Genomic DNA, 60948 nt, shown 5'->3' on the forward strand with positions numbered 1-60948 from the left:
CGACTCCCACAACGTATACTGAGTCGGGGTTAACAGCAATCGTGCTAAAGATTTCAAATCATGAGGAGTCATGATATAAGTATCAAGCACAGAAGATAACAGACTTATAAAAGAGGGAGAAGAAATACCATGTTCTGTGACTGTGCGGCGCAGTTCTTTAACAACCGAAAAAGAAAGAGGCTCCCATCGTGCTCCCCCTGCCCGACCCTGAGAATACAAGACCGGAGCAACTATAGTTTTAGCCATTTCTAAATCCCCCTCCTTTAAGGCTTGTTTCTTTATTTTTGTCCACACACCACGTAGATCAGGAGGGTATAAATCAGGTTCTTTTTCACAGTCTATCGGTCCTGGGTCAAAAGGATCTTCTTCTGGCGGATACCCCACTGCATTGACACCCAGGGGTCTAGAGCACTGTGACTTAGAGGCTGATAAGGAAAGAGCTATAGGAGCTTGCGATTCCTCCTCCTCTCCTTCCTCTGCTTTCATAGTCTCAAAAATAACTCTCCATGAAGAAAGCAGACGGTGGGACTCAATATTGCCTTTTGTCGCAGAATCCCATAATTTCACCCCTGTGTCGTCCCAAAGTTCCCGCGTAAAAATTGTAGATGCAGTCACTGCGGGCATATTTACTTGCACCCACTTGAGCATTGCTTTAAGGTCTTGCCCAGAGATATTTTTCTTATGTTTATTAAGAAGACCTTTCATAAGCTCATAAACGTCTCCTTCTGGGGACGAAGCCTGATTCCCCATTACGGATTTCCCACAGCTCACCTCTCAACTCCGGAGGGATTTCTGGCCGGCTCCTGCTTCCTTTCAGCAGATCATTCAAAGTTCTGTGGGATTCGCTGCATGTCGCTCAGATAGGCGATTCGAAAGCCCTTCACGTCAGATCCTTAAACACATCACGACGGGGTCACCAATTTGCGGCGAATGAAGAGACGGGACGCAGCTTGATGCAAGCAAATGTCAATTTATTGTACAGAAACACGAGGTTTTATACACTTTCAGAAGCTGCGCGTTTTAAACTAATTGGTTCTTGAAGCTAAGCATTGCATACTAGGCAATCCCCGATTGGTGGTTAACTACCAGCAATTAACAGCAAGGTGTTATCTTTCCTTGGCGCCATCCGTCTCCCACCCCCCTGTGCTCTGCAAACATGCCTCATCATGTTAATTGTTGTCTAGACAAGCTCGAACACATTCCCCTCAGCTAACTGATTGCCGCGCATGGTCCCAGTTTGCAGACCGCTCCTGCAGTGAGCGGCTGGTGGGGTGCAGGGCTGGGACCCCCCTGGCCTGCCCCCTCATCTGAAATGTTAAATCTTTCCTCTATCCATGGATCTATCTGTGGAGCTCATCCATCCATCCCGCAGCTGGGGCTGCTTCACCCTCAGTGCCTGAACCCAGTGGGGATGGTCTGGCATTGGGCACTGCTGGCACCCACAGAATGGCGGGTGGGGGTGTCTGGTACCACACTGGTTGTGCTGGCAGGTGGGGACCAGGCTGGGCTGGAGAAAGGGGCCAGCAGGAACCTCATGAGGTCCAACAAGTGCCAGCTCCGGCCCCTGGGGAGGAGCAAGCCCAGGAGGAACAAGCACAGGCGGGGGCCACCTTGCTGGAAAGAAGCTTGGCAGAGAAGGTCCTGGTGGGCCCCTCAACGAGCTGCCTACTGGGCAGGGGATCTGTGCCCCTTGCAAAGGGGGGAACTAGTATGTAGTGAGACCCCACGGTGAATCCATACACCACAAATAGAAAGTCATGTTATCCCCAGCTTGGCATATTCAAATGGCTAATAAATGGGGTATGGCCTTGGTGCCTTAAACATTTTTGTCCAAACTAGATAACAGAGTTGAAACATGGGAATAAGTCCCCCACCCCATCAGAGCACTCTGCTCAGGAATTGTTCGTGAACGATTTGTTGTGAATCGTGGAATAGAACCATGGTACACCCCAGACTTGCGAACCCTTATTCCAGGCATGTGTCCTTGTTGGGGTTTTCAGGCACCAGGGTTTAAACTGCATAACACGTTTGCAGAACAGGTTTGCAGGTTTGGAGATCCCACGTGTTATGCAAAAACTGCCAATCAAGGAAACACATTGCATTATGCAGTTTTGCTTACCCACAAAACAAAATGAATTTTGTGTGAGAAGGAAAAAAAACATGCCATGACCCATCAACACACTCCACCGTTCAATATCCAGCCCCTCAGGGTCCTTTCTGAGCATGTTCAGATGGGAAGATGTACTTTGCACTAACTACTTCCTCAAAATTATTTACATATGCATAAGGCACTTGCATATGTCACTTTGTTCCTGGGGGCCTTTCTTGGGGTCTTTAGAGATCGTTGGTGGTCAACAACCTGGTGAACTTCAGCTGAACTTTCCTGGGGCACCTGTACTCTACGTGTGGTAATAGACCTTCATTTATTCTCTGTGCTGTGTGGTCTTGAAGGCAACACACCGTTACCCCACTACCCTCATCTATCGGTATAGCCCAGGTGCCTCAGAAAGCTTGCCACCCCTTACTGAGCTTATTCAATAGGTCGAGTCAATCACTGCTTTAGCTGCAGCCTCTCCGAGTGATTCTTTATAACTTAGTCCTGTCAGCGAGGAGAAGCATCCAGCTCTGCCACTGAAGGCAGCAGCCTCCAGCCACCAGGCTGCTCCCTACAGGAAGCAATCCCAACTGCCTGGATCTCGCCGCTGAGAGGCCGTATTTAAAAATGAAGTGTTTTCCAGCAAGGGAAACAAGGCTGGAGCACTCATACTCTGGCTGGTGACTCTCCCAGGCAGCTGCATGTTCCCAGTCCCTCAGCAGGACAGGTATAGCCAGAGCCCTGCCGGAGTCAGCAGGAAAACACGCTAGCCCTATTCCTGCAGGAACTACAGACGCCGGGGCAGCTCCAGGGGGCTCTGCGAGTCGGGGTGCCCGGTGCCTGTGCCCGGGGCACCTGCCGGCGCCTCTTTCCCTCCTTAGCTCTCAGCTCACCCCCAGGGCTGCCCCGGCCAGGCCTGACTCCAGCTGCCCCGGGGCCTGGCACAGCGGGGGGCTGGAACCTCCCCGCAGAACCCCCGGGCAGCCAGCAGGCAGCAGACACCCCTGTGCCAGCCCAAGGGGCATCCCTCGCCCCACGGCTGGCCACAGGTCCCCTCAGCTGGGCCACAGCCCCAGCACAGGCTGCGCCTGCCCAGCCCAACACGGCTGCCAGGAGGCTGAGGGTGGGCAATGGCAGCTCCCAGCATGCCCCGGGAACAACCTGGCCATGGGGCGGCCCCGGGCCTACAGCTCCCAGCATGCCCCGGGAACAACCTGGCCATGGGGCAAGCCCTGGGCCTACAGCTCCCAGCATGCCCCGGGAACAACCTGGCCATGAGGCAGCCACAGGCCTACAGCTCCCAGCATGCCCCGGGAACAACCTGGCCATGGGGCGGCCCCGGGCCTACAGCTCCCAGCATGCCCCGGGAACAACCTGGCCATGGGGCAGTCCTGGGCCTACAGCTCCCAGCATGCCCCGGGAACAACCTGGCCATGGGGCAGCCCCGGGCCTACAGCTCCCAGCATGCCCCGGGAACAACCTGGCCATGGGGCGGCCCCGGGCCTACAGCTCCCAGCATGCCCCGGGAACAACCTGGCCATGGGGCAGTCCTGGGCCTACAGCTCCCAGCATGCCCCGGGAACAACCTGGCCATGGGGCAGCCCCGGGCCTACAGCTCCCAGCATGCCCCGGGAACAACATGGCCATGGAGCGGCCCCGGGCCTACAGCTCCCAGCATGCCCCGGGAACAACCTGGCCATGGGGCGGCCCCAGGCCTACAGCTCCCAGCATGCCCCGGGAACAACCTGGCCATGGAGTGGTCCTGGGCCTACAGCTCCCAGCATGCCCTGGGGCACGCCTTCTCCCAGCAGGCCATGGGACATCCCTGCCCAGCAGTCGGGCCCTGGGGGGACACCAGCCCCGACCCCGCGCCCGGTAGGCCCCATGGCCCCTTCCCAGGGCTGCCCAAGCACAGGCCCCGGCCCCGGAGCCCCCGTGGGGCAGGGACGAGAGGAAGGGAGGCACCGAGCGGCAAGGAGAGGTGGGTCAAGGCGAAGGGGTGGCCGGAGAGGGACAGGAGGCGGCCAGAGGGGCAGGGGGAGCGGGAGGGGCTGGGCAGGGATGGAGAAAGGACAGGGACTGGCGAGGAGCGGGCAGAGGGATGGAGCGGGACAGAGACAGAGGGGCAGGGGGGTGCTGCAAGGAATGCAGGATCAGCAGCAGGAGAGAGGGCTAGGGAGAGGAGCGGAGGGGCAGGAAGGGGGACGGAGGCACAGACCAGCACAGGCAGGGCGAGGGGACAGAATCCGTGAGCGGTTTGTGACTTTGGCAGTGGGCAGCAAAGCTGTTTCTGTGGGTCTTTCCTTTCCCCCTCTGCCCTTATCCCCTCCCCACCCTTCCCCTCGGTGAGGCTGTGTCTGTGGTGTGCCTGCTCTGGTGAAAGGAGCTCCTGCACCAGCCTGAGGGCAAAAGAAGAGGGGCAAGGAGCGAGCTGTCACAGTCCTTAGTTTGCAGGTTTAATGTATCGTCCCTCTTCAGAAAACACAGTGTGTCTGTGTGTCAGTGGTGCCGGCAGATTTTTATTCTTTATAGCAATTTCTTTAAATACCAGGCTTCATGCAGAAGGTTCACACGGTGCTGTGCTTGTAGTAAACGGAATTGCTTTTATGCATGCTGCATTCTGGAGGTGGCAAGTGCCAGGTTAGAGATGAAGATGGAAATGAAAGCAAGTGACGCACACGCAGTGGTGATCCTGCCACAAGCATGCTGTGTATTGACCTGGGAGAACGCTGCAGGGACTCTCAGAAGTCAAGGTTTTCAGTGCTGTTTCTGTGTTTGATACCCAAGGGATGGTTTCCCTCTGCATGCGTTTCTGGGCAGGCATGTGCATGGAACATAGGTGTGTCTCTGTGCCATAAGAGGGACTGATGGCAGTTCTTCATTTCATTCCAACTCAAAAGTAAAGAAAGATTGTACCTGCAAAAGCATTCAAACAGCCGTCTTTGTTTCCCAGAGCGAGCATACAAGCATGGGGGAGCAGTTTACAGGTTCAGAACTTCAGCCAGCTCTGGATGGTAAACCCTCAGGAGAGGAAAGAGAAGCCCCACTTTTTTAACTACAGCTCTGCTTCCCTTAATGTGTCTTCTTGTTAGATTGTGTCGGTGGTCAGATTAAAAGCACATGATTAAACTGTGCTTGTTCATGAAGATATTTGAGGGTTATTTACTGCCTTCAATCCTCTTACGAGTGGGGCACTCTGTTGCCCTGTGGGCAGTACAGTGTCGTGACTGGTAATTTTCCTTTTCTTGCCTAGTGTACGGATGCATTTATGAAGGCGAGTGTTGGGTCTTATTGGCGCCGCACAAGAAACCAACGTGTGAAACCCAGACATTCACTGTTAGAAACAGGAAGAAGCTGTGGGCCCTTGCTTCAGATTCTGCAAAAGATGTACCAAGGCTGAGGAAAGTGGCAAAAAGGGAAGAAATGCCGTAGCATAACTTTGGGATGGCAGGTGAAGTTTCCATCAGTGTTCCTCAAATGTAGCAGCCTCATTTGGTTTGCGGATGTGGTGTTGAACTCAAACTGCGAGACTAGTTTCTTTTATTGCGGGTGGTACTGTAGCACACGTACCTTTCATGTCCCAAGTGAAGTTGCCAAGGCTCTAGTTAAACTTCCGCAGAACCACCTCAAATTTTCCGTAGTGCGTGATTTCCTTCAACAGTCAGGTCCAGGTCTGTGGCATACAATAACCCCTACCCCATTTGGGATCTGGATGTGGTTGATTTTTAATTCAGACTTACCTGCTGTTAGAGATGTTTGGGTTTTGGTCCAAATAGGGAAATGCTGATTGTGTGCATTCTTTTGCTTTTTTCACAGTGTTGTTCCATGTTTAGTCATTTGTTCCTTACAAAAATAATGTATGGGTGTCTATGAAGCTGGAGATGTTTACGTTCTTGTGGCTGAATGTAGCAGTGGAGCTATCTTGCTGTATTTAAATCAAGAGCAGCATAATGTAACTTCACTTAAAATCTGGTCTTGGTAGGCAGATCCTACCCTGATAAACATTTAAAACAAACAAAAAAACCTAAAATCTGTGACAAGGTATAGGTGGAGCACCTGAACTGGTGCAAGGCAGCAATTCTCTCGCTGATATCCACACATTGCAGAACTGTTGCCATCACGACCTTGAAATAGTGAGCCATTAATGTTAACTACTAGCAGCGACCTTGAAATAGTGAGCCATTAACGTTAACTACTAGCAGCTTGTGAACCTCACAGTCAAGGTAGCAAATAATTTCCCACTGCCACCTTTTTTTAATTTTCTTTTATGTTTTAAAGTTTCTGATTTGATACTTTCTGATGTATTTGAAACCTGTGTCATATCCTGCGTAGTTTGTGACAAGTGTGTGGCAGATGGGACTTGTCTGCTTGGAGAGGTAGTGAGATGGAGAGTGGAGAATGGTTTTATGGCACAAGCGTAGTAGTATAAAAAGAGATTAAGAGGCTTGTGTACCTTGCTGCCAGTTCAGTGGCATGAGAATTCCTGTAATGACAAATTCTTTCTGGCTCTGAAGGAATGAACGTGCCAGCGTGCTGAGTTTCCAACCAGAGCAACACTAGCAACGGATGTCGTTCCCAAATGGTGAGGTGGTTGTAAGCTTCATCAGTAGTAGAAGCTGTGGAGAAAGTCACGAATCACCTGCCGTTCTGCAAGTCAAGTGCTTGGCTCTTTTGTCACTAGTGTTGATTTAAGGGTGCATTGCTTATAAATAGCACTTGACCTTTGTAATTCTTCATACTGCTAAGTTCTGGGTGCCATCAGAGAACCACTGTGCTGTGAAGGCCCTGTAAACATACGGCGATGTTTGTGTTTATGCATTTTGCCTTCCCTTAGATGATGTTATTTTGTCATTTGAAACCTTAGCGACAGGATTTGGGGCTTTATCCTGATCAGCCATCTAAGGGCCAGCTCTCGGCTGCAGCTGCAGCAGAAGTATTCAGGTGGTTTGAGCACCAAATGAAACTTCCACTTGGCTGCCATTTTGGCTTTTCCCTTCCTCTTAATTTTTATATTTTAATAAAGAGTATTTGGCTTCCTTACAGAAAAAAACCCCAGTGCTATCCTTGTCCTGTTATGATAAGGCCCTAATCTGGAGGGCAGAAAGCTGAGACCACCAGGAAGATGTTGAGAGGAAGGGGAAGAATGTTAGAGCCATGAGCTGGGTGTTCTTCAGCTGGCCAGATCTGAGGAGATGGAAAAGGTGCCTCCCAGGTAGCTAAAGGGAAGCACAGGAGAGCAGCTGGGAGCCAGAGGTGTCGTGTGGGCATACGGAAGTGCTACGCTGTGGTGTGTTAGGCAAATGTTATTTTCAGAAACTTCCACATTTGTTGTCATTTCCCAGGCTCCTGAGGTGCAGGAATGCTGGAGGCAAGAAGCTGCCAGCATCAACTACGTGGAAAACGAACACTTCTATCTCCATTTCACTTTCCTCACTTCTGTGTTGCGGTGGCAGGGCAGTACAGACCCGGACCCGGACCCTGACCCTGCAAGTACGCAGGCAGCTTGTGTGGCCAGTGCCGGTGTGGTTCTGGCACAGAGGATCAAGCTCTTCATGCTTCAGAGCTGTCAGGCTGACACTCTTCAGCACTCAATGAAGCTCTAAATTACAGCTAAAGGAAGACAGAAGTTTTGCTTCAGAGCTTGATAATGTCGTTCTGATCCATCCTTTTGCTTGTTCAGTGGCTACAGAAGGGAACCACTGCCTTGGTGGGAGCATCCATTGAGTTCTTCATGTGTGATATTAGAGGATCAGTGTGTCTGTTTACGCATGAGACCATTCCAGTAGGTGATTTGAAGATGTTCACGTGTGGTACATAAAACCTTTGCCAGTAAAACAGTAAATCCACGCAGTGGGGTCTAAAGCACACAGATCCAGTGCGATCCTCCAAAGAGCTTTGAAAGTGTCTCCCCAAGGGTACAGACCTGGCTGTTGGTGATTCTGTTGAACTGCCTTTTATAGCAGGTTGCTTGGAGAAGTTGCTATGTCAGAAGTCGTCTTCTGTGGGCCGAATGCTGCAAATGGTAGAATGTTTAAGGAAGCAAATGAATAACCTTCAGACTTGATTTTACTCTTTTTACAGATTGTACACAAATGGGAGGCCTGAGCAGGCTGCCTTTAGCAGGGGAACGTGACCTGACTGCACAGGAGGCAAGGAACTCTCTTCTCTCGCTGACCATGAGTCCTCAGTTTCAAGGCAGATATGAAGAGGAATATTTGACCCGTGGGAAATGCAACTTCAGATACGTAACCCAGGTGGGACTGCCATGTGAGCCCTGTGATAGGAGCCGTGTATCCCAACCGTGAACGTAGAGGTTGGGCCCAGTTTTTAGCTTGGTTCAATATGAACTCTGCTGACTGATTCTGTGATCAAGAGCAGGCAAGTCTGCCCCCTGAGAGGATGTTGTCGTGGGTGGAAGGGTTGAAGTGCAGTGACTGCGTCAACAAACAGGTGGTTTGAAAAGTCTTTTGGGCAAGGATCTGGTACGCTGGTGTAATGCCTTTTCCCTTTACAAAGGTGTCCAGTAAACACAAGTGTTCCTGCATGTGTCCAGTAGCGCAGAGACCTCTGTACTTTCTTTGGACTGATTGTTGTGTAAGATCTGGAGGTTTGGGGACAGTTCTGAAAATTGTTCAAAAGGTGTCTTGAATGTTGGGTGAAATGGGTCATCACTTCCATAAGCCTCTAGCCTGTAAAGAAGAGCCGTGGATGTAAGGAGATTTTCTTTTTTTCTCTTGTTACTGGGAGGAAAAGCAGTGATTAACTATTGACCTGTGATACCCCCAGGTGCAGACTGTGCAGTGCATTTGAGGTGGATCACTCCTGTACTGCCAAGACTGAGCCCAGACTCCTCAATACTTTGCACACTGGCACTGGAAGTCCTTGTGCAGCTGTGGGTACTGGCTTTCTGTGCTGCAGTGTGAAAAACACAAAACACTGGGGTTAAGGTTTGCAGAGAAGTGGGAAAAAGTTGATTATTTTGTGCTAGGAAGAGAATGTCCTGTAGTTTTCAAACTTTGCACCTCTCCACTTGGAATTTAAAACCTGCTTTTAACTCGGCTGCTATGTTTCAATGAGAGGGAGGGTGTCTGGTTGTCACAGATGATGCGTCCCATCAAGAAGGATCTTTCCCTTCTGAGTTGAGCTTTCTTTGCTTGATGTGGAAAGTGCCTTAAGCTGAACGATTTCAGATGGCAGTGAAGGAATTACATTGACATGGGGATTTAGCAACAAACCCAAAGGTATGTCGTCTTACATTTCAGTATATGATTTTTTAAAATCAGGATTTGCTGGGGTTTGAGCAGGAGACCCATTTTGCATGTGCCTACATAAACCCCATTTTCATGGATAGATGCATGCAGTATGTTTTGTGATGTGATACTTAATTACGTATAAGCTGTTCTATGCTGTGCTCTTCTGGGATTGTCGTAGTCCTTTGAAACGCAGCCCTGTGCATCAAGGGGGCAAGCTGTGTCACCTGCTTTCCCCCACAACATAGAGCAATGTAACTGTCATAAATACAGGCTGAGCAAAACTAGTTGAGAGATTTGTGGGCTACTGTTAGCATCACAGTGGGCCAGGAATTAGCCCATGCTTACTAATAAGTTCCTGTATTTTAATTGTCCTACGCCACCTGAGAGGCAGGACAGTGTCAGGGCACTTTCCCAGGGAATAAAACTGGACGTGTCTGCTTCTCTCCGAGGGTCCCCTATGTACAAAGCATCCTTCAGCACAATCTGGGTGCTTGGTGTTCTCAAAAGGACCCAAAGGGATGAAGTTCACTCCTCCTGCCTGCGTGACAGCAGGAATTATGTCTGCAGCTGTGCTTCTGCGCACTTTGAAACTGCCTCCGTTTCTTTGCTTAGCCAACCAGAGAAAAAAAGCCAAAAAACCCTAAGCTGAGTTGGCAACAGTGTCTTGCTGTCCTCTCTGAAGGAAGTAATTTACCATCATCTCGCAGCTTGTCAAACGTGCACCAAGTGTGAAGAAGAACATGACGTGCACTGTCCTAAGCTCTCAGCAGGTCAGGTTTTGCTGTCCTCTGGAAACTGTCTAGCTCTTCAGTTTTTCTCCACAAAGGACACATTGTTTGGAGTAGTGATGAGGTGGCCCCCCAGATACCCCAGCTTTGTTTCTAAGTGCTATTGAAGTATTTTGCCTCCTGAAGAGACTGTGTTCCTCATGAGGAACGGTTACTTTGAAATAAAGTGACCCCCTTTCCGTCTAAAGGGATGGAGCTTGAGACTGTGGAGGTGGAGGTGCTTGGTGAGGGAGGCAGTCAGGCAGTGCCACTCTGGGGGTGCCCAGCTGCGCAGGGCAGTGACGGCACCCGTGTGCCTGGCGAACGCTTCTCTCGCAGTGTCGCAGGGAGAAGGTGTGAGGGTGCTGGGAGAGAGCCGGCGCCCCTGGGAATGACAGCAGCTAAAGGTGAGGGCTGGCTGCGTGGGCAGCAAAGGGTGGGCCAGCCACTCCCTTTGCAAATGCAGTGGAGAGGGAGGGAGCCCCTCCATCAGCGCAGCAACGTCTGCTGGGGCAGGGCCGGAGGCACCGGCGCCCAGGGCAGGGCTGGCAGGGGGTCTGAGAGAGCCACTCCGCCACCCCCTTGCTTACTGACCCTGTGGGGAAATCGCTTCGGGGGCAGCGGTTAAAAAGTGCGTGCAAAGTTTTTAGGTCCAATTGGAACACTGAGAAGGGGTTCGGGGCCTTTCTCAGAGCGCCACACGTTGCATGGTCATGTGTCATACACAGGTTTGGTGACTGGTTTCTCGCTTCTAATGCAAACGCGTACGCATCCGCAGTAGCACTGCTGAAGTGTTTTACGGACTACGCATGCTCCCCAAGTGGGATTTTGGCCTCTTTGGGGCAGAACTATTTCAGTTAGAGGTCACCATCTCCCACTGCCACCATTATCTTTGTCCTATTTTAAACTCATTTCCTGTTGATGTCAGTGGATCCCAAGACCCGATCAGCTTGTGTTCTCTTGCAGCCAGAACTTTCCCCATTGGAAGTCTTCTTCCTGCGCAACTTAGATAACGGTGCTCTTTTCACTGCCTGGTCTTTGTTTATCACCCCTGCCAAGGCTGCCTCCCTTGATGAGAAGTCCCTTCATTTGTAAATACTTTAGAGAGTGGGTCAGCTCGGTGGAGGTGTCACCTCGACAGAGGGGAAGGTGGAGCCAGAGGGGAAGGTGGAGCGTCAGGTCTCTGCATGTGGCAGGGGCTGCATTAACCCTCATCTCCCGCTGCGCGAATGACCACAGGCAGAGGCACTGTGCAAGGAACATCAAACCTTTAATGAATTAAGACAGACAGATCTGGTAGAGGGCCGGGGCTGCAGTGGGCAGGTGCAGGTCACACGTCAGAGGGATCTGTGCTCCACACCTTCTCTATCAATATATCAACGGCGACTGGGGCAGCGTGGAGCACCTTGTCTCCTGGTGTTCCTCAGGGTTCTGGCTCGCTTGGTGGGCACATAGTCGCTATTGGATGCCCTCTGCTTGCTGCTGCCCCCCTGCTCCCCACTACAGCCCACTGCCGTGGCATCCCTGTGTGGCTTCCCCTCCCAGAGGGTTTTGGAGCTTTTTGCCACCGGGCACACCACCATCTTCTTCCTCTTCTTGGGTGGCATGCTGCCCCATGGGGACATCTCTGGCATCCCGAGGGTGTCAGCCGATGGGGGGCGCTTGGCCTGTTTGCCAGCAGCCTTGCCTGATCTGGGCACCACCCGGCAAGAGGAGATGCCCGGTGGTGGTGGCAACTGGGTCAGAATGACCCGGGGCTGCCTCTGCAGCACCTCCTCCACCAGCTGGGCCATGCGGGGCGGATGATGCTGGGGTGCAGTCGGGGGGCTGGCCAGGGGACTCTTCAGCAGGATCTGCTGAGGACTCTCTGGGAGACCCTTGTGGGGACCCTCTGGGCATCCCTTCAAGGGGCTCTCCTCTGAAGTGTCCATAGGACCCTCCTGAGAGGGCTCCATGGGGCTCTCTGGCAGCCGGGTGGGGAAGACCGCTGCCAGCCCACCCTGCTTGCCTTTGGTGTCCAGCAAGGGGGATGTTGCCACCCTCTGCCAGGAGGGGTTGGTGTCCTCCTGCATTGCGGCCACCACTTGGTCCTTGGGACAGTCGCCCTCCATCATGCACTCCAAGATGTCAGGGATCCTGTTGAGGGTGGTGGTCAAGACAGGGACATCAGGGACACCACGGTCGGTGTCCTCGCTGTCCCCCAGCCCTGCCGCCAGCAATTGCTCCTTGGAGCAGCCACCCTTTGCCACTTACTCTGAGAACTCCGGGAACTTGTTGAGGAGGGTGGTCAAGCAGGAGCCGCTGAGAACTTCAGGGAGCTTCAGGATGCTGTCGAGCCAGGCGAGCGGGTCACTGCTGTCCACGGCGGACGAATGCTCATCCTGAAACGGCAGGTTGTCCTCTGCCAGCTCAGGAAAGGCCTCGTTGAAGGCATCTGGCCCCAGCTCGGGCAGGTCCAGGAGATTCTCTGGGCTTGGCGGGGTGGTCACCACTTCTGAAAAAGCAAACGAAGCCAAGCCACCCCCAGGGTGATGCAAGCCTTCCTTGGTGCAGGTCACCCCCTATGGGCTCTGCCACCCTGCAGACCTCACCTTGGTGCTTGGTCCTGCTTCTGCCAGAGAGCATATCCAGGGCGGGCTGGCAGGGGGTGGCAGCAGGGACGCCATCCTCACTGGCCACCACATCGTTGTTAAAGGCCTCCAGCAGCTTCTGGGCGCTGCCAGGATGGGTGTGGAGCACAGGGGAGACCTGCACGCGATGCTGAGCCGCAGGGTGTTGGGGTGGCAGGGGCCCAGCATGGGCAGGGACGTTCAGCACAGTGCAGCCCCTAGGGTAGAGGGGCTGCCCCTGGCCCACGTCCCATGGGCCCAGCCCCACTGGCTGGTGGGGCACAAGTGTCCCCATCACCACTTGCTGTCCCCAGCCATAGGCAGGGGGACAAGGAGCAGGCAGAGGGGGCAGCTGCACACCGCTGGGGAGCTGCAGCACGTGTGGCAGCTGCACGACCTGCCCCGAGTCCCCCAGGGGCCCCTGCACCCCCTGCCAGGTTGCCAGGGCGGGCTGGTGGGTGACAATGTGGAGCTGGGAAGGCTGAATGGTGATCAGCAGCCCTGGGACAGAGGGCAGCACACCAGCAGTGACCGGTGGCGGCATGGTCAGGGTGGTGAAGCTCATGCCGGGCACCTCTGGTCCTGTCGGCAGCTGGAGGGGGAACCTCTCTGTGGGCAGAAGCGAAGGGGGGTGATGGGGTGAGATGCTGGCCGGCACAGCTGGTTGGGGGTTACCGGGAGGGCAGGAGCACCACGAGGAGCGTGCTGCTCTGTGCCGCGGCAGTTGGCCAGTGTGGCGTTTGTTGGGGCACACAGTGTTCTGGGGTTCCGTCTCCATGGCGATCATTATGCCAGCACCTGGGTCAGCCAGCGTTGTGACGGTTTGACTTTTAATGACAGAACAACTTCCCAACTCCATGGTTTCCCATCCTGCTGATGCTTTCCTGCCCTCAGTGCTGATTTCCCACCCCCACCATAGTTTCCCATCACAACTGTTTTTTGGTTTGGGAGTTGAGTTTCATGTCAAAGGGGAGTTTTCACCTAAATTTCTGTTGATGTCAGTGGATCCCAAGACCTGGTCAGCTTGTGTTCTCTTGCAGCCAGAACTTTCCTCATTGGAAGGCTTCTTTCTGCCTTCTTTCAGCCAGGGCAGGGCTGGGAGGGAGTTTGAGAGAGCCACTCCTCCACTGCCTTGCTTAGGGACCCTGTGGGGAAATTGCTTTGGGGTGGGGGCAATTCGAGAAAAGTGGGACCTCAGAGAAGCATAGTATTACAGGAAGCTTTTTAGGGTAAGAGACAGCTGTCGCTTTCAGGATGGCCGGCATTCACCATCCTAAATGTGTGTTGCCACGGCTCCCTAAGCAGCGCAGCCTGCAACCTCAGCACGTGCTGACAGGGGTAACGGGGGCTGGAGCGGAGTGGAGAGCCCGCGGCCAGGCTCTGTTATGCTCCTGCAGGAAGGGGAGCTTGACAGTACCACAGAGCTGATGAGATGTCCACTGCCATGATTTTCCCTTTTATAACAAATTCTACCAGGGACGAGCAATGACGGAAAAGGCAGGAATATGGTTACGCCAGTACTTCACAGTCCCTTGAACTTGTTGTAGTTCCAGCGTACTGGATGGATTGTGCCCGGATTCTTTCTTTTCCAGTGTGTCTGGTGGAAGAGAGGCAGCTCCTGCAACCCACCAGACTCCTTGGAATTTAACTTCTCGTGCTGGCCCTTGGCACTTTGACTCTGGGACTTCCCGTCCCAACTTGGTTAGTGTTGCCCAGATGTTTTTCATTGCATCTGTAATGCTTTCTGGCCCTTCTGCCCCGCTGAGGATGCCATCGATGTATCGATACACTGTGAGGCCAGGTGGAATGGTGACCTGTGCTAAGGCTGTGGCCAGAGCATTGTGAGCGATAGTGGGGCAGTGTTTGTATCCTTGCGGAAAACTGTTTGAAAACATACTGAGTCCCGCTCCAGGCAAAGGCAAGCCGGGCTTTTTCTTGTGCGTGGAGCAGAATCACGAGGAATGCATCTCTAACATGTAAAGCATCTAAAGCTAACCTAACATCTATGCTAACCCTAACGTCCCACAAAAATCACTGGGTAGCTAGGTTACGGACAATGAAAGGAGAGGAAACAGCACTGGGAGAATGAAAATATCCCACTAAGTCAATTTTTTTGTCTACCTATACAGCAGAAGTGTTCTTTCGTGTTAAAGTCAGAGTATGTTCTGATTTGCACTGCCCCACTAAATGGTTTTATGCTGGAAAGGTTTACTAAGAAGTAATTGTTAGTGTTCTTCCTGGTTATGCACCCACATCTTATAATGAAAAAATTAGATGATAACGTCTTTGCTGTGCTACACTGTTCTATAACTGAGAGTTAGGTTGCGTTTTATTTTAAGCATTCTCAAAAAAATACGGATAGTTACAGCTTTTACTAACAGCACTGCGGCAAATGTGAATTCACAGGTGGGCTTTTAAGCCTCACCTCAGCATGTTTGGTGTAGGAACAAACATTACAAGTACTCTAGTATTTTTGCCAATGCTTTCCTGCACAAATTGTATTAAAAGCATAGATTCTTCTGGTCTTCCATGCAGAAAGTATGGTGAGAATAAATCTGATATTAAAATGACTTCTTCAGATGTCAGAGGTTTATTTAGAAATGTCCACTACCTGTATTTTTTCTTATTTACTTGCAGCGGGTCGTAACAACCTGCAGAGAAGATATGCAAAGTATGTTATCCCTATTATTTCCATTCCTGGGTTATGATAGAATTTGGCACAGAATTTTAGATCAGTTGCAAAAAGTAGCGCTGGGCCACGCATATTCAGATTGATCCATGATCCCAGGTAGCTGTATGGGATTTGGTAATTTTCTTTAATAAGTAAAGGAAAACTGCATGTATTATAGAAATGAGAATTTAGTGAGACAAAGGGCAGGTCCAGTTCCTTTTCAACTACTACACAGAGATATTCTAACACATCAAATGAAAAGAATTTCTAAAGAAGTAGACCTTTCTGAGCTGGAGAAGAGGTAGATGAAATAGAAAAGATAGAACTAAAATCTGCAGCAAAATATTGCCTCTAAAGGAAGATGTGTTGGGGTTTTTTTCTTTCACGGAAACAAACGAACAATTACTCTGCGATTCTCCAGACTGGAAATTTGCAAAAAGCTGTGTAGTGTGGTTTTCAGTAGTATAAAAAGCAAAAGCTCTTCAGGGTTTCAAGTACATCTTTGCAACAGCTGTGAAAAAAATGCAAGCATGCAGATTGTTCCATTGTATGAAAACACCTTCATTTACTACTTATTTGTCATACAGGGAATAAACTAGCAGTGACGACCGTTGGAAAGTTTTAGATGAATAAAAAAATCCTCCAAACCAGGAAAAATACTGTGCTATCAGGTAGCTGCAGCTTTGCTGTGTGAGCTTAATATTCACGCAGAGACTTTTTCTAAATGCGTCACTTAAGGCAGGGATGGCTTCTAATTCTAAAAAGCCATTTGCCTAGAGCAGTCGCTCATGTGCCACATACAGGATTTTTATGCTAACACTATTAAAAAATTTCCCTAGAAAATTTTCCACCTCCTTCAAGTAAATACAACCGATGTCCCTAACTGTCTCAGTTTCCTATTCCACCATAGGTTGCTGTATTTCAAAGACGAAGTTAACCAACGGCTGGTTACTAACCGAGGGCTCAAACCAATTTTTGTAGCAGTCAGGTAGAGAGTGGCCATTTAGTCTGGACCCACTGAAGTGCCAATGTAAATACAAACAAAATAAGGTCTATCAAACTTTAGATTCTCTAGCAAAACAACGGAAAGGATATGAAGAACTAGGTCTTGTCTACTGTCTGTTTCCCATATGTGTGGTGATCGGCTCCCTGGAAAACAAGAGGCTGGACTGGTCCTGGCTGTGCCCATGAGCTTGCCAGCTGAGTGCTAGGTGGTAGCAAGGAGAGCACCAGAGAAAAGCACAGACCCATTGACCCAGCATCACCGTTCTCATGTTCTTCATGCATGTGAGGCCTGTTAGCCATTGTACTTGTATTTATTCTAACACGGGACATCAGTCAACAGTCACAACACCGGTGGATTACCAGCACTTCCGTCATATGCTTCACATATAGTGTTAAAGGAGAAATTTACACAGACGTGGGTACCACTGGGTTTGCTTTAATCGCCCCTCAGAGCTGGGCCACCGCCCCAGCGAGTGGCAGAGAGCAAAGGGATACAGCACGGCGTATATACACTTATCAAATCATTAGTCAATGCCCGAGGCTTTTAGAAGTTTCCTTTGGTCTTGTCCATTCCGCAAATCCATCACCTGACCCTGTCCCTGTTGATTCATCTATTTGCTTCCAGTCTCTGCCTCGGTTCCAGGTTCCTCCTCGGATCGTGATCTTCTTTCTGCCAGCTTTAACTCACACACTCCTTCAAGCACACTTAGTCTTTGAGCAATTCCTATTCACATATACTGATTTTTTTTTCTTGAAACACCTGCGTTTCTGCGAGCACCTGTGTGCACAAGTTGATCATCTGTTGTTTCTCTGTTCTCCCAGTGATTAACTGGACTGGGTGTTAAACCAGCCTTGGATTAGGGCTATACTGGGGACGAGGCCTGGTTCTGCCACTTAGCTGCTTTAGCACTTTAAATTTCTGAATTCAAAACACATTTTCTTTAACAAGCAATACCAGAACAATGGAGAACAATTAACAATGGTTTGGTCACTGCTGTGACGAAATAATGACAATTATTATTTCTGGTGTAGGTTGCCGTATGTCATATTTATGAAACTAGGATTTGCCCGAAGAAAAATGTTCTATTTCACACCCACAGATGAGCTCCCTGAGATGAGCATCCACGTTTTAACAAGCCTTTACATCAAAGGCTGTAAACGAGCGTCAGTCTGCACAACCAGCTGGGAATCTTGTGTTGTTCCAGGCACATATTTTTGTCCCATTCAATACCTTGTCTGTGTGATTTGCCTTTTGTCTGTCCTGTGCTTTCCTGCTAAAGATTTATAGGCTTCAGTCTTCTGATACTGCTCCAGCTCCCGCATCTAATGCTCCTTATCTCTATCCGCTCCATCAAGGTGTTGCTGAAACAAAGAAGTCCAAGAGTAGCAGGGAGTTGCCTCCCCTTCAGGAGGAAGGGAAGAAAAACAACTTGCCAGATGAAGTGCTGATCCATTTCACCTGTGCAAACAGGAAAGGAGTGAAGAAACAATGAGAATGTACGTGAGATGCAAAGACGCAGGATTTCGGGATAATATTGCTGTATTCTGGTGCGTGTCGTGTCCGTGTCTCCCCGCCCCGCCTTTCCCTTTTTTTTTTTTTTTAATTCAAATCACTATTCTGTTAACTCTTTTGTTTTTAGATCAAGCTTTAACATTCAGACCTGTAACAGCGTGGTTCCAATACGCCCTTGTTTTTGTACCCCATGGACAAAAATGCACTACCATTCTACAAGCACACACTTTTCCCATCTGAGAGGCGAACAAAACATCATGGCTATTGGAAAAGAGTAGCATAAAGGTAAAAGAGCCTAGGTGATATCAATTTAAGCTAGCTACGTTTAGGTTAAAAGAAAACCTCAGGCTAGGAAGAAAAAAAATATTTCACACGTGCATAATAGAACGAGCTTAACTGGAGAACTCTTTAGGGGGACCAATGAACTGAAAACCATTTAAGGAGTGGTCACAACACTTGCTAAAGGGATCCTTTCCAGAAAAAAAAAAAAAGTTGAGCAAGTTTTTCACCTAGTGAGTTTAAAATTCAATGGAAATAAGTATTCAATCAGAGTGAACATTAGTCACTGGGCATGCCTTTTTATTTTCATTATGTCATCACAACAATACATGCAATAGTTACAAATTTCATGCATTTGCAAACCTGTTTTGATGCTGCTGAGGACACAGTTAACATTCTAGATTGGGGTGCAAATTTAGTGATGCTGGGTTTGCATTTCTTTTGGACACTGTATTCTTCCAGAAGACATTCATTCTTCTCTTCTGTCTCCAGCAATGTGCTGCTGACTGTAACTGACTCAAAAACAGCAGAAGTTTTTCCTCAGCTTGTGTCTTGGATGGATTGTTTTGAATCAGTAAGGAGGAATTCTACTCTACTACCTGTAAGTAGATGTCCTAGGTTTTCTAGCACAGATCTATACAGTTCTTTAAATATTTCTTTATATATATATATATATATTTCTTATAAAACTTAAACAAGAAGAATGATTTTTAGGGTGTTTGCTGTATAACTATAGTAATGGTCTTTTTCTAGGGGAGACTCGCTCTTTGGTCAGCTCAACCAGTCCTTATTTCAGTCAGTTCCAGCCAGCTCAGCGGTCCTTATGCTCACCAAACACAACAAGCAGTAGCAGGACTGCAGGGCTGGAACAGGGGAAGCGCGAGACTTTCCCTTCAACTGTTGTATCGGACAACTAGTTTGCTGTTGCTGCAGCTCAGACACTTTTCCCCTGGGTTGCGGGACACTCACCCACACACAGTAGTATACTATTGTTACCGATTTGTTAATAAGTTAAGATTGATTGACTTTATTTGATTGATTATTTGATTTTATAGAATTATTTTATAGAATAGAAATATAGAAGGATAAAAATATATTTTGAGGAAACTTATAATTGCTCAGTAAAAGCTGCTATGAGACCCTCTGTACATCCTGTACCAAGGCCAGAAGAATGGGCTGGAATTATTGTTGAAACTTCGGTAATAACTTTAGGGTTTGAAAGGTTTCTTTGTATCTGACCAGTCTTCTGTATGTAGAAAGTGTATTGAAATGTCAGAATATGAGATTAATGGAAACTGGGGAGAGTCGACTGGAACAGCTTGTGGTTACCTGCCAAGAAACCGTGCACTTTAGTAGCAGGTAATTCCGGCAGGGGGAGATTGCGACCACCAACTCACATACCACCTACCCAAATCGTACCCCAGACCCATTTCTAGACCTTTCTAAGCTCTACTGCGCAGAATCGGATATAGGAGGAGAATATGTTAATGATTTACGGGAAATATCATGGTTATGCATGAATACTTAATGAATATGTATGAATAAGTTCTATATATGGTGTCTGATTTTGAGACCTGGCGTGCGTTGATCGTGAGAGGACTCGCTCACGCACCCGGCCGTCAATAAAGAAGTGTCTGCTTATCTACATCACATTGGTGTCGATAAGTTCTTCATCCCGAGATTTCGGTAACACTATGACTCCACCACTTGCTTCGAGAACGACTTCATAGTCGTTAGCTAGCCAAAACCCGGCTTACGCAGCATTTTGGCTGCGGACAAGTGCAAAGGCAGCGGTTCCGCATCTCGCCCCAGAAAGCGGGCAGCACAGCTCCTGTGGTGCGCTCCGCACGGCTACCGGGGCAAAGTGAGAAGCACCAGCACGAGAAGAAGCACCAGCCGCCCGTTCGAGCTGCGGCGGGCGGGGGCTGGGCTGCCGTTCCGCGCGGGGCCGGGGCTCGGTGCCGCCGCGGGCTCCCCTCAGCCTGCCGGCCCCGGGGCTCTGCGGGGGGGTGCGGGCTGTGCCCACAGCGGCTGCCTGGGGGGGCTGGGTCCCGAGGCGAAACTGCTGGCCGAGAGCAGCTGCCGCTCGGTGTCACAGCCCCCCCGGCCCGCCGCTGACTCCGCCTGCAGAGCGCTGCACTCGCTTACAGACGCGCTGCCGAGAGCAACCGAGCTGCCCCCCGACCGGCTGGCACAGCGGAAAGCAAATCCTCGCCGGAGGGTACCCGCTGCCGGGGGGCGGGGGGCGGGTGGGGGGAGGGAGGGAGGCAGGAGGAGGAAAGACCCCGCTCCCTTGTCCCACCTTTCGCCGCTGCCGCGTACTCTGCACCCCTTCACTCCGGTAACGGCTGACTTTCCCGTCACGGGGAGCGGCTGTGAACACAAGAGGTTAAATCGTGCAACAGCTCATAATGGCTTACTTGTGCAGGGGAAAACCTTGTACGAGCTTTTCCTAAGCTACACATTCACACCACTCGCTTTTTCCCACTCAAAAAGTGCACTCCTGCAAAATCTCTCCTATTTAAAAAAATATACATTAAAAATTGCTGTTACTAACAGATGCTTCCAAATGCAAACAGAGCAAATGCACCCCTATTTCCCACAGCAAAATGGAATGCATCACACGGAAAGGATTTAACAGCTTGAGCCACGTGGGTGCTTTTGCATACGGAGGCAATGAGTATGAGTGCCCGGGCTGCGAGTGGGCAAAGGGCAGAGCGCAGGGCACCCCGCAGCCGCAGAGAGCACTCCCGGGGTCCGGTGGCGTAAACTGGGCTGAGACCCCGCGCAGGGCTCGCCCGGCCAGTGCTCAGCACAGGGCTGGTGGGGCGCTGCTGCCATCTAGCGACCAAAAGTGGGTACTGCACCCGCCCGGTTGGGGGAGCGCTGCTGCTGCGACCCGGCGGCCAAAGATCGGTGCTGCAGCCCTGGCGACGCGCATGCGGCACCGCGATCCCGCGCAGCCTGCGGGGTGCTGCCGCGGCGCCCGCTGCTGCCTCCCGGTAAGGAGGCGCCGCTGCCGTCCCCCGAGCACGTTGCCAGAGCGTGCTTGGCACGGGAGTACGGAACTGCCGCGCCGTTGCAGCCCCGGGACAAACGCAGCCCGCGGGTGTTCGCTGCTGCAACGGCCCCGCCCCTGGCGACAAGCCCCCACCTGGGGACCGCGGGGTGCAGAGCGGCTGCGCCCCTCCACGGTTTAATTTCCCCCCCACTCGGACACGTTCCGACCGGGACCGCGACCGGGACGCCCGGGAACGGGACCCCCGCGGCTCCAACCAGGACCGCGACCGGGACGGGGACCGCGACCGGGACGCCCGCGGCTCCGACCGCGACCGGGACCCCCAAGGCTCCGACCGTGACCAGCACCCCGCGGCTCCGACCGGGACCTAGACCGGAACTCCCGCGGCTCCGACCAGGACCGCGACCGGGACCTCCGCTGCTCGGACCCAGACCGGGTTCAAGAACCCGGCGACGGGACCCCTGCGGCTCATACCCCTCGGATCGGGACCGAGACCCCCGGAACCGGGACCCCCGCAGATGGGAGCCGAGACCCCGGGCACCGGGAGCCCCGCCGCTCGGGACCGAGACCCCGGGCACCGGGAGCCCCGCCGCTCGGGACCGGGACCCCGGGCACCGGGGACCGGGACCCCTGTGGCTAACGACCAGGACCGGGACCCCCAGGATCGGGATCCCCGCGGTACAGGACAGGGCCCCGGGCACCGGGACCCGCGCAACTCGAGACCTGGACCGGGACAGGGACCCCACAGACGGTGACGCCCGCGGCTAGGGACTGGGACCAGGACCCTCGGAACCGAGACCCCCGCGGCTCGGACCAGGACCGGGACCAATACCCCTGGGACCGGGACCCCCGCGGGTCAGACCGGGACTAGGGCCAAGGCTCCGGGACCGGACCCCCGCGGCTTGGACCGGGACCGGGATTCTCGCAGCTCAGGACTGGGACTGGGACCACCGGGACCCGGGACCCACGCGGCTTGGACCGGGACCGGGACCAAGACCTCCGGGGCCGGGACCCCCGCAGCTCGGGACCGGAACCGGGACCCCCGGGCCGGGACCCTTGTGGCTTGGGACCGGGACCGCGAACGGGAATGCCCAGGACCGGGACCCCCAAGGCTCTGACCGGGACCAGGACCAAGACTCCTGGGACCGGACCCCCGCAGCTCGGACCAGGGACTGAAAAGCGGATGCCCGGGACTGGGACCCCCGCGGCTCCGACCAGCACAGGGACCCCCGTGGCTTGGGACCGGGACCGCGAACGGGACGCCCAGGACCGGGAACCCCGCGGCTCCAACCGGGACCGCGACTGCGACGCCTGGGACCGGGACCCCCACGGCTCAGACCAGGGACCGGGACCGGGACCCCAGCGGCTCAGAACCGGGACCGGGACCCCCAGGATCAGGATCCCCGCGGTAAAGGACAGGGACCCCGACCAAGACCTCCAGGGCCGGGACCCCCGCAGCTCAGGACCGGGACCAGGACCCCCGGGCCGGGACCCCTGTGGCTTGGGACCAGGACCACGACCGTGACGCCCGGGACCGGGACCCCCAAGGCTCGGACCAGGACCGGGACCAAGACTCCTGGGACCGGACCCCCGCAGCTCGGACCCAGGACTGGGTCCAGGAGCCTCGGCACCGGGAACAATGAGGCTTGGACCGGGACCGGGACCGGGACCAGGATCCCTGCGGCTCGGACCCGGACCGGGATCAAGAACCTGGGGAGTGGACCCCTGCGGCTCATACCAGGGATCGGGACCAAGACCCCCAGACCAGGACTCCCGCAGATCGGGACTGGGGCCCCAGCGGCTCAGAACCGAGACCGGGACCCCGGGGACAGGGACCCTCGCAGCTCAGAACTGGGACCAGAATCGGGACCCCTGGGACCAGGACCCTAGCGGTTCGAGACCGGGACCGGGACCCCTGGGACCTTGACCCCCGCGGCTAGAGACTGGGACCGGGACCCGGGGGACCAGGAACCCCGCAGCTCAGGACTGGGACCCCCGGGACGGGACCCCTGTGGCTTAGGACCGGGACCGCGAACGGGACGCCCAGGACCGGGACCCCCAAGGCTCTGACTGGGACCGAGACCAAGACTCCTGGGACCGGACCCCCGCAGCTCGGACCAGGGACTGCAAAGGGGATGCCCAGGACTGGGACCCCCGCGGCTGCGACCGGGACCGCGACGCCCAGGACCGGGACCCACGCGGCTTGGACCCAGGACTGGGTCCGGGAGCCTCGGCACCGGGACCAATGCGGCTTGTACCGGGACCGGGACCGGGACCGGGATCCCCGCAGCTCGGACCCGGACCGGGATCAAGAACCTGGGGACCGGGACCCCTGCGGCTCATACCAGGGATCGGGACCGAGACCCCCGGACCAGGACCCCCGGGGCTCAGAACTGGGACGGGGATCCCCGTGCCTCGGACCGGGACTGGGGTCAAGGCTCCAGGACCGGACCCCCTGCAGCTCAGACCAGGGACCGGGATCCGGGACCCCCGCGGCTGGGGACCGGGACCACCGGGACCCAGGACCTCCGAGGTTCAGGATCCGTGACCCCCGCGGCTCAGGAACGAACTGGTCCCCGGAGCCACGCAGCTCAGGACCGGGACCAGAACCGGGACCCCGGGGACCAGGACCCTAGCAGTTCGAGACCGGAACCGGGACCCCCGGGACCTTAACCCCCATGGCTAGAGACTGGGACCGGGACCCTGGGGACCGGGACCCCCGCGGCTCGGACTGGGACCGGGACCAATACCCCTGGGACCGGGACCCCCACGGCTCGGACCGGGACTGGGGCCAAGAATCCTGGACCGGACCCCCGCAGCTCGGACCAGGCCCGGGACCAATACCCCTTGAACCGAGACCCCCACGGCTCGGACCGGGACAGGGATCCCCGCAGCTCGGATCAGGGCCCAAGACTGGGACCCCCGCAGCACAAACGGGGACCAGGACTGGGACCGCCAGAACCGGGAATCCTGCGGCTCGGATCAGGGACCAGGACTTACTGGGACCTCCGAGGAACAGGACCCTCTGCGTCTCGCAGCGAGACCAAGACCTGGAGCCCCGGGACCGGGACCCGCGCGGCTCGGGACCGGGTCTGGGTCTGGCACCCCCGCGGCTTCAGGCTGGGACCAAAACCAGGACCTCCGGGACCGGGACCACCGGGACCGGGACCACTGCAGCTTGGGACAGGGACCCCCGTGGCTCGGGATCGGGACCAGGACAGCCGGGACTGGTGCCCCCGCGGCTCAGGACCGGGACCCTAGCGGCTCAGGCCAGGACCGAAACCAGGACCACTGGGACTGGGACCACCGGGACCACCGTGGCCTGGGACAGGGACCAGGATCCCCATGGCGGGGACCGGGACCTCTGAGGTCGGGACTGGGACCAGGACCCCTGCGGCTCGGGACTGGAACCGGGACCCGGACCCCCATGGCTCAGGATATGGACGACCGGAACCGGGACCCCCGCGGCTCGGACCAGGACCGCGACTCCCAGGACCGGGACCCCTGCGGCTCGGGACCGGGAGCGGGACAGAGACCCTCAGGCTCGGACCAGGACTCACGGGACTAGGGCTCGAGACCGGGACCGGGACAAGGACCCCCGGGCTCAGACCGGGACTCACGGGACTAGGGCTTGAGACCTAGACTGGGACCGGGAACCCCGGGATAGTGACCCTTGCGGCTCAGACCGGGCCGGGACCGGGAACCACGGGGCTCGGACCGGGACCCCCGCGGCTTTGTTAAATGAATTGTAAAGGCAAACCAACTCGTTTTGTCATGACTTGTGGAAATGCATCCGTATCCTGTGCTGACGTGCTATTTTGTTTTGCTGCAAACCACACAAGTCTGCGTCTCGAGAGGACAAGGTATTAGTCATCACCGGTGTCCTTACACAGCCTCTTTACAGCCTCACCGCCTGGACTGCAGGCGTGCTCTTGCCTTTTCCAGGCATCCGAGTGATGGTTTTGCCTCAATATTGCCTCCACAATATTTTATTTTTCCTCAGTATTTTCAGATGACTCCTAATATAGTTTCACATACGAAGCACTTTACTCACTTGTGTAAATCATTCAAAACAAAAAACCCCACCCACCCACCATGAATAGTGTATCTACGTATTTTGCCACAGTGCAGGTATGTTTTTTAATTATAATTTCCAATTCAGTACCAGGGTTAGTTTAAATAATTTAATTCTTCTTCTAAATGCTTTACCAAAACACACAGAGCAGGGGTCCTCAAACTACGGCCCATGGGCTGGATACGGCCCCCCAGGTTCCTCAGTGTGGCCCGCCGGTATATACAGACACATGCCCGCCGTAGAACCAAGAAGCCAAGAAGCCGCAGATGACTGCCTGCCCCTTCATCCGCGCCGGCCTCCGTTGCCTGCCTCCTCCTCCTTCTCCTCCTCCCCCTCCTCCTCCCCCTCCTCCTCTGCGGTGCGCGGCGGGCGAGAGGCGCGGGCATCTCCTCTGCCGGGCAGGCTCAGCCGGCAGCCTCTGCACTGCGAGGCCCAGCCAGCTCGGGCGAGTCGCCAGAGCCCCGGCGCGGCAAAGTCCCTTCAGTCCCTTCTGGCCACCCTGTCCGGACTGCGCGGCCGGGCTGAGGAGGGGGGGGCTCCCCCGTCTCTCCCTCCCTCCCTCCCTCCAGCTCCCGGGCAGGACAAGCAAGCCAGCACCAGTGGGAAGCGCGCGAACACCATCATGTCAAAAAAAAGAAAAATGGACTCCGAGTGCGGGGTGTTCCAAGAAAAGTGGACTTCTGATTATTTTTTCACGGAGTACAAAGAAAGAGCTGTTTCAGAGCCTAGAATTCAGTGCCTGTGTTCAAGGAATACAATTTGCATCGACACTACGAAACTCAACATAAAGATAAATATGATTCTTTGGTTGGACAAGTAAGAAAAGATAAAATATTAAGAATAAAACATGGATTGACAACGCAGCAAAATACTTTTGTGAAGCAAAAGCAGCTCAATATATCATCACTTCGAGCAAGCGATCAAGTTGCCAAGCTCATAGCGTGCACTTGCAGAGCATTCATAGAGGGAGAATTTGTTAAAGAATGCCTTCTTTCTGCGGCTAAAGAGATGTGTCCAGAGAAGGCGGATTTATTTAGTACAGTGAGTCTTTCAGGACCTACAATTACACTAAGGATTGAAGAAATGGGGGAAAATTTGAATCTGTAGTTGCAAAACTCCTCAAAAAAACTTTGCTATTTCTCATTGGCACTCGATGAAAGCAATGATGTTCATGATTCTGCACAACTTCTAATTTTCATTCGTGGGACAAATGATTCTTTCAAAGTCACAGAGGAGCTTGCTGCACTGAAAAGCATCAAAGGAACAACTATAGGAGAGGATATCTATGAGAAAGTTTGCCAGACTATGAATGATTTGGAGCTGGACTGGGGTAAACTATTCAGTGTGACAACTGATGGTGCTCCTAGCATGGTGGGGTCCATGAAAGGAGTGGTTGCACGCATTAACAAAGAGATGGACAAACGCAACCATTCACATCCAATAGCCATACACCGCATCATCCACCAACAAGCCCTGTGTTGTAAATCACTGCAGCTGGACTCTGGCATGAAAATTGTGGTTTCTTGTGTTAACTTCATTAGAGCTCATGCACTAAACCACAGACAGTTTCAGGAATTTGTCTGAGCTAAATGTTGCCTATGAAGATATTCTGTACCACACGGAAGTCTGTTGGCTGAGTCGAGGGAGAGTTTTGAAATGATTTTATGACTTCCTTCCACAGGTTTATGATTTTGTGCTTCCTAAAAACAAAGAAGTACCAGAGCTCAAAGATGCAGAATGGAAATGGCACCTTGCATTTCTGACAGATGTAACAGAGCTACTCAACAATTTCAATGTCCAACTTCAAGGAAAGGGGAAGCTCATCTGTGATATGTATTCGCATGTGAAAGCGTTTCAAGTCAAATTAGACCTGCTCATTAACCAAGTAAAGGAGGAAAACTTCTGCCATCTCGCCACAACTCAAAACCTGTCTGCAGAAAAACCAGCAGTTGCATTCCCAAACAAAACATGTATGGATGTACTAGAAATGTTGCAAAAGGAGTTTCAAACTAGATTTAAAGAGCTTTGTCTCCATGTACAGCACATACATCTTATCCAGAACCCATTTTCTGTTGACACTGAAACTGTTGATCTGATTTACCAAATGGAATTGGCCGAACTACAGACTTGTGACTCGCTGAAAGATACATTCAAATCAAGCAGCCTTACTAATTTCTATGCATCTCTCCCCTCAGAGACATATCATAATCTCAGGAACCATGCACTCAAAATTGCAACCATCTTTGGCAGCACCTATGTCTGTGAGCAGACTTTTTCCCGAATGAAACATCTGAAATCTCCAATCAGATCCAGACTAACTGATGAACACTTGCATCACTTGCTACGACTAGCAGTGACAAATATGGAACCTAACATCTTACATAGCTCAGGCTGCTATGGCTCCTCTACAACTGCTAGTACAAAGCCTAAAGAGATGAAACATCCACCACTTCCAAGCACAGACACCCTCATGGCCCCCTGCCTGTCTGGCCGCGGCGCTTACAGCTTGTCCACCCTCGAGAAGCCGTGTCCCCAACAGCCACCCACCGCCAGCCCCGCTCCAACTGGCCGCACAGGGAGCGGAGCATGTGCACAACGCCTGGGGGTGCCGCTGCAGCGGGCTCTGCCCTCCGCCCCGGGAGCCCCGCACCCTGCCCCGGGGAACCCCGCACCTTGTCCCCGGGAGCTTCGCACCCTGCCCCGGGGAGCCCCGCACGTTGTCCCCTGGCGCCCCGCACCCTGTCCCGGGGAGCTCCGCCCTTCTCCCCCCGCCCCTCCGCTTACCGCGCAGAGGCTGCCCGTCGCCGTGGCGACGTGCCCTGGGACCCCTCGCGCTCGCGTGTCCGCCGGGAGGGGGACGGCCAGGCCGGGCCGGGCCGCCGGGGCCCGGGATCCCACGCGGGGGCGGCCAGTCCAGGCCAGTCGCCCCGCGGAGCGGAACCGGCATTCGGAGGCGGGGCGGGGATGGGCGGCGGGCGGGGCGCGGCGGGCCCGCCAGGGGGCGCGCGCCACCGGCAGCTCCCCGCCCCCGACGCCCCGCGGGCGGGCGCCGCGTCACCGGCTGCGCCCGAGCGTCAGAGCCCGGCGCCGCGCGTACGATGGGCCGCGGGCGGCCGGGCGGCCCGTGCCCCGCTGCCGTGAGTGATCCCCGGGCGGGCCCCTCCGTAGGCGGGGTCCCGGCCCGGGTGGCGGGGCCTGGCCCGGCTGCGGGGGGCGCGGGGGGAGGTTGGGGCGTGAACGGGGCTCGGCGGCGCCGGCGGGAACTGCCCTTCCCTGCGCTCGGAGCCCCCCTGGCGCCGCCTGGCCCCACCGTCCCGCCCCGGCGGGCCCGGGCGCTTCTCGGCCCGCGGTGTCGCCACGGCCTTGCGCCAGCGCCGTGTCCTCCTTGTCCCCCGGCAGGTGCAGGGCACCAGCGGCAGCAGCGCCCACAGCAAGTGCTCGGCGGCGGCGCGGGGCTACATCCAGGACCGGTTCCTGCCCCTCCTGGTGGGGCGGCGGCGGCGGCGGCGGGCCCCGCTTGTCCACCGGTGAGGAGCGGGCGCGGCGCGGGGTGTCCGGCTGGCGGCTGCCGGGCCCCGGTGCGGGCGGGCCGCAGCCTCCCCTGCCCGCTGCGGAGGGGCTCCAGCGGCTCCCCAGGCTCCTGGCGCTTCGGTTTGGAGGCACAACTCCATGAAATGCGTTTTTAGGACACGGTGACAGAGTGGCAACTTGCCGAGCACTGACTCTCAGTGATGTCACCTTTTTAGACACTTAGTATAATTTTACATGGCTTACGGGCAAAAATTGAAAGCTTTGTCCTGAGTGAAATGTGTCACCGGACTGGTTCCTAATTCCCGTATTCAATGCTGCTGAAAACTGCTTGAGGTCTGAAAACTAACTTACCAAAAATCTTAGCACGTCAGTAGTTTTCTCATTAATTTTTGTGATAAATAACTTAGTCCCAAAATAGGATTACAATCAAAGTTTGCAATTTATTAAGCAAACAGGCAAGCAAACAGCGCTGGGTGCGCCAGGAGTCTCCGCTTCACCAAGATGCACTCCATACAAAATATATTTTTGGTTTATATTTCCTAAACTAATACATATTCCTAGCTATTTCTAAGAAAGGGTCGGTTTATGTAAATGGGTCCTTGGAACAGGCATGTACTTCGTGGCGCATGCTCTTTCTATCTCTGAGGGTCTTCTTAAGCCCTGTCTGGCGGTCGGTGGATGAAGTCAGCAGTCTTCCTCGGCTCACCCTTAGGATGACCCCAGATTTTACGCACGCGCCCTGTAAACTTCTCTTACTTAACACTGTGCTGTTAGCAGCTCAGCCTGCGTATCAGGGTGTGTAACCAGATGTCCTTTGTAAGGTACAGGAACTAGGTATGTAGCCAGGTGTTCTTTGCAAGATACAGGAACTATATCCATTGATCACTCTGTTTTTCTTAAGCGTGTGGTTATACAAGGGTATGTAAGACAGAAGGTTACATTTCATCATATGGTCCTAGCATTGTTCCATATCGACACGAATCAATTGAACACATTTCACAACTCTCAAGAACATTGTAATTTTGGTAAGGTATTTGGTGGCTCAGGGTAACAATATTATCTTTCGAATCAGTGGTATCTTACCAGTAGATCTTCTCTGGAGCTTTGCAGGACACAGGCATGAATGTTTTAATGTGTATGTGTGGAAGGTTCTATGCTGCTATGGTAGTGGAGTTTACTTAATACAAGACTAACAGTTTAATGCAATCAAATGGCTGCCCATGGCCAAAGGAGTTTCATTAGGGGGGTGAAAAAAAAAGCAGTATTCGTGTGGAAGCTTGCAGGCCTATGGAATGAGTGTTGCTCACCAGGAAGCTGAGCCTGTGTGACTTGTTGCATGACATTGGCAAGCCAGACTAAATACTAAATTCATAGAAAGAGTTAAGTATTGCAGTTGTCAACACTGTCATAATGAGTTCTGGGACATCTTAGAATAGCTAGTGAAATCTTTAGCCCTTTTGAGGTGTGGGGTAACTTGCTTGTTAAAGGGGGTGATAGGAACTGGTAAGCCTGGTGGGGATGTGGTGAAACTAACTAAAAGACAGTGCCAAGGAAAAAGAGGTGCTAGTCTGTGCTGGACTAGGCAAATGGTAAATGCTTTCCAGGAGTTAGACTTACTTAGTTCCATTCATTCAAAAACCAGAGAATTCAAAGTAATCTCTGCAAGGTGTATGACTAGGCATAATCAATACAGAATTTCATTATAATGTTTCGATAGTTTAAAATTTAAAATGTGGTTTAATGTTACTCTTAATTGAGTATAACATTGAGCAGACATTATCATGCTTCAGTTATAGATTTTTTTTCCCCTTTGCACTGAGTCTACTGATCACATGCTTTGAAAATCCTTCCCTGACTTTGCTTCTCTTCCTTTTTTGTTCCCCACTCACTCACTGCATTTGCACACACTGTCATTCATTTTGATATACCCAATAGCCCCTTCTAAGTAAAGGAGTTGATTTCATATTGTTATGGCATATGATTTGGGGCAGGAACTGGCACTGGCCACCCACATTGCAGAGGAGCATCCTGACTATATGGATTCATACTTTTTCACCCAGTGATGACTGATTTATGCAAAACGGAACAGGTCCAACTAGGATGACTGCATGTTTTCTCTGGGTTATCCGTAGTCTTGTTGGTTAGTACACTCACTGAATACAGAAGATCTGTATTTATTAACAAGCTCTAGATATGACATGTCATCAGACATCTTGCGGTGCAGTTCTATCAATGTGGGGTTACTGGGTAGAGAAAAAAAGTTTTTTGAAATGCAGGACGCCAGTGGTGGAGAAATAGGATTCCTGGACAGTGATTACAACTGAACTTCTTTCCACAGGGGTTACTACATCCGTGCCCGTGCTGTAGATCACTGTGTTCAAGACTTTCTGCTGAAGACCCAGAGCTACCCTAGGACACAGGTACGTTTTCTCTCTCTGGGTGTACTGGCAGTTTCCACTACATGTGTGAAAAGACCTTTTGGGATCTTGGCACAGCAGTAGCGTACTAGTGCATCTGAACAGAATGAACTCAGAGATTTGACCGGCACTACTGTGACTGTCCATTTGTCACTTTGACAGAAATATCTGGGAGGGGGCAATACCTACACAAAATTCTTCTACCTCGTGCAGGGGATTGCCTGATTTTGTCGCTATAGATGATGTTATTGAATATTTTTCACACCTAGATGCTCAGGATGCTGCTAGACATGAGTATAACTTTTTCTGATACTTCCTCTGCAGATCCTGTCTTTAGGTGCTGGCTTTGACTCCTTATACTTCCGTTTGAAGGACATAGGTCTTCTGCATCACACTGTGGTATACGAGGTGGATTTCCTAAATGTGGCATGCCAAAAAGCTGCTCTGATCAAAAGAATGAAAGAGTTGTCAGCACTGGTGGGAGATACCGGAGGGGAAGGATTAGGTATGGTATTTATGGAAGGTGTTCTGGATACTAAATGTTTAGAAGAAGCAAACATAACTTCAGCCTTTAGAAAGTGAGGTATGATGGTAGAGGAACTACAAAGTTGTAGACAAAAAGCATGGTTTTGCTGAAAATTTTTGGCACAAACATAATTTGTAAGCATTGGGAGGTGAAAAGAAGACATGTAGGTACTGGAATGGATTTGTCAGGAATGGATTATATCAAACCAGGTTCAGTTTCTTTCAGTTACAGTTTCTCAAGTACTGCATCTGGCTTTGGGATCTTTAATACAAAGGCAGTGGCAAACTGCAGCATGTCCAGTGAGAGGTCACAAGAACGATAAAGTGGTGGAGCACATGACATAGGAGGGCAGGCTGAGAGAACTGGGTTTGTTCAGCCTTAGGAACTGAGGTGAGGCTTACTGCAGTCTTCAACTGTCTGACAGGAGAGGATGAAAAAGGTGGAGCCAGACTTTTCTTGGAGGCACAAAGCAAACAGTCAAGGGGCAATTGTTGCAAGTTGTAGCAAAGGAAACTTCAGTAATGTGTAATGAAAATGTTTGTTTCTTGGGTTTTTTTCTGCCACATGAGTAGTAAAAAATGGGAACAGATTGCCCAGAAAGGCGGTAGAAACTCCAGCTTTGGACATAGTTAGAGCTTGACTGGACAAAGCCTCCAGCAGCCTGATACAGGTAACTGCTGTGAGCAGGGAGTTGGACTAGATGACCTTCAAAGGCCCCTTTCAACCTAAATTATACTGTGATTTATGGCCTTTATGGGTAGGAGAAAAGGTACAACTCTTGGGTGTATGGAATGTAATAAAACATCAGTTGTTATGTTACCTGCCTTTTTTTTTTTTTCACTCTGCAAGGCAGGAGAAAAATAAGCCTTATGAAACTACCATAGAATGTAAGTAAAGCTGAAAGGATTATTATGCCAGCTAAATACTAAGGGGCAATTCAGTGGAAGAATGGAGGAATGTAAAGTATGGGGTTCACCAGAGATTTCTCTTGCATCTGATTTCCTTCAAGGTTTCCGTTAATGTTCTAGATGATATGCTGTAGAAGGTGAAAATGTAATAAACCAGCAAGAAACAGGGAGAGCTGAATATGGTGGATGAGAGTAGGATTTTGACAAAGTACATGAATGGTCCGGAAAATCTGGAATGAGATACAGTAGGGACAGTAATGAAATACAGTAGGCTGCTATGCTTAGACTGTAATAATTAGTTTAAATACAGATGGAAGACAGCTACAGAGACAGGTGCAGAGCACAAGTCCCTGGCTGCCATGAACAGTTGAGTAAGTCTTTGTGAGTAGCTCTTCCATGAGCTTGCTCAGTTTCCTCCTGAATCCATTCTTGTTTTTGTGGTTGGTTTTGAATCCATTCACTGGCAGCATCCTGTAGCAAAGAATTGTGTCCATACCAATAATCTTCAACTACTTCAGCTGAAAGGCAGGTGTCAGAAGAGTTGGGAATATCCTATTTTCTGTGCCCAGAGGGCAGGAAGCGATGTGTAGATCAGTTAGTTATCAGAAGAAGTTAATAGGGAACATGGAGATGGGCTTCTAGAAAAGGCTGTTTTGCCTCCAGTAATGAATGCCTTTGAGAAGAGTAATTAACAGTTCTCAGGGCGGGTGTAGTTGTTGGATTGCACTGGTACAGAGACATAGAGTAGGTAATTTCTAAAGGTACTTTACAGTTTGTTTCTGATTTGGTTTTGGTTGAAACAGCTTAACAAGCTATAGCTTATGGAGTACAGAGGTATGGTATTATAATCATAGAATCGCAGAATGGCTTGGGTTGCAAGGGTCCTGAAAGACCCCCTGCCACGGTCAGGGACATCCCCCACCAGCCCAGGCTGCTCCCAGCCCCGTCCAGCCTGGCCTTGAGCCCTGCCAGGGATGGGGCACCCACAGCTGCTCTGGGCAGCCTGGGCCAGCGCCTCGCCGCCCTCACGGGGAAGGGTTTCTTCCTTATATCTAATCTAAATCTAATGCTTACAAATCATAAATTGGAACTTATTTCTGAGAGCGGTGATCTGGAAGACTAGTATTTGCAGGGAGCTAGCATGTGCTGGTTCAGGATTCAATGCAATTTTACAGAAATGAAATCTTTAAAAAACAAACCTCAAAAAACCCTTGAGAATGGTTTTATGGTTGTTAGGCAAACCATTCAAATTCTGTCAAAGCAATGGTACTTAGCTTAAACTGAAAGGTCTGTAAATGAGAGCCCTTCAGATTTGATTCTGAATTATAGTGGCTCTATAAAAATGTTCTTAAAGTAAATATGATAAATTTTTGTTGTTATACTAAATGTGATAATTCTGTGAGACATCTATAGGTGAAATTTGCATTAAGAATAATGGAGTTTTCGATCTGCATTTAATGGATTGCTTCTTGACACTATCCCTTTATGGTTCATTTAGCGATGGGGATTTTCTTGTACATGTCCCAGAGAAATTGAGTTGATGGGCACAGGCTTGTGAGCGATTGGCTGTGGGGCTGTGGGGCTGATATTCCTGTTTGTCCCTTTTGGTCTCAGTATTGTATCAGCACTGTAGTGAGGCTGGATATTTTTTGTCTCCCAGGAGTCATTACCTTTTCTGGAGAGGATTATAAATTACTGGGAGTGGATTTATCAGAGCTGTCTGAGCTGGAGAGAGCCCTGGAGGAAGCAGGACTGGACAAGGAAATTCCCACCCTCTTCATAGCAGAGGTGGTGCTCACCTACATGGAAAACAGCAGGTCAGTTGAGTTATCCTCTGTTAACTAGGTGGTAAAATGAAAAGAACAAGCCTCTTTTTTTGTACGCCACTCACGGCTGGGAGACCTGCTGTCTTGTAACTAAAGCTTCAGCAATTCTGTGGAAGACCCAAACAGCTCCTTACATCATAATTGTGATGGGATAATTTGTGTCCATGACATCCTAAAAGGGAGGAAAAATAAGAAGAAAAACCTTGAACAAGTGATTTTGAGGTTTTTCTTCTGCTCATCCCCTGAATTCTCTGCACAGATGGGAGAGGAGAGGTTCATAAGTTCCCAGCACAGGATTCTCTTTGGTATATTACCTGTGTCAGGATGCCTTAATAGCATGCTTTATAGTGTTGCAGGAGGATAGATTTTGTCTGCCCCTCAGTGAGTTAATTCCTTGTACACAATCTGCCTGACAGGTCAGATGCCTTGATTCAGTGGGCAGCAGAGCATTTCTCTCAGGCATGCTTTCTGCTGTATGAGCAGATGCACCCAGAGGACCCTTTTGGACGTGTCATGCAGCAGCATTTTAGCCAGCTGAACTCTACACTTCATTCTTTGTCAAAGTACCCTGATTGTGAGGCACAGCGGAGGCGCTTTTTGGAAAAGGTAAGTACCTGCAGCTCTAAGGAACGCATGAAGCGTGTCTTATCTGGGAAAGATTGTAGCATTAAATAATTTTGGAAGTCATCAGATGTGTCAGTTATGGGTTGAAGCAGACAGGGCCAAGGCTGGGCCACTGCCTTCTCTAGTAGCATGACTAGGCATTTGAAGGTCTTTCCAACCAACTTGCAGTCTACTTTCTGGTATGGCGTTAAGGCAAGATGGGTTCCTCTGAGGCTTTTGATATAAATTAAGTTCTTAGGAGCTTTACAGGTAAGAGATCTATTCTTACCAGACTCTGGGCTGCTCTTGTTCCAGCTAGACAGTCTTAAAGGCCCATGCAGGTGTTTAATTTAGGGTCTTTGTTTTCTTGTGCGAAGTGAGTCTATCCTTCCAGAGCTAATAATTTTGAGGGGTTTCTCTTTTAGGGCTGGACTGGTGCAGCGTCATGGATATGTATATGTTTTTCACCTGTTGTACTCCAGAAGATGAGCAGCAAAAATTGCAGGCTCTGGAGCCTTTTGATGAATATGAGGTAACTCTTCTTTATTCTGAACACCAGTGACCTGGTTTTGATATGATAAGGTGTCTGCAACTTCTTGTGGTCATAGTTCTGTACAAGAGTTGCTGAAGCATAGGTGTTCAGGGAGGCAGAAAGGATGTTGAATCAGGCGGTTCATGCAGAGCCTGCAGGAAGCTCCACTTGACGCTGGGGCAGGTAGCACTGGAAGCAGACTCTTGCTTGTTCCTTCCCCAGTGAGCGGTCTCTTAGGGAGACAGTCTTAGCATAGGAAACTAGCTGGTGGTATAAAAGGTGCTGTTGATGCTAAAAGTTTGCATGGGTTCAAGGGGCAATTATTTTAATGAAAGAGAAGTCTATTGAGGATTACTGAATAATATAAAAATAAACCTGTTGTGAGTTTCCTGACTGCAAATGGTTGGGAGCCGTCCTGGGAGAAGTAGATGCACTCGTCCTGCTCTCCTGTGTTTCTGTAGGCTATTACTGTTTGTCATTGTTGGACTCAGGTTACTAGTTTCAGATGTTTTTGGTCTGATGTTGTGCAGCCATTTTCTGTATTAATGACTGAAATTTAACTATGACTCTGTTCTTTGCCGTTTTTGTGTTAACTGCTAGCGAAGTTTGCAACTATTTCAAGTGTAGAAGAGAAGTCAAAGATACTGAGTAACTTCAAGATAAAGATCCTGTAGGGCACTTACTAGAAGTTTCCCTTTCAATTTTGTGATTCTCTGTTTATAATTCTCTCTAGAAATCTAACAGCATGCAGCATGAAAACTAAGTTAACATGCTTGCGTTTATTTTGCCAACATGGAGGATCTGCTCTGCTACATGAATGCAAAATTGATCACTGAAAGATGCTGGCAGATTTGCAAAGTGGTGTAGAAATGCCTGCAAGAATTACTGTAGATCAAGACAATTGCTCATACAGTGAGAAAGAAAAGACATTTTATCATTTTCTTTATAGAGGAGGTTAACACGTACACAAATCGGAGCTGAAAAACGTGCACAGGAGTAAGATACGTGGTAACAGAGAGCTCTACAATTAGCCTTTGAGGTAAAGTAAGGTCCAGATCTTACTATAAGCAAGCTTGATCGAATTAGGTAAGAAATGTAAAATATACACTTAGTGCTGAGGACAATTAATTTTTAGAATAATTTGTCTCGGGGTAAATAGTGGATTCTTCAATTCTTCAGTATTTACATTAATTTTTGGATATCACTTTTCAAAAGATGCTTTTTACTTTGGTAGGTGTTTGGGCAGCGATGCTAATATTGTGGTTTCTTGTGCCTTTTAAATTCATATTTATGCCTTCTAGTCACATAGTTGGCTGAATATATCCCACCCCATGGGAATGAACACAGTAAATTCCCTGATGTCCATAAAAGCCAGGGTGGACCCTAGTGTTGCTCCTGACTACCTGTGCAATCCTTGTGCTTGTGCTTCTGCCTCTGAGTTACTCCAAGGCCAGACTGGAAATCGTATTTATGTATCATTGGCCAGCTGAGACCATATTGCACCTTTGAACGTTTGCAATTTCTTTGGGATCACTTCTGTTCCATGACCTTTAGGAAACCTTAATCCCTCTGGTATACAGCTCTCACTCTTTTCTATGATTAGAACTGGGAAGCATAAAGGGAAGCGGATTCCAAAAAAAGAAAGAAGTTTCTCATGCAACATGTAATTATTCTGTGGAACTCCTTGCTGCAGCAGCTTACAGATGATAAAAGTTTATGTGAGTTCAAAGAGCAACTGAATAGATTAATGGATGGGAAATCCATTGAGGATTGTTCAGTACAAAGACTCAGCTTCTTGCTTAGAAAATCCCTGAGCTGTACATTTTTGAAGATTGAGGTGAGGAAGGTATTTACACACTTGCTCTTTCTCAGATTCAGCTTGAGTCTTCTGATTTTGGCCACCATTGGAAACAGTGCTAGGCTAGGTTTTGATCACCCTGACCGTTCTGAGATCCTTACTATTGCTATAAGATTTTGAGGGGGATTGTTTGTTTTTGGGCTTGGCTGCAGGAATGGCATCTCAAATGTTCCCATTACTTTGTCTTGACTGCATCAAAGGGGGTGGAACCTTCCTGGACACCATTGTTATCCAGTATGACAGGTACATACTGACTGGTTTTCATAGTATTCTTTTATCTCCTGCAGGCTTCACTGAGAGATTTTAAGAGACAGTAAAACCCTGGAAGGAACAGATGGGATGCTGCCACCTGGGTAGCTTTCTCCATCCTTCTAACAATGGTTCTGCTGTCCATAGTGAGGCCAGGGCCACCTCCTGACTCTAGTGGTTCTGATCAGTTTCATTCTTATAGTTCATTGAACCTTCCAGTCTGAACAGCTCTTCTTTCTGTTTATATGTGGGGCCTTCCAGTGCATGGCTGCAATGCCAGTCTACCACGATCCTCCTTCTATTTTTGGTAACCCACAGACTCTCCCTTTTCAGTTTATTCCTGCTTGCCTCTATACATGGTCCTCTGAGCCGTTCTATCCTTCCAGCTTCCAAAAGGTTGTTATGTTTACTTACTGCGCTATCAAAGTATCGTCCAGCAGAGCACTCAGGAGCATGTCATGAAGTTTTGTTTTGTTATCCCCTGTGGGTGGAATTGTACATGTAGTATTTCTGTTTCTGAAATGTTTTTAAATCCGTACGTTACTTTTTTTAGGTAGGAGAAAAGTGGTACAGTTAGGGAAAAGCCAAGACCAAGACTGTGTTTCTGTGATGAAAAGGACTGGGCAGCAGTAGAAATCTAAGAAATACCTGCTTTTGGCTGTTTGCTTCCTTTTTCAGGGTGGAAAGCAGAAGGTTATTTTTAAGCTGTTTCACATCACTCGTCTTGTTCGCAGTATAGCACCACAAGCAGATCTGTCTGCAACTGAAAGTCGAAATCCATGTTCTAGAGAGCAGGAAAAGCAGCTGGAAAAGGATAAGGCAGGATGACGTTCGTTAACCTAACAAGGCCATTGTGTTGTGTCTTGATTCGATCTGAAAATGTGTAGTGAAATTGAAGCTAAATGGATGTGGGTGTGGTTAAATATATTGTGTGATTGTCACTAGTCCTTATGTTAAAACCTTAAAAGCTCCTAAACGCGCAGGCTCTATCCATAAGTTAAAAAAAATCTGGCATTTGCTTAACTGACATGAGTACAGTGAAGACACTTGATTTGTTAGAGACAGGAATAGGGTCTTTTTGCTGTTGACTGTTGTATTCAAAACTGATAGCAGGGGCTTTGAAAGTCTGGTAAAGTATCCATTCTTAGATATTTTTTTACTGGGAATGGCAAAAGGTATGTCTCAAATACCAGTATGTGCCCCCAACTATCCTATCAAATAGATTTGGGTCCCTCTTCAAGACAGTTGCAAGTACTAAGCCTTCTAACAGAGCACAGTAAGTACATTTTCTGAAACGAAAACACCCATCAGTCTTAAAAAAAATAATCTGTAGAAAGACATGCAAGTCCAAGAAGATGAAATTTTTTATTTCATCAAAAAATAGAAAGTCTTGTACTAAGCAGCATTCAGTAGACGTAATTTTTCTGGGTGTGGCATACAAAAAAATAGACTGAGAGCTGCTTTTCCTGCACCTCATCATCTCTTACAACATAAGAGTAAGGCACTTGCTTAAAACAAGGAAGACACAAATTTGAAAGTCATTAAAACAATTTTTACAATGTGTAAGTGAGCTAGAGTCTTGTGTTTAAAGCTTGTTTCACACTAAGGGATGTAGTATTTAGAGAGAAAGTATCTAGATAACTGAAAATATTCTCTTATAGTAGGGCTGTTGGAATTAACAGAGATTATTCCTCATGCTTTAGAATTGTAGTTCAGTGCTTTTCTGAAGGTAGGATCCAGTTCTATCAAGAAACTTTGAAATCCAGCTTCCGGGTCTTTGTCCTTTTTCTGCTGTTCTTTGCTATTTGACTAGCCAAATATTGTCTTCATCAGAAAGGTACTCCCTTTGAAGGTATTGCAGTGATTCCTCTCTTGCTACAGCAGTTTAGGGTTCTGCAGTCTCTTAATCTTACTTCCACCCCATTAAAGCAATCTCAGAACTGTGTCAGGAGTTGAGGGAGCAGTAAACAGAAGTAAAGCTGGCACAGTGGTAGTTCAGACCATTATGGCTTTATTTCTAGGGCATGTCAGGTTGTCTGTGTCCTCTGTCAACTTGCTTCACAATTTTTTTTTTCTTGAAAAGCTGTACAGACTTGCTCAATCTCTCATTTAAAACGTAGTCCTTGATTCTTGTTTGTGCATAAGTTCTTTGATTCTCTTTGGCTTGCAGTTCCTCATCATGAGGGTCCTGTCAGGATGGCTGGGAGTATCGCTGCAGCAGTGTGTGCAATGCACTCTGAAGTTTCTGGCCTGAGACGTTACGGTCACCACTCTGTTCTTATAAAACCCAATGTGGTTCTCACCACTGGAGGCTTTGGGGAGGAGGATGGACAGCACTGCCGTATGAGAAATTTTCATGTGCTAATTAAGCATGCAGGCTACTGGAAAGCTGGCTGTGTGAAAAAGAAAAATCCTGATAAAAAATGGGGTGAGTTCCCATACTGATGCAAGCGTATGGAAGTCGTTTTTGTGCTAACAATGAAATAATGTCTAGTGGAAAAGTGATGTCACAGCATGGTTATGCTGGCAGTCAAAGAGATCTGAAGGTTCTGAATGCTAAGTGCCAGGTCCTGCACTTGGGTCGTAACAACTCTGTGCAACACCACAGGCTTGCGGAAGAGTGGGTGGGAAGCTGCCCAGCACAGGAGGAGTGCTGGTCGGCAGCCGGCTGGGCATGAGCCCCCCGTGTGCCCAGGTGGCCACGGCGGCCAGCAGCGCCCTGGCCGGTGTCAGCAGCAGCGTGGCCAGCAGGGCCAGGCAGTGCCCGTCCCCCTGTGCTGGGCCCTGGTGCGGCCGCCCCTCGAGCCCTGGGCTCAGCGTTGGGCCCCTCACCCCCAGACAGACCCGGAGGGGCTGGAGCGTGTCCAGAGCCGGGCAGGGGGCTGGGGAAGGGTCTAGAGTACACGGCTTGTAAGGACTGGCTGAAGGAACTGGGGCTGTTTAGCCCGGAGAGGAAGAGGCTGAGGAGAGGCCTTGTCACTCCCTACGACTACCTGACAGGGGCTGTAGGCAGGTGGGGGTCGGTCCCTTTTCCCAGGTAACAAGTGGTAGAATGAAAGGAAAGGGCCTCAGGTTGCACCAGGGGAGGTTTAGGTTGGATATTAGGAAAAAATTATTCCCTGAAAGAGTTGTCAAGCACTGGAACAGGCTGCCCAGGGAAGTGGCTGAGTCACCATCCCTGGAGGTATTTAAAAAGCATGTAGACATGGTGCTTAGGGATATGGTTTAGTGATGCAGTTGGACTTGATACTAACGGTCATTTCCAACCTAAATGAATCAATGATTCTATACATTTCATGGGAGAAAGACCAGTGTGACCTGTGATGTTCTGTATCTCCACAGATGAGCAGTTGTACCATACTGTGTCGTGTCTCTCGAACAGCCTGGCCCTGGTGGTAGGAGGACGAACATCCCCAGCGAGTGCAGGCTTGGGAATGTTGTGGCTAAATTTCCCTGAAACCTGTAATGCTTCTGACCTAGGTGATATTACAGTGGACCTTTTAAGTGTGCAGCCTGCTGCTGAACCAGCTGCTTTGCGTTGGAGACACAGCACAACTGAAGTAATGTTCAAAGGTAAAAAGCCTGGAAAGAGTGGAAATGGCTGTAGGTATGCAGAGGTATAGAAATTCCAAATACATGGGGTAGTCCTGGCCAGAGAGTGAGGTCTAAAAGGCAAATTGTCATGATATAACCTTACTTTCTATGTAGTACAGGCTATGCAGTTAATGTTGGTGCATTGTATTCGTTTGAAACAATAGCTTTTTGCTGAACATTTCCGAAAGCATATGATCTTGATAGATTCATCACCACTTTAGAGAATCCAGTTACGTTTTGTAAAGGTTTTGTTCCAGTGGTGATTTTTTTTCCCCTGGGCTTAAAAGAGTCAAGGCTTAAATTTTGTGTGAATGTATTCTTATCGTATCCACCCAGTTCTTGTTGTGCCTTTTTGTTTGTCAAGCCCAGAAGTATATGTGAGAGGCTTTGCTAAATCTGACAAAAGGGACAGACTTGAGTAGTCTCAGCTGAGTTTCCTGAACTGAGCAACTGAACTCCTTGATCCAACAATTTGGCAGGATTTCAATTATCTATACCATTAATACATGGTCAATTCATTACAGAACCTGTATGACAGATACCTTGTGATAATGACTTTTATTATAGATGAGCTGTAATCTTGTTAGCTTTCTAGATGCAGGGCAGGAATCAAAAAATAGTAATGACTGTATAGTGCTGAAAAAAAGTTCATAATGCATTTTTTTAAAGTGCTACTATACACTTGCAACGGCAGTTTGGTTGGCTCCGCTCTCACAAACACACCTACCCACAAATTAAAGGACTCATTCCCAGCTGTTCCTGTTTAAGATGCAGGATGTGACCAGACAGGCATACTGACCAGCAACCTGCTTACATGTCACTAGCCCTTTTTATCCTTTTATCCCTCTGTCTTCCTGTGTTCGTACCTCCACAAATCACTGATATCCATCCCTTTTCCTGCCTCTGATTCTCTCTTGAGCACCCCGTAAGTCTTATGCAAATCCCAAATCCTCTTTCCTTGCAGTACCCACCTCCAGAGAGTTGCTCCTGTTTGCTCATTTTGATGAGTTTCACAGCTGGTAATGGGGCTGACAGTTCCCTTTGGACAGCTCTGGGAGGAGCTGGGACATGTTATCTGATTCTGTAATCATGTAATTGGGGTTCTCTTGCCTGCACAACTGCTACTGCTTCTCTGTGCCTCCTCTTGTGTGTGAGGAAATGAGCCTTTTATGGCTTGATTGCTCTCCTGGAAGCAGCTGAGGCAGGATATTATTTGGGTTCTGCCACCTTGTTTTGCCTCTGTGCTCCTCTTTGACTGTGCAGGTGAGCTTTTTAGCATGTAACCTAGCACTGCAAGTGAGTGAGGCTTTGTATAAACAGATGCTTACAAGAAAAGCAAAGTAAATGTTAAGAATTCTTAGTGTTAAAAGAATTGCTAGTAAAGGAACAAAACCCAGAATGGAGAATACTGTTCTGCCATTATGTAAGTCCTAGAATTGCAGAATGGTTTGGGTTGGAAGGGACCATAAAGACCATCCAGTTCCACCCCCCCTGCCATGGCCAGGGACACCTTCCACTAGGCCAGGTCACTCAAAGACCCGTCCAGCCGGGCCTTGAACAGTGCCAGGGATGGAGCATCCACAGCTTCTCGGGGCAACCTGCTCCAGTGTCTTTCCACCCTTATAGTAAAGAATTCCTTACTTACGTCCAATGTAAATCTACCCTCTTTTAGTTTAAAACCATTACCCTTTGTCCTGTCACTACAGGCAGTGGTAAAAGTCTCTCCCACTCTTTCTTATAAGCCCCTTTGAATACTGAAAGGCTGCAATAAGGTGTCATTGGAAAGCCTTCTTTTCTTCAGGCTAAACGACCTCAACTCTCAGCCTTTCTTCACAGGAGAGATGCTCCAGCCCTCTAATCATTTTTGTGGCCTCCTCTGGACCCACTCTAAGATGTTCATGTCTGTCTTGTACTGGAGACCCCAGAACCGGATGCAGTGCTCCAGGTGGGGTCTTACCTCCCTGGACCTGCTGGCCACACTTTTTTTTTTTTTGTGCAGCCCGTGGTACAATTGGCTTTCTGGGCTAAAGGTGCACGTTGCTGGCTCGTATTTAATTTCTCATCAAACAGTATCCCCAAGCCCTCCTTTGCAGGACTGCTCTCAATCCATGTATCCTGCAGCCTGTATTGATACTGGCAATTGCCCTGGGCCACGTGCAGGACCTTTCTCATGGCCCTGTTAAGCTTCATGAGATCCATATTGTCCTACTTCTTAAGCCTGCCAGTAGAAAAGAAATTAAAAGAAGCCTTGAGTTCTCTTCTTGACACTTGAAATATGATAATTTCCTCTTTTGTATGCTGCATTACCCAGTGGTAAGTAGCATTGAAACCTTAGGGACATAATCTGTTCTGGAAGACTGGGTCTTGAGATCATTTATGGCTGAAGTTATTCATGCTTGATCACACCAGAAAGAAGTTTCAGAACTTCCTCACTGAAGGATAGTATTTTAATTCTGGAGCATTATGGAGCAGGATCCCTAGCTCTTTATCCAGGAGAAGTGCCTCAGACGAAATGTTACTCTTCTAGTAGCAATTGTCAAATATTCAGTAGTTCTGAATAGGTCTAGAATCAAGCCCTGCAATGGCATGCTGAAGGTTTGTTTAGTAAAATATATTGACTGTACGGGGCAAAATCTTCAGCAGTTATTAGCAAGTCAGTGGTGCGTCCTAGTGGAATTCAGGGAGCGAAAGCTGTCCTTTCTTCAACTGTTTCATTCTCCGCTAGCTGGCAGGGAGCTATTGAAGGGGAACACCAGGGGAATTGTTAAGCAGTCATTAGTCTAGTCTGGAGCATACTTTGAATTTGTGGAGCAGTGTTTAATGAACACCGTAAGGTAATTTAGAGTTCAGCCTTCTAGTCAAAATTTTATATCAAAGAAGCAACTGCTCAATGGGTAAATAATGTTTTATAAATGATACATTGGTTTTTGTTGTTGTTGGACTGTATTGCATCATTTTATTTTTGCCCTGATTTTGCTTTGTAGCTGAAGTGACCAACAATTGTGTTATTTGCCCAGTCCGTTACGAAGAAGTAAGCTGACAGTACATAGTGCAGTTAACACACATCCTTGAAAGCTACCAAGAGTACTTTTGCACATTTTGTATCCCCTTTTTGAGGCTTCTCCAGATTAACTCCTACACACTTAAATTGCCATTATCTCCCTTTTGCAGGAGCAAATAGACATTCTTGTTGCCTTATGAGGATTTATCTGTTTTCTTGGGATAAACAGATGTCATTGTGTTGCTATGATTTATGTATTTAGGGTTTTCTAGTTTTATTAGTTCTACAGGTGTAATCTTCCCCTTGCCTAGTTTTCATTCCTTACGTCCATTAGGTATATTAAAAAACGTGCTTTCTCCTTTTGGTTTTGAGACTATAGTGTATGATTTCCATTCAGACTTCACATATTCAGAAACTACATAATATAAGTGGATGATAAGGGTCTTCTTAATGACCACAAACATGAAAAATGTCAATAAAAATATTTAGTCTTCCATGTGTCTTATAAAAGGTCTAGATAGAAGAGTAATTCCTGTATCTTTGAAACAATTTCTTGCATTTATTGCTAAAGTCTGGAAATGTTTGTCGGATTGCTATGTCTTAATATAAAGTGTCTAAAACTACTGCCTAACTGCATTAATTTCTGTCTTTGGTTAGCTTCCGTTCTACAGGAAATTTAACCAAAAAATTTAACGAAGTAAATTTTTGCTTTTGTGACGCACCAAATTCTAACTTCTCTTTTCACCTCCTTGTCTTTTTCCATAGGCAAGAAGTATCTGTTTCTGTATGGTGGCCGCTCTGCTATGGAGCCTGTGCTAGGTGACTGGTATTTCCTGCACGCTCAAGAACTTTTCTGCACTGTGGTAAGAACTTAGGGAGGCCCTGGGGAGTAGAAGTTGCCTTTGCTTCATAGGTGCATGCTGCTGTATTGCAAGCCCAACTAAATCACAGTGGTATTACCATACTGAAGTGGGTGACGCTGGTAGTACTATCACACTCTATAGTGATTAGAGTTAGAGCTAACTTGTAGGCACCTTGCTCTTTAGCGGAATACAGTCTTCACAGAATAGCTGAGATTTGAAGGGACATCTAGAGATCACCTAGTCCCTCCCCCTTGCTTAAAGCAGGTCTAACTAGAACAGGTTGCTCAGGGTATTGTCCAGTTGGGTTCTGATTATCTTGAAAGATGGAAACTCCACAACCTCTTTAGGCAACCTGTGCCAGTGCTTGACCACCTTCGTAATAAAATGTGAGGAGTTTTTATCTTTAAGTGGATATTTTTGTATTTCAGTTTGTGCCCATTGCCCTGTTGCTGGATACTACTGGGAACATTCTGTCTCTCTCTTCTTTCATTTCTCCCATTGGGCATTTATGCATGTTGATAAGATTTCCCCATGAGCATTCTCGGTCACCAAGGCAAGCGGCTCCAGTGCCAGCACAGTCTGCTGTGGATGCTGTAGCGTGTGGTGCAGGGGAGGTTCCTGAACTGGGAAAACCTCAGGGGAGTGCAGAGGTGGGGGCCAGGAGCAACTGCGGCCAAGAGCCCCACACCTCTAAAAGAAACCCCTGGGGAGCACTAGGGACCAGGGCAGGCAGACAGGGCCTGGTGTGTCAGCCAGGGCGTGTCATGGCGGTTTGCATGGCAGGGTGCTGTAACTTGGCTGGCTCGAACAGGGAGCCGTGGTACCTATCCGGTAGGCGGCTATGTCTGCAGCTGACACGGCTTCCCAGGCAGAGCTTCCATGGGAACATGCTGCTACCCAGCCGTCAGGCTGCAGGGTGTGCCCCACTGCGGTACCAGTATGGGTGGCAACAGTGAGCACACCTGTGGGAGGTATGCCCAGGTGGAGGAGCTCCTCTGCTCAGTGGCAGTGCTCCAGGAGGAGGTGAGTAGGTTGAGGAGTATCAGGGAGTCTGCGAAGGAGATTGTCTACTGGAATCCTACCTTCCCTGGGACAAACCTGTCAGGCAGACAAGACACGTGATATGGAGGATTCCCTGTCCCCTCTGCCCAGCAGAACATGGTAATTTAAGGGATAGAGGAGAACAAGTCTCTTAAACCAACGGTGGGCTCTTGGACCTCCAGAGCCCACTGTTGGAAGACCATGACTGGAGGAATGATAAACTCCCAGCTGACTCTGAATTTGTTCAAGACTTGCTGCCTCAGCTGAATGCGCATACATCTATGAGGCCGATGGGATTCATACGAGGGTACTGAAAGAGCTGGGTAAAGATATCACAGGACCTCTTTCCATTATTTTTCAACAGTCTTCAGTCTAGAGAGGTCCCAGTCGACTGGAAGCTGGCAAATGTCCCAATTTTCAGGAAGGATAAGAAGGAAGACCCTAGTAATTACAGGCTTGACAGTCTTACTTCAGTGTCTAGTAAAATTATGGAGAAGGTTTTTCTGGGAGTTGCTGAAAACCACTTGAGAGACAGTGCAGTCATTGGTCATAGCCAGCATGGGTTCCCGAAGGGGAAAGCCCTGTTCAGGTAACTTAATTTCATTTTATGACAGGGTCACCCTTCTTGTTGATAAAGGGAAACCAGTAGGTGTGGGTTTTTTGGATTGTAGCAAGGCTTTTGCTGTCTCTTGCGGCATCCTGGACAAAATGTTCAGCATACAGCTAGACAAGCCCATAATATGATGGGTGAAAGGTCAGACTGAAGGAGTTAGTAAATGCGGTTACGTCAGGCTGGCGGCCAGTCACCAGTGGGGTTCCACTGGGCTCAAGTATAGGGCCAGTGCTCTTTAATGTTTTAATAAATGATCTGGATGCAAGAGTTGAATGTACCTTAAGTAAGTTTGTTGATGATACCAAACTAGGAGGAGCTGTGGATTCCCTCAAGGGCAGAGAGCCCTTACAGAGAGATCTGGATAGACTAGAGAGCTGGGCAATTGCTAGCCATATGAAATTTAACAAGAGCGAGTGCCAGATTCTGTACCTGGGATGGAGTAATCCTGGTTATACATACAAACTGGGGGATGAGAGGCTGGAGGGCAGTCCCACCAAAAGAGATCTGGGGACTGGGTTGATTGAACGTGAGTCAGTGGTGTACCCTGGCAGCTAAAAGGGCCAACTGTGTCCTGGGGTGCATCAAGCACAGCGTAGCTAGCTGGTCAGGAGGTGATTGTCCCACTCTACCCTGCACTGGTGCAGCCCACCTTGAGTTCTGTGGGCAGTTTTGGGTGCCTTTATTTAAGAAGGACAAATTAGAGTATGTCCAGAGGGGAGTGACCAGAATGGTGAAAGGTCTTGAGGGCAAGATTTATGAGGGGTGGCTGAGGTCACTTGGCCTGTTCTGCCTCGAGAAGAGAAGACTGAGGGGTGCCCTCATCGCAGTCTACAGCCTCCTCAGGGTAGGCAGTGGAGCAGAGAGGTGTTGACCAGTGACAGGACATGAGGAAATAGAATGAAGTTGCATCAGGGGAAGTTCAGACTGGACATCAGGAAAAGGCTCTTCACTGAGAGTGGCCAGTCACTGGAACAGGCTTCCCAGGGAATTGGTCACAGCACCAAGCCTGTCAGAGGTAAAGGAACATCTGGACAATGCTCTTAGTCATATGGTTTAGTTTTAGATACTCCTGTGAGGAGCAGGGAGTTGGCCTCAATGATTCTTATGGGTCCCTTCCAACTTGAGATACTCTGATTCTGTGGTTCTGTGATTCTCTCCTTGAAGGCAACCAACATGGTGAAAGGTGTGGAGCACAAGACTTGGAAATGCATGCTCACGTACGTGCAAGGTTCAGGGAAAATACAAACGCACAAGTCTGCCCTCCAGCAGCTGGCATCCAGACACGTGGGTGCCGTAATCCGTGGTCCTGTTCTAGCTGCTGAAGCTGAGCTTCTCACTTGATTCAGTTGCCCCAGTCACCCAAGTAGTTGCCTCTGGGACATGCACAGGTCCTGTGACCTGTGATGGTCTTGTCTTCCACTCATGCCACAGGCCCAGGAGTGCTTGCATTCCCAGTTTGACTCGTTTGTTGTCCCAAATTCACTCACACCGGCCCCTCCAGTAGCTGACAGTCTGGAGGCAAAGTCTTTGAGAGCCACGAAGATGCTCTCAAGATCTGTGGCACCTCCAACTCCTGATGCTGAGGCTCTTGCTTGTTCTAGCTGCGGGCACAAAAGGCCCAGGAGTGTTTTCCCCTGCTGCTCTTGACTCCGTTTTCTGGTTCCATATTCATTAATGCTTGTCTTTGCAGTTGCAGGCACCTAGTCCGTGCATCACTTGCATGGAGTAGAGTGTGATATTACACAGAAAGATAGTTAAGAAAGGATTTAATCAGTAAGATAGATAGATCAGGTGCAGAGCTCGGTCAGACAAGTGTACTGACCGGTGACTGTTTACATGCGACTGACCCCTTCAGTGCCCTTTTGTGTTTGTTCCCCCTCTGTTCCCTAATGATCCTCTTGTAAACGTTTCTTAGTAAGTTTTGTTTAGTCCCACAGGACCCTCCTTTGAGTCTTTGAATCCTCTTGTTCGTCACTTCCACCTTCTTACCAGTTTCAAAGTCCAGGTTGACCATCCTCAGGCTGTGCCTGGAGTTTCTTAATGGCCCATGAATTAGTGATGGGAGACTTTTGATCTTTGGTATTGTCTCTGTTGTCCCTTGTCGGTCAGGTTTGTGTCTCTGGTTTTGTTTTATCAGTTCCCCCTTTACTTATTCCATTTGCATTGAAAGTGACTGTGATCCAGTAAACTTAAGGAAACAGGTGCTCACCCTCCACATATGCTTTGAACTTCTACAGAAGCCAAATCAACTGTATCTCAGGTCCTCAAAAATACAGAAACTGATAGTAACAGATTATAAATATCTGGAAGATAATTGGGAGGTAAGTGACCACCAAGAAGAGTTCAAGAAGTTATTTGTTTAACATTATTTGTGTTTCTGTGGCATGGCAGTAGATTATTTTTTTTCTGAAGAATGCATATGTATCAAGACTTTAGTAGGACTTCACCTTGTGTGACACGTTCATAACGTACTAAGAAAACATGGTTTAAAGATGAGTATTGCAGGGCGGTGCAAAATTATTTGGAAGTCAAACTGAGAAAATTTAGAAATGACACTCTATGGAAATGATGGTGTCCCACAGGATCAGTCCTGGGGTCCGATTATTAATGACAAAAATGATGAAGTGAAGAGTATTTGTATTTTACAGGTAGTTAACATCAGGCAGAGTAGTCTCAATAGTACCTTAGTGGACAAGAAGAAAACTCAAAATTACTTTGACATGGAGGAAGTACTTGTGGAAAAACAAATTGCAGGTTATTAAAGATAGACTAATTTTTAAAAATACTGCATAGCAGAATTATGCATAATTATAGGGGATCACAGGCTAAATAAGAGTAAGCAGGGTCATGCTGTTGTGGAGGGCCTAAACGGTGTGTTCAGGTATGTAACCAGTAATGTTATCTCTTAAGACACATGAATTGGTCCTTCTATTCTCTTCAGTGTTCTTAATCTCAGCAGGATCCTTGTAGAATACTCAGAGCTGATTCCGGAGAAAAAGGGGTGGACAGGATGTATACTATATCCAGCTCTATAGAGGTATGCAAGAGGATGACCAGACCACATACCTTATAGCGGAAGATTTTGAAAGGCTTGTGGCTATTGAGCCTGGAGAAGTTTCAAGATAGAAAGAAGTGTTCAAATATGTAAAATATAGCTACAGAGAGGACAAACATTGTTCTCCATTTTTACCTTGAGCACTACAGGAAATCTATAGAAAGGGCAACTTCAACAGGACACTGAGAGAAGCTGTTAATGATGAAGATTGCAAAGTGCTGCAGTAGACTGCCTAAAGAGATGAAAAGTCTCGTCACTGCAGACTTTCAGGAATTTTAATAACCATCTCTCCACATGATAATAGCTATAGTTCCGTTTGCTTTAGGAGAAAGCAATGGACCAGATGGCCTCCAAAATTTTCTCCACGGCTTTTTTGATATGATATTCTTTCAAATCCCTCATCTTAAAATTTTTCATTTAGTGCAAGCACTAAAGGTTTGCTTTCTGCACATTAGTACTGCAGTTCATCATTTGACCTTGCTCTGTGGTTTGAGCGCTTTGCTGGTCACTGCATTAGTCCCTGTGTTTGTAAACTTGTGGTTCTCAGGTGCATGTCTTGAACAGAAAGCAGCATGTAAGAATGCACATAAAGTTGCCTCTAATAAATGTGCAGAAGTAAAACCCTCTCAAGACTGAATGGTACTAAATACACTGAGGGCCAGAGACGTATCGGAGATAGTCTAAATGGAAACACTTCTACTCAGCAGTCCCTAGAGGAATGTGTGTTGGTTGGGTTTTTTGAACTGTTCCCTATCGTGGTTACCCTGTTCCCCTCCAGCAACTGTTCCTATCCCGTGGCAGGAAGGACTGTTACATCCCACAGGACATGCAACAGGAAGAGATCATTTAAGAGCCTTGACATGAAGGAGACGTTTAGCTTGCCCAACTTGACCCTTGGACTTAGGTTTTCCTAGATTCCTGTTGAGGGTCCAGTACCAGAAAGCTGTCACTCTCACAGTGCCTGCAGCTGGAAGGGAGGAGTGCTAATTGCAGGAGGTCTGGGAGCAGCTGAGCAGCCCTTAGGTTCAGTTTTCTTTCTGAGGGAGCTTGAACATGGCTTTCAGTGGCAGACAGTAGAGACACACCCTTCTCTCATCCCAAGGTAAGTAGAAGGCATCCAGCAGTGAATCTGCAGCCTGTATCTACCTGCCTCTCTTACTAACGGAGTTTCTCATTTTGAACTCACAGGTATTCACATACTGCACATGTGCATGATGGAAAGCTTCTGCTTGTTGGTGGAGTGTGGTTTCACTCATCCTCTGTGCCAGGCATCACTGTTCTTGACTTAATGACTGGTCTCTGCTTGGACTATACGATTAATGTGGTAAGTACTGACATTTTTCTTTCAGGGTAAACAGTGTAGTGTGAAGGAATGTTAACTGTAGGGGTATTCCCTGAAACACAGTAGGGAATGCAAAACAGGCAAATCTGTGAGTGGAATAAACATTCCTTGTTTGAGATGGAATCTAATTTTGAAGTGCTCTTACCAACCCAAGAGTACAGAACAGTGTTAAGAGAGGGAGAGTCTGAGTGTGCAGAAGACTGGAGGGCACAGAGCTGCTCTGTTCCAAACAGGGGGAGCAGAACTGAGGTAGGCACAAGCCCAGTGATTTCAGGGTGCCTATGGAAGAAGAGAACAGATCAAACCAGAGCCTAAATTAGTCTTCATGGAGGTCTGTGGTATAATTTCATTAAAAAATTCATGGTGGAAATGGGTATGTGCTATAGCTGCTTCCTGAAATATAAGAAGAAAATGGCGTGGATATAGTGGAAACTGCACTTAAACATAAGAAAACTTCTTACTGTAAAGGTGATTGAACTCTGAACAGATTCAGAGAGGCTGTGGTTCTCTGTCGTCGAAGATACTTAACACCTGACTGGGCAAGGTACTGAGCAACCTGCTGTAGTTGAGCCTGCTTTGAACAGGTGTGGTTGGACTAGGTGATACCCAGATGTCCCTTCCAACCTCATCTATTCTGTGATTTTGTTCTATGATTCAGTGAAGAACAATCATACAGGTGATGTCACATACCAGGATTTTGGCATACTCTGGGCAAAACTTAGTCTAAATCTGTGAGTAGCCCTCACCTGTGATAATGCCGCCCGAAGTACAATAAAAACCTGGACCTGCTGGAGTGGGCCCAGAGGAGCGCCACAAAAATAATCAGAGGCTTGGAACACCCCTCCTGTGATGACAGGCTGAGAGAGTTTGGGTTGTTCAGCCTGGAGAAGAGAAGGCTCCAGGGAGACCTTATTGTGGTCTTTCAGTACTTAAAAGAGGCTTATAAGAAAGATGGGGATGGACTTTTTGATAGGGTCTGTAGCAGCAGGACAAGGGGGAATGGTTTGAAACTAAAGGAGAGAAGCTTCAGACTAGATACAAGGAGGAATTTTTTTACAATGAGGGTGGTGAAACACTGGCACAGGTTGCCCAGAGAGAGGTGGTCAATGCCCCATCCCTGGAAACATTTGAGGTCAGGCTAGGCAGGGCTCTGAGCAACCTGATGTAGTTGAAGATGTCCCTGCTCATTGCAGAGACGCTTGACTAGATGACCTTTAAATGTCCCTTCCAATGCAAACCATTCTATGAGAAAACTTCCGTTGCTTGACAAGTTTTTATTTATCTTTTACTTAAAGAAACGCATTTCTTTTAGGTATCTGTACATATGGTTCCTGTCCTTGGTGAAACTAGAATTTGTGACAGGCCTGTTTTTTATAATAGGCAGTATGTGTGCATCTGGCTAACCTTGCAGCATTTTCCTGAGGGCATAAAGCATGAAGTACGCTTAAATGTAACTGAGTTATTTCTTACTCTGTAGCAGAAGTTATAAGTGACCTAATATCCTTTAGATAATATAGGCTATCCTTGTTGGATAGTGCTGAGAATGGGTACCGTGATAATAAAGTTGCATCTAAAAGAATAGAACTTCTTTGTTGACATTGAATAAGTGGATGCAGATGGATTGGTAGCTGCCTTTGCTTATGAGCTGTTTGCTTGGACTTAGGTGAAACTCTGTAGGCTTTTGGAACTACCAGTACTGTGCTAAAATATTGATAGTACTGTACAGTATATGTGATTGGTCCCAAGTTTTGAAAGACTGGGATTGTCAGTGATTTTCTGTGCAGTACTGGATACAGCATTGATACATGCATTAGAAGGTGACAGCACCAAAACCATTGGCTGGCAGCTTTCTCTGTGCTTGAAAAAGCCATGGAACAGTCACCATGGGCAGATATATCTCTCTTAATCATTAACCTTTCTTCAAGAATATAGACGAAGGTGAAGGTGCTGTCATAAAAGTTGCCTTCTGTCTGGAGCATTTTACAAGGGAAGCCTCTACAATATGTCCTCTTCAGGTTGCAGTGGCCCCTGAATTGCCAACACAGCAGCTTTGTTACAGCTGCAGTCTGATATCTGCAACAAGTGTGTCTCCAAGGTTCGCTTTCCTGAGCTTCTGAATATTGGAAGTCATCATGAAAGAGCTTTTCTTCAGGTTGTCAGATATACAGGTTCTAAATCAGATGTTTCTTGGACCTCAGATGTATAACTGTGTACTTTAGGCTGTCTCCTTTGTGGTGAAGGGGGCACAACTGTTCATTGCTTCCTCTGATATAAGAACTGGGAGACATTAGAAGAAGCTGGCAGGCAACACACTTCAAAAGAGTGCTTCGTGTGAAACATAGGTAAGCTCTAACTCCTTGCCATAGGACATGGATGCCAAAGTTTACATAGATTCAAAAAGTGACAGGCTGTGTTCTTGGAAGGAAAAAAATTAAGGTTCAGGAAGTACATTCCCTCTCATTAAAAATCACTGAACTGCAAGTTACCGGGTGAGTGGAGTATACTACAGGAGTGTATCATGTTTTCCTTGTTCCTGTGTTCTCTAGCTATCTATTTCGGCTCGCATTTGTGGGTGGTATAGTGGACTAAATGGTCCTAGGTGGGACCCAGTGTGGCTGTTCTTAACTTTCTAATGAAGGTACCATATGAAGTATCTCTGCAGCATTATGAGGTACCCACATGTTGAAGTCCTGTACATTCAAAATCTCCTTTGCTTTTTTAGGAGCAGCTGGAGTGGCCATTAATGCTGCATAAGCATAGTAGTGTCTTTCTGCCAGATGAGAAGGAGTTGTTGCTTATTGGTGGTGGTGGGAACTGCTTCTCCTTTGGGACACACCTGAACCCAGAGCCTGTGCCTTTGAGCCTCAGCAACATCCTGACCAGCCACTGACTGGGACCAAACAGGACTGAAACAATGCTGCTGCACTGTGGTGAGACCGCTATTCACCCGTAGGTCCAAGAGCAACAAAATATTTCTGCAAAGATTTTCTATCCAGAATGCATCGGTAGAGGGTGGGGGGAGGATTAAAAGGGACAGTTACAAGTGGCTGCATATCTTACCTGTCTTTTTGTTGTTGGTTTTTTTTACTGCTCTTTGTGTTGCTGTAAATAAAAGTATCTTCAAAAGTAGCTCTGTGGTGGTAGTGGTAGTCCTTAGAGGAGAAGTGAGGAACAGTGCTGTGTTCAAAAGGGACATGACTTTGCACAATCATTGGAAACGCTCGGTCAAGCATAATTAAATAAGTGAAAGCAAGTGTATCTCAGGTCATGGTTGTGGTTTAACCCCGGCCGGCAACCCAGCCCCACACAGCCGCTTGCTCTCTCCCCCTCACCCAGGGGGATGGGAAGGAGGATCAGAAAGGAGTGTAAAACTCGAGGGTTGAGATAAGAACAATTTAATAGGTAAAGCAAAAGCCGCACACTCAAGCAAAGCAAAGCAAGGAATTCATTCCCCACTTCCCATGGGCAGGAATGTGTTCGGCCATCCCCAGGGCAGCAGGGCTCCATCACGCGTAATGGTTACTCAGGAAGACAAACACCATAATGCCAAATGTGCCGTCCCGCCCACCTTCTTCTTCCCCCAGTTTATATACTCAGCGTGACATCATATGGTACGGAACATCCCTTTGGCTAGTTTGGGTCACCTGTCCTGGCCGTGCCCCCTCCCAGTTTCCCATCCCCTCCAGCTCTCTCGCTGAGAAACTGAGAAGTCCTTGACTTAGTATAAACATTGTCACTTCCTGGCATTACAAAGGCAGGGACCTGTGTCTCTTTGTCCCTTCTGAGGTGTGTCCTCCAGAAAAGCTTGCAATGTTATAAGCCGGTAACTTTCAATAGCTGAGAGAGCAGAAGGGAAAAGATGCGCTCCTTGCCTTTCTTCTGCTTGGTTTTTGAACAAGGGAAGGGAGCAGGACTGTTGCCCTGCAGCTTGTCTTGCAGTAAGAGACTCCTTAATTCTCAGAAGCCCAGCAGAAGGGCTTAATGGATGGCTTTGGAAAAGGGCCAAAGGAGCAGATGGCGGGCTGCCTTACCCTTCCTGTGCAGTAGTCTGCTGGCCCCAGTTTTACAGTCTTGTCTCCTCCAAGGTTAGTTCAGATTCCCTGGGAGCTCTGGTTTTGTAAGCATCTGATTCTGTCTTTGGGAGTGCAGCAGGGCCTGGAGTCAGTAAGAGTCAGGATAGTTGCTGGGCGAAAACGGCAGGGATCTGTTCTTCCCAGTTCCCCCTGTGGGCTGCAGCAGTTCAGCTAGCTGGACCACGCAGCGGTGTGAGAAGAACTGAGCCCTTTAAGTGATGATGCATTCTGTTCCCCTCCAATGGGGAAGATCTCCACGTTTCATTTCAGTAGTTCAGCCTTGCAGCAGCTGTAATCTCCCAGAGGAGATACCATGGGGCTGTTCCCATCAGTTCTTGCCAGCTCTTCCCTCGGTTACATTGACGAGGGGCACTCCCTGAGAGTGCTGGGAGCTCAAATGTACAGCAGCAGAGCACCAAGGACTTGTGATTGTCACTGGGTCTTCCCAAAGGCTTGCAATTATAGTTTAATTTAGGCAGCTTTTTTTAATTTTAATCTAGGCAGTTTCTCAATGGGTAGTTTTTCCATCACACGTGGGATCTCCAGGTGTAACCCTGGTGCCGGAAAACCCCGACAACTACACATATGCCGAATAAATGTTCGCAGCTCTGGGGCACACCAGGTTTCTATTGGGTGCCACAGTAACGATTTGCAACTCATTTTTCATGAACAATTCCTTAGGGGAGTATTCTCATGGGGTAGGGGATTTATTACCCACGTTTCAACTCTATTATCTGGAATGTTTAAGGACCACGTTTGTTTAACGTTTAAGGGACGACGCTATGAAAGTGCTCAATTATGAAAGAGCGATTATGGTGGACGTACCTCTTTTGTTACGAATTTGAATATGCCAACTCGGGCATAACGGGACGTTATATTCATGGTGTATGGGTTCACCATGGGGTCTCGATACATACTGGATCCCCCCTTTCCAAGGGGTCCGGGTCCCCTGCTCAATAGGCAGCTTGTAGAGTTAGCGACCACGGCTCTCTTGGGTCATCAGCAGTTAGGAAACCCCTGGCCCCCAGTACCCTTGGGCCTCGTCTTCCAACAGCAGGACTCGATAGCCTGCTGTCGGTGATGCTCTCCAGACATACTCTGTCTCAGTTTCTTGAGCTAACCTGGTGTATTTTTCCTGGAACTTCAACACTTTGGCTGCCGAGTGCGGCACCGTCCGGATAGTAACGTGTGGGGCTTCCCCACCTTGGCTGCTGTCGGTGGTCTCAGCTTAATCACCGGCCTCATTACAACTTCCTCATTCTTGGGGTAAAATATTTCTCGGTCCATTTCCAACTCCTTAGACAAGTACAAAGGTCTTGGGCCCTGTTTCTCGGCCAGCCGTGCCAGTCTTGTAAATCCCAGCAGACTATCCAGAACAGAATTAAGATCTGTCTGATCAGGAGATTCTTGTCCCCCTTCCTCTCGTTCGGACCGTGAAGTTTGTTCTCCGTCCAATGCATCTGAGAGAGCGTGTGGAGTCGCTGAGTGCTGTTACGTTCAGCACTTAGCTGGCTCTGCAGGGTTTTGATTTGTTCTTGCAAGGGTTTAACCATTTCATCATGAGTTTGTTTAATCAGGCGCCTCTCCTTCTGGGCCGCCACTCGTGCGGCTCCCAACACAGCACGCACCGTGGCTTTTCCTGGTCACGCTTCTCGTTCCTTCCTAAGTGGTGTCATCCTATCTGCTACAGCTTTTGAATCGTGCCAGCTAACATGGCCCCGTGCCATCCCTGGTGAGGAAAGGCACGCCTTACAGTCCTTCAGCTTTTCAGTAACAGGGGAGCAGTCAAGCACCGGCATTTCCCAGGCAGCCATGGCTTGCCAGTGCTCAAACCTCTCCCGGCTTACGCGGAGAGGTCGCTTCCCTGCTCTCCCTGCCCACCCTCACCGGGTGGAGCATCGCCGTCACTTAGGACCTTCCAACACTGAAGGGATCCTGTCCATGATGCCAGTTTATATGTCACGTCCCACCTACGGGAAGGGGAGAGTTGCTGAGCTTCCCAAATCCTCAGGGAAGGTCACAGGGGTCGTCCAGTGTCACAAAGGGAAAGGGGGGCTCTGGCTGCCCCAGGAATTTTCACAAAGGGGGGCTGTGACTGCCCCAGTGATGTCACAAAGGGGGGCTCTGACTGCCCCAGTGATGTCACAAAGGGGGGTGGGGGCGGCTGCCTCCCGTACTATAAAAGGGGGGTGCGCGCCCCACGGGGAAGGCAGTGGGCAGTCTGGCACCATCTGGGCGGGCTGCAGACTGCAGCCTCTGCCACACTCCAGCAGTGCTGGATGTTCTCTCACTGGGGACCCAGTAGGTCCCTGGGGATCTGCACCGTGGGTCTGTGCTGAGAACTCGGAGCACCGTGGCCACACCACAGCCAGTGCCATGGGGCATCACGACATCCCTACGATATCTGAAATGCTCAACTTCACGATGCTCGTGCTGCAGCTCAGCCTGATCTCGGCCATACTGCAGTTCAGGCGACTCCAGGTAGGTGACAGTTGCACTGCACTGCCCCTCAGTGCAGGGAGGGGTAGGGTGGGAGGTTAAGGTGTGGGGCCGGGAGCTGTTTCCGTCTCCTCACCCAGCTGCTGGGGTCCTGCAGGCGCGTAGGAAGAAGACTAAGCATCAGACGAGCACGACAAGAACGTGGTTCGAGGAGGAGAGCGGTGAGTGGCTCCGGCTCCAAGTGACCTGGAAACGGGTGACACCCTGCAGAAGGCCTGGCCTGGGGCTCTGGGCTGCTGGCCACTCACACCATCTCTCTTGGCAGCTTCTCCCCAGGCACATGGAGCAGCAGAGAAGCCCACCCCAACCGTGGAGATGGGGTAAGCGCAGGGGACACCCACAGGTCCTGCCCCAGACCCTCAGCCCATGCCCTGCCCCTGCCCACGCTGGGCAGCGCTGCCTGCCGGCCCAGGAGGGTGTGCTGCCCGTGAGTCCTGCCGGAGGGGCCGGGTGCAGCGGGGGTCTCTTCCCTCTCCCCCTCTGCAGGGCAAGCCTGGAAGCGTCAAGCGTGGAGCACTGCTTCCCAGAGACCGTGCCGCACTCCCTGTGCTGGAGAAGCCCGTCTTCACTGAACTCCCCCTGCTCCTTCCCAGAGCCCTGGCCGGGTGCAACAGCAGAGCCAGCATCGATGAACATCTTGGCACCTCAATATTCTTTTAATACCATCTGCATGATGGCAGGGCAGCCAGGGCTCCCAACTGGCTTCAACATCCCACTGGAGCTGCCAGAGGGGCCAAAGCACGAGGAGTTCCCCACGGATGGCAGGGACAGGGCGCAGAGCACCATCGATGTGGAGCCACCCCCTGGCAGCCCCTCGGCCATGGTCAGAGAGAACCACACTGAGGAGTTCATGTGCATCATGCAGGGTACCCTCGAAAAGATCGAGCAGTATCAAAGGTTTCTGCAGACGCTGACAGCCAAGTGGCGAGGGGCGGCCTGTGCTGGGGCCCTCCCCAGGGTTCCTTCCCCCCTGCTCACCAGGGAAGAGGAGCAGCCCCAGCCAGGGCTGCTGAAACCCAGAGTGTCGCGCAAGAGGGGCCTTAGAGTGAAGCTACCGGGGGCGGATGCAGACAAGGACAATGCTGCAGATGGGGACAAGCACAAACATAAGGAGAGGCGACCAGGCAGAAGCAGCCGAACCGATGTGGAGCCACCCCCTGGCAGCCCCTCGGCCATGGCCACAGAGGACTGCACTGAGGAGTTCATGTGCATCATGCAGGGCACCCTCGAAAAGATCGAGCAGTATCAAAGGTTTCTGCAGACGCTGACAGCCAAGTGGCGAGGGGCGGCCTGTGCTGGGGCCCTCCCCAGGGTTCCTTCCCCCCTGCTCACCAGCGAAGAGGAGCAGCCCCAGCCAGGGCTGCTGAAACCCAGAGTGTCGCGCAAGAGGGGCCTTAGAGTGAAGCTACCGGGGGCGGATGCAGACAAGGACAATGCTGCAGATGGGGACAAGCACAAACATAAGGAGACGCGACCAGGCAGACGCAGACCTGTAAAAGCGTGCAGGAGGAGCACAAAGGAAGTTAACAAAAGAGTTGCCCCACAGGGCCAGGCAGAAGCAGCACCAGTGGCCAGGACAACACCATCTCCGTGGGCAGGAAGCACCCCGGCAGAGCCCAGTCCCCAGCAGCAGGTGCCCACGGGCAGGGCATGTGACCAAGCGGCCCCAGAGCTGTGCTGGGCAAGACGATGCCTGCAGACGGTCTGCAGCTGTCTGTGTAGCTGCCTAAAGGACTGATGGAGACGCCTGTGGCGGCCACGCTGCATCTGCTCCTGCAAGACCCCGCCGTGGCAGCGCTAGTTGCAGTAGAGGAGCACGATCCCCTGCCAGTGAGCAGCTGGGGGAATGCAGGGCTGGGAACTGCCTGGGAAGCTCCCCTCCCTCTGAAATATTAAAAAAGAAATGTTTTCCCTATCCCTGGTGCTGTGGCTCGTCCATCCATCCCACAGCTGGTGCTGCGACACCGTCAGTGCCCAATCCCAGTGGGGACGGGCTGGTACCAGGCACTGCTGGCACCCACAAAATGGGGGGTGGTCGTGTCTGGCACCCCAGTGGTTGCGCTGCCTTCGGAGGACCAGGCTGGGCTGGAGAAAGGGGCTGGCAGGAACCTCATCGGGTGCAACAAGTGCCGAGTCCTGCCCCTGGGGAGGAACAAGCCCCGGCACCAGCACAGGCTGTGGACGCCCGGCTGGAAAGCAGCTTGGCAGAGAGGGGCCTGGTGGGCACCTCAACCAGCTGCCCATTGAGCAGGGGACCCGGACCCCTTGGAAAGGCGGGATCCGGTATGTATCGAGACCCCACGGTGAACCCATATACCATACCCCCATACGCTGAGAGTGCAGTCAGATTTTGGGTTGTCCTTCAAGGAGCCTGGCCTCTTCTTCCTCAGTCCAAGTGCCATGAATCACAGAACCACACAATGCTGAGGGCTGCAGGGGACCTCTGGAGATCATTCTCCACCCCTCTGTGTGCCTGAGGAGATGGTATATGGGTAGGTGGTATATGAGTCAGTGGTTGCGATCTCCCCCTGCCGGAATTACCTTTTACTACAGTTCACGGTTTCTTGGCAGGTAACTACAAGTTGTTCCAGTCGACTCTTCCCAGTTCCCATTAATTCTATATTCTGACATTTCAATACACTTTCTACATACAGAAGACTAGTCAACTGCAAAGAAATCCTCTCCCCAGTTCCCATTAATTCTACATTCTGACAGTTCAATGCATTCTCCTAGTCTAGCCATACTGTATCCAATCATCTTGAATCTTAAGTCGGTTATCTAAGTTCTAATCATTCCTACTAGGTGATTCTGACCTATTCTTTTGGCCTTGCTACAGGGCTGTACAGAGGTTTTCATAGCAGCTTTTGCTGTGCAACTACAAGTTTCATTAAAATATATTTCTTATTCCAAATGATTTTATAAAATTAAATAAAGTGAATTAATTCTAACTTATTAGCAGATCTGTAACATGCTGATACCTAAAATAATCACTACAAAACTACCACGGACATTTCTGAAGCTGGGAGGCACAGGCAGTCCCAGATCAGCCATAGGCTGCAGTTCAGTGTGCATTCACTTTTGAGGGTATTTCTTTTGGTGTGCTAGTTACATCTGGTCTCTCTTAAGGACAG

General features: G+C 49.7%; 3 protein-coding genes across 3 annotated transcripts; 2 read left to right on the forward strand and 1 right to left on the reverse strand.

Annotated features, from left to right (window-relative positions):
* Positions 1-11844: 11844 nt before the first annotated feature.
* Positions 11845-28250, reverse strand: LOC308059221 (uncharacterized protein). The gene is made up of 2 exons (XM_080376211.1): positions 28071-28250; positions 11845-17859 (listed from the first exon to the last, which is right to left on the reverse strand). The coding sequence occupies exon 2, from the start codon at positions 13581-13583 to the stop codon at positions 12525-12527; it is 1059 nt and encodes a 352-aa protein (XP_080232337.1). The 5' UTR covers positions 13584-17859; positions 28071-28250; the 3' UTR covers positions 11845-12524.
* Positions 28251-28296: 46 nt separating this feature from the next.
* On the forward strand, positions 28297-54503 carry LOC308059218 (tRNA wybutosine-synthesizing protein 4-like). The gene is given in 15 exon segments (XM_080376208.1): positions 28297-28423; positions 28686-28813; positions 31156-31237; positions 31559-31739; positions 34329-34485; positions 34911-35100; positions 35523-35529; positions 35532-35629; positions 37640-37730; positions 39907-40164; positions 41079-41309; positions 45097-45194; positions 50818-51005; positions 51092-51227; positions 53968-54503. Coding segments are annotated over 15 exon segments (2052 nt in total). The 5' UTR covers positions 28297-28384; the 3' UTR covers positions 54136-54503.
* On the forward strand, positions 54153-59732 carry LOC308059220 (uncharacterized protein). Its single transcript, XM_080376210.1, has 4 exons — positions 54153-54175; positions 57915-57978; positions 58083-58137; positions 58304-59732. Exons 3-4 carry the CDS (start codon positions 58133-58135, stop codon positions 59553-59555), a joined length of 1257 nt encoding a protein of 418 aa, XP_080232336.1. The 5' UTR covers positions 54153-54175; positions 57915-57978; positions 58083-58132; the 3' UTR covers positions 59556-59732.
* Positions 59733-60948: the final 1216 nt, after the last annotated feature.

This window comes from Falco punctatus, assembly GCF_963210335.1.
Source record: "Falco punctatus genome assembly, chromosome: 2".
NCBI lineage: Eukaryota > Metazoa > Chordata > Aves > Falconiformes > Falconidae > Falco > Falco punctatus.

Coding starts and splice junctions, on each gene's coding strand:
- LOC308059221 (XM_080376211.1), bottom strand. CDS start 13,583: ATGGAGTTGGGAAGTTGTTCTGTCATTAAAAGTCAAACCGTCACAACG.